Source organism: Nicotiana tomentosiformis, chromosome 8, assembly GCF_000390325.3.
Source record: "Nicotiana tomentosiformis chromosome 8, ASM39032v3, whole genome shotgun sequence".
Lineage (NCBI taxonomy): Eukaryota > Viridiplantae > Streptophyta > Magnoliopsida > Solanales > Solanaceae > Nicotiana > Nicotiana tomentosiformis.
The window spans coordinates 3,223,343-3,295,431 of record NC_090819.1 but is presented as its reverse complement, the minus strand read 5'-3'; the positions used below and the strand labels follow the sequence as shown (position 1 = coordinate 3,295,431).

The following is a 72,089-nucleotide window of genomic DNA, read 5'->3' as shown; positions in this document are numbered from 1 at the left end:
GACCCCGGAATGGAATTTTGATGATTCCAACATCTCTGTATGGTGATTTTGGACTTAGGAGCGTGTTCAGAATTTATTTGAAAGTCCGTAGTTAAATTAGGCTTAAAATGGCTAAGGTTGAATTGGGGTATGATTCGTGGTTTTAGCGTCGTTTTATGTTATTTGAGGTTTCAAATAAGTACGTATGATATTTTAGGACTTTTTGGTATATTTGGTTGAGGTACCGAGGGCCTCGGATGAGTTTCAGATGGTTAAAAGATCAAAAGTTGGACTTAAACAGTTGCTGCAATTTTTATTCTGCTGGAAATTCCGGGGCAAAAATCGAAGGCCAGGATCGAGGGCCATGATCGAGGCCATGATCGAGGGCTAGGATCGAGGCCGATGATTGAAGGCCCAGGATCGAGGCCGAGGATCGAGGTCGAGGATCGAGGTCGAGGAACGAGGGTCATGATCGAGGGCCGAGGATCGAGGGCTGAGGACTGAGGGGCAGCCTGGACAGAACTGTAAGTTATAAAGCACGGGACTTCGTCCCATTTTCTATTTTTGACAAATTGGAGCTTGAGGAGAGGCGATTTTTGGAAGATTTTCAGAGAAAACATCGGGGTGAGTGTTCTTAACTCAATTATGGTTAGATTACCTGAATCCATAATTTGTTTTCATCATTTAATTAGTGTTTTGAGATGGAAATTTGGGGAAAAATTTAGAAATCTCATAAAACGAATGTTTGAGATTTCGGTGTTGATTCGTAGTCGGATTTGAGTGAAACTAGTATGGTTGGACTCGTAATTGAATGGGTTGTCGGATTTTGTGAGTTTCATCGGATTTCGAGATATGGGCCCCACGGGCAATTTTTGAGTTAAATTTCAGATTTTTGTTGGAAACTTAGTATTTTCATATGGAATTAATTCCTATAATTAGTATTGATTGAATTGAATTAATTTGAATAGATTTGAGCTATCCAAAGGATTTATTCAAGCAAGACGGCTATTTTGGAATATCGGCCTAACTCCGTAAAGTTAAGTATCTTGCCTAACCTTGAGTGGGGGAATTACCCCTTAGGCATTGAGTCTTATGTGAAAATTGTGTAATTCAAACCATGTACGCGAGGTGACGAGTACGTACTTGGTTTATATGTGCATATTATACCGGTTGAAATTCGTAGACACTCTTAAGTATTAAATTGGAAAAATTATTGTAACTTATTAAATCCCTTATTTGTCATGCCTCATTCCTTATTTGTCGAGGTTGTTTTTAAATGATAATTTGGTGTGATTGCCACTTGAATTTTATGTGAACTCTGTGTTTGTTTAAGTTGCCATTTTTATGGAAAACACTTTCATTATTTTTTTTTTACTTACATATAATTTAAATGGAAAATTTAGTTAATAAGATGAATAAATCTATTTATTTCTTGAAGTTGTAATTTAAAAGAGGTGTTGTTCCTTGATGAATTACTTTTCAGTTCACGTTGTTGAAAATTTGGAATTGAATTATAAAGACTGTGAATCATATTGAGGCAAAGTGCCAAATTGTGAAATATTATTCGGTTGAGTTGTTCACTTCCGAATATTTTGTTAAGATATTGTACACATTATGATCGAGTCGTGGGTGTCACGACCCGAAATCCAAAAAGGCCGTGATGGCGCCGGACAGCACTGTCAGGCAAGCCAACCATAATCAATTAACTTAATTACCTATTTTAGTATTTTTGAAATAAAAAATTTCTTTAATAAAACCGTAGAGATAAAACTCATAGAGTAAATGATAAATATTTTTGCAGCAAAATTTCTAAACAATTCACAACCATTTCGAAAACCCGGTATCACAAGTGCATGAGCATTTACTAGGGAATTAAAAATAAAATACAGCATCTGTCTAGAATACCAATTAGACAGGAAGAATATAATAACTCTGAAGGAGACTCTGTTAGTTGCGGATCGTAATATAGAATGCAGCTCACCTATGTCCCCACAATTATTAGCCACACCTCTGCGCCCACAAGGCTGCTATACATATATGTACCTGCACAATAAAATGTGTAGCAAGTGCAGTATGAGTACGAAAACAACGTGTACCCAGTAAGTATCAAGCCTAATCTCAATGTGGTAGAGACGAGATAGCCGACTTTGACACTCACTATGGGTCAATAATAATAATTGAAATAAAACTAGAATATTTAAATCAGCATGATTCACAGAATATAACAATAATTTATTTAACTAGCAGAAATAATAAGAATCCTTCAAATGCAACAATTTTCTAATTTATTAATTAAATCATGCAATTTCAATAAAACTTCCAATTTATCAAATAACTTTACAAGCTGCAATTCAATTTAAATAAATTTTTTAATTTATCAATTCGTCTCATTTACATGAATAACAATAATTCATTAACAAGCAGGAATAATAATTCATTAAATTTCAAAGATTTCCAATTTATCAATTAGCTTCGCAAGCTGAAATAAACTATTAAGGTATTGTGTAATTATTATTATTAAGCACGATTTCTGCCGAGGACGTACGGCCCGATCCAGAGTGTCGTGTACACTGCCGAGGGACGTGCGGCGCGATCCATAGATGCATCTATCCTGCCGAGGCGTTCGGCCCGCTCCACAAGAAAGGAGGACATTTTCTTATGTACCTCCGGAAGGAGAGTATATTTATTATGAGATAAATTCGGGAGGAGAACAATTTCTTTTAACAATTAATTGATTTAAACAGAAAATCAAGCATATGAAATTTCCATCCTTTAATATCTTTATCTAAAAATTCACAATATATTCATATATATCAATTAATATTAATTAATCAAGGAATACAATTTACACAAGTAATTCTTGCTTTGAGTCCTAAACTACCCGGACTTTAGCATTTATAGTACCTACGCACGGACTCTCCTCACCTCGTGCGTACGTAGCCGCCGCAATTAGCAACAATTATTCAATTTAATCCCTATGGGGCAATTTCCCCCTCACAAGATTAGACAAGAAACTTACCTCGTCTCAAAGTCCACTTTTCAATTATCGCGTCACGTAAAATTTTCGATTCGATGCCGAAAAGTCCAAAACTATCCAAAAGTTATATAAAATAATTAATACACATTCAAAAATTTAAAATTTATCTATTAAATAAATTACCCTATCCAAAATGGTAAAATTCCTAAAATTCATCCCGAGCCCACGCACCCGGATTTCGGAAATTTTCTGAGGAAATCGTTACCCATAATCTCAAGAACTCAAATATAAAATTTTCATCCAATTCCATAACCATTTTCGTGGTGAAAAATCAAAAATACCAATTTTCTAGGTTTTCCTTCAAAACTCCAAATTTCTACAAATTTTCATGTCTAAATCCATATATAAACCATGTATTTAACTTGCAATAGGTGGGAATTAACATACCTCCAGGTGAATGCTCCTCTCAAGAAGCTCCCAAGATCGTCCACGAATGAAGAAATGAGCAAAAATGCTCAAATCCCCGCTTTAAACACTCACTGCCCAACGATCATCGCGCCCGCGGCAAAATTTTTCGCATCCGCGGCTTCGCACCCGCGATGAATTTTTCGCATCCGCGGCTTCGCACCCGCGATGGATTTTTCGCATCTGAGGCTTCGCACCCGCGGCTTTGCACCCGCGATGGATTTTTCGCACCCGTGATCACATCAGATATCAGCTGCCTCAACTCTTCTTCAAATTCCAAATTTGATCCGTTAACCACCCGGAATCTACCTGAGGCCCTCGGGACCTCAACCAAACATACCAACAAGTCCTACAACATCATACGAACTTATTTGAAACTTCAAATCACATAAAACAACGCTAAAACCACGAATTATGCTCCAATTCAAGCTTAATGAAACTTAAAATTTCCAACTTCTACATTCGATGTCGAAACCTATCAAATCAACTCCGATTGACCTCAAATTTTGCACACAAGTCATAAATGATATAACGGAGCTATGAAAATTTTTGGAACTGTATTCCGACTCCGGTATCAAAAGGTCAACTCCCCGGTCAAACTTTCAAACTTAAATTCTTTTTTTAGCCATTTCAAGCCCAATTTCACTACGGACTTCCAAATAAAATTCCGATCACGCTCCTAAGTCCAAAATCACCATACGGAGATATTGGAATCATGAAGATTCTATTTCGGGGTCGTTTGCACATAATTCGACATCCGGTCAGTATTTGAACTTAAATTCTTTTTAATTGTTTCATCAATATTCCATATCTCGGGCTAGGGACCTCGAAATTTGATTCCGGGCATACGCCCAAGTCCCAAATCACGATACGGACCTACCAAAATTGCTAAAATACTGATCCAAGTCCGTTTGCTCAAAAAGTTGACCAAAGTCAAACTTGGCCTTTTAAAGCCAACTTAAGGAACCAAGTGTTCCGATTTCAACCCAAACACTTTCAAATCTCAAACCAACCATCCCCACAAGTCATAAATCATTTAAAGCACATACGGGAAGTTTTATTTAGATGAACGGGGTTCTAAAAGTTAAAACGATCGGTTGGGTCGTTACATTCTCTCCCACTTAAATATACGTTCGTCCTCGAGCGTGCTAAGGACTGTTCCGGAGTTGTCCAAAATCACAGTTTAACACTTCGAGCACCTACCCGTGCTACCACACCTAATTGAGGACATTAGCTCGAGCCAATCTGAAGATTCTCCACTTTATTTAGGCAAATAAGCCTTAGAGCCCAATTCTAACATCCAGAATTCTTCACCATGCATGTTTCCAACCTATGAATGCCGTATCAATCACTACACGATGCACCAATATATGATTACATACCTTTGTTGAATTTAGACCATGCACTGCATCATTCGCATGACTATAATAACATCCTCCGATAACAATAGCCAAAATTCCACGAATCTGATGTTCACAACACACCTCATGATACCTATAATTCTTGTTCCAACTCTTGAACTGCTTCCACGATGGAAGAAATGTGTAGAAATTCATAACCAACTGCTGAATCAACAAATTATTGACTTTCTCATTCTGACAAGAACCATTGCCTCATTATGGACCAAATAATGGTATTTTCTCTTTATTATACTTCATATAATCCGATCATACTGATCCCGGATCCAATAACCTCGTCTCACTTAGTATAAGCTGCTCGGGCAATAAGTCACCTCAGACATGACCAAAAGTCTCATATGGTGCCACAATGAGCTAATAAGCTACGGACTCGATTGCGATACATAAGGAAAATAGACTATGAAAATGATTACTCAACCCACGTGACTAATTAAACAACTGAAAAAGTGTCATGAACCTTCCTCAGAAAATGGGACACAAAACACACAAAATAGAATATAGGGAACTGTACTCAACATCACACTGTTGCGGCATGCAACCCGATCCGCACAAAAAGAATCTATATAAAGAAAAAAAAATACTTACAGAGCTAGAATGCTCATTACTTACAAAATATCCGAACATCGGACAAGCACGCTAAGTGCATAATACCATCCTTGGAAGGATCGACAACGCCATAAGCTACAAAACTCAAGCATAACTAAGATGCGATATATGATCTGAATCTCGAGAGCCATCTTGCTCACATAACACCATCGCTACACGGAGCCTCAACACATAAGAATTTTATCAAGCCGTTTCATAACTCACACAACACATTATAGTATTACATGAAATAACCGACGACGAAACGACATCCAACATCCGAATACTCCTACATAGGGAGCTTTTGTACTGAAATAAACACATCCGGTCTGATATAGAGCCCATATTCATATTCAAATCCATCCACAGACCTCAAGCTGATTCTGATCGCACCGTACTAGGCTAATAATCTTTCAAGGATCCATAATACCCTTTTTCCCATAACACACAAGAATAGCCATCATAATCGGAACAAACTTCCACAGTCCACAACCAAATGAACCGAGCACCCTCCAGGCATAAATTCTCAAATCAGCGATATTACCACAATCTTCATACTTGGATTTCAATCTTCACTCAATCAAGTGACTACATGTCACTCTTACACAATCTTTCCGTGAGACACGCTCCCACGACCTTTCGCACCAGGTAACAATCTGCACATCCATGCTACCAGTTACACTAATGTTGTAAAGCATATCAAGAATCCACAAATCAATACACAAGGTCTCTTACACCTGACATCGACCTTAGATGATGCCAAAAACAATACCATCTTACTTTAAACATCTAAATCCCTTTCCTGCTCATCCGAGCTCATGACATCCTTGTCAACACCGAACCGAAATCTTAAATCCTCAACTTTCGAATCCCATGCTACTTAGTGCACTTAATCACGCCAATGCGCATGAGTACAAGAATTATATCATAACTCCCGAACCACTAATAGGGTAAGCACTTCAACATATAGAAACCTCCTTCTTAACTCATTTCAAGAGAACCATTGCAACACGTGACTGAATTCCCATATCCATAGAAAATACCAGCCTCAAGTAGTGGTCTAAACCACCATAACTCTTCTGGGATCCCTCTACACATAACACATCATAATACTTGAATTCCTCTAAATAAAATTAATTACGGCGGTCGTCAAGCCTCACACGTACCGCTACAAATCACACGCATAATTTAATGCGCTGAAGGAACTGATCATTGCCACCATCATGCCGATTCAACCATTGTTAGCCGACCCGTCTATTCTCAATTTATTTTTAACTTACCTTAGAAATAATAATACTCCATTCATTACATTATGAACTCAAATCTGTACTCATCCCAAGTGACCTTATTTCATGAGACCACGCTATTTCAAAACCCACTAATCATCTCATATCCCTCCTTGTGCGCACTTTCACATCTTCAATAGGTACACCCATTCTGATACTTCTTTTATAAATCCAAAGTTATTTCCTTCTGTTTCCCTAATTCTACACCACAACCTAAAGATAACGCAGAGTACTCCAAGCTCCGTTTCATAATCTGCTGCAAAAGCTCGATACTCAACCATACTATAGACTCGAGATCCTTAGATACCACACTTTAAATTGTTGAATCCACTAGGACCATTATTGAGAGTCAATTGCTCTGACTTGTTCCCAAACATGATCAATTCCAAGGCCCTGCTAGCACATGGACACTTTCTCAAGGAAACACCCGACTATCTCACTTTCCCTGTGCATTACATCTACACGAAGCATAAACTCTAAGTCTTCCCAAAGCCTGAACATGAATCGATAAGGCCAAATATGGCACACTTTCCTCAAATCCTTTGCTCAAATTACCACCGATGTTTTCTTTTCTTAGTCGTGATGACCCACCAATATACCGATAACCATAAACCGCACAAGTTGACACTACGCAATCCAGTCATAGACGGTGGGGCTCTCCCACTTAGCTTGAAGCTACAATTACGAAATTCTGGAATCCACCGAGATTCTTTCTTCATCGTTGACATGATCCTGCACATGCAACTCACCAAATTTCTCGAAATCCTTCTATTAACCTTTAATTAACACTCCGAACCACTATCCACATTTACATATTAAATCTTTTACCGGGTAGCCAGTAAAATTCTTTGCAGAAGCTTTGTCAACACCACGGGACCGCTAACCTGCTCATAGGAGATAACCCACCTGTGGAAATTACATGCCGGCATATTCCAACGCCGCTGCACTAGGTGCAAATACTACGAAATCAGTAGATCATCCTGAGTCCGAGCTCATTCACCAGTTGCACCAGTCCGTTCACTCCTCATGGACGTCAACTAGAGGTGCGACAATACCTTCCGATCCAAAGTCATGTTGTATCCTTCTTCATATCAAGCAACTCCCTCCTGTTGTATCCAATCTTCCTCAATATAGCAACTAATATTACAACTTAAGTCTGTAGACTTAGTCATTGTCCATTCTACATCCCAAATCACTCCAAACGTTCCTCAAGACGTGTAATCATCCTACCACGTAACCCATATGCTACGTTGCTACTCTCCCACTTTGGTCAACCATCTCCTTTAAGCAACTACTCTGCTTCTGTTTTCTTACACTTGGCCTTTTCGGAACCTAACCACCGCAAGGCACCTTCCACATATCCTTCCTCATCCTTCGCTGCCCAGTTGTTGCCTTAACTCAAAATCTGTCTCTGTAGCACTTGAACCAATAGCTCGTTACCAGCTTTAAAACTTTCTGACGATCATCCTTCTCGAGACATCAATACTAGAAACGCTGCTTCAATCCTGAATTACTGCATACCACGATCTATAACGACTACTTCCCCTATACCAATTCCTAACACCCCGTCGTGAAGGCGAGTTGAAGAATACCATAACACCGGCGAACCTTAACGCATTTTACAAGGCGATGACACTACATCAAAATTGAGAACTCTACCACACTCGAAAATATCAAACTTTGTTACTCCATCAACTCCAAACCTGAACATTCATAGTCCAATTGCCTTTTCTTCGTTGGAATTAAAACATGGAACCTCTGAATCATGTACTGAGAAAACCTTCTTTCAAGTCGTTTACTGCCCTGACACATAAACGGGCATTTTTTTTTCCATTTCATAAACACTGTGCGATAACAACGCACGAATCGTCATAATAATCAATGCCAAATCTCAAAACCTTATGTAGTACTGATACTAAATTTGAAATGACTCGTGAGACCTACGTGAAGCTAGTGCTCTGATACCATGTTGTCACGACCCAAAATCCAAAAAGGCTGTGATGGCGCCGGACAACACTGTCAGGCAAGCCAACCATAATCAATTAACTTAATTACCCATTTTAGTATTTTTGAAAGAAAAATTTTCTTAAATAAAACTGTAGAGATAAAACTCATAGAGTAAATGATAAATATATTTGCAACTAAATTTCTAAACAATTCACAACCATTCTCAAAACCCGGTGTCACAAGTGCATGAGCATTTACTAGGGAATTAAAAATAAAATACAGCATCTGTCTAGAATACCAATTAGACAGAAAGAATATAATAACTCTGAAGAAGACTCTATTAGCTGCGGATCGTAATATAGAATGCAGCTCACCTATGTCCCCACAATTATTAACCACACCTCTGCGCCCACAAGGCTACTATACATATATATACCTGCACAATAAAATGTGCAGCAAGTGCAGTATGAGTACGAAAACAACATGTACCCAGTAAGTATCAAGCCTAATCTCAAAGTGGTAGAGACGAGATAACCGACTTTGACACTCACTATGGGTCAATAATAATAATTGAAATAAAACTAGAATATTTAAATCAGCATGATTCACAGAATATAACAATAATTTATTTAACCAGCAGAAATAATAAGAATCCTTCAAATGCAATAATTTTCCAATTTATTAATTAAATCATGCAATTTCAACAAAACTTCCAATTTATCAAATAACTTTACAAGCTGCAATTCAATTTAAATAAATTTTTCAATTTATAAATTCGTCTCATTTACATGAATAACAATAATTTCTTAACAAGCAGGAATAATAATTCATTAAATTTCAAAGATTTTCAATTTATCAATTAGCTTCGCAAGCTGAAATAAACTATTAAGGTATTGTGTAATTATTATTATTAAGCACGATTTCTGCCGAGGACGTACGGCCCGATCCAGAGTGTCGTGTACACTGCCGAGGGACGTGCGGCGCGATCCATAGATGCATCTATCTTGCCGAGGCGGTCGGCCCGCTCCACAAGAAAGGAGGACATTTTCTTATATACCTCCGGAAGGAGAGTATATTTATTATGAGATAAATTCAGGAGGAGAACAATTTCTTTTAACAATTAATTGATTTAAACAGAAAATCAAGCATATGAAATTTCCATCCTTTGATATCTTTATCTAACAATTCACAATATATTCATATATATCAATTAATATTAATTAATCAAGGAATACAATTTACACAAGTAATTCTTGCTTTGAGTCCTAAACTACCCAGACTTTAGCATTTATAGTAGCTACGCACGGACTCTCGTCACCTCGTGCGTACGTAGCCCCCGCAATTAGGAACAATTATTCAATTTAATCCCTATGGGGTAATTTTTCCCTCACAAGATTAGACAAGAGACTTACCTCGTCTCAAAGTCCACTTTCCAATTATCGCGTCGCGTAAAATTTTCGATTCGATGCCGAAAAATCCAAAACTATCCAAAAGTTATATAAAATAATTAATACACGTTCAAAAATTTGAAATTTATCTATTAAATAAATTACCCTATCCAAAATGGTAAAATTCCTAAAATTCATCCCGGGCCCACGCGCCCGAATTTCGGAAATTTTCGGAGGAAATCGTTGCCCATAATCTCAAGAACTCAAATATGAAATTTTCATCCAATTCCATAACCATTTTCTTGGTGAAAAATCAAAAATACCAATTTTCTAGGTTTTCCTTCAAAACTCCAAATTTCTACAAATTTTCATGTCTAAATCCATATATAAACTATGTATTTAACTTACAATAGGTGGGAATTAACTTACTTCCAAGTTGCTAGGTGAATGCTCCTCTCAAGAAGCTCCCAAGATCGTCCAAGAATGAAGAAATGAGCAAAAATGCTCAAATCCCCGCTTTAAACACTCACTGCCCAGCGATCATCGCGCCCGCGGCAAAATTTTTTGCATCCGCGGCTTCGCACCCGCGATGGATTATTCGCACCTGCGGCTTCGCACCCCCGATAAATTTTTCGCATCCGCGGCTTCGCACCCGCGATGGATTTTTTGCATCCGCGGCTTCGCACCAGTGATAGATTTTTTGCACCCGCGGCTTCGCACCGACGATGGATTTTTCGCACCCGCGATCACATCAGATATCAGGTGCCTCAACTCTTCTTCAAATTCCAAATTAGATCTGTTAACCACCCGGAATCCACCCGAGGCCCTCGGGACCTCAACCAAATATACCAACAAGTCCTACAACATCATACGAACTTATTTGAAACTTTAAATAACATAAAACGATGCCAAAACCACGAATTATGCTCCAATTCAAGCTTAATGAAACTTAAAATTTCTAACTTCTACATTCGATGTCGAAACCTATCAAATCAACTCTGATTGACCTCAAATTTTGCACACAAGTCATAAATGACATAACGGAGCTATAAAAATTTTTGGAACTGTATTTCGACTCCGGTATCAAAAAGTCAACTCCCCGGTCAAATTTCAAACTTAAATTCTTGTTTTAGCCATTTAAGGCCCAATTTCACTACGGACTTCCAAATAAAAATCTGATCACGCTCCTAAGTCCAAAATCACCATACGGAGCTGTTGGAATCATCAAAATTCTATTCCAGGGTCGTTTGCACATAATTCAACATCCGGTCACTATTTGAACTTAAATTCTTTTTAATTATTTCATCAAAATTCCATATCTCGGGCTAGGGACCTCGGAATTTGATTCCGGGCATACGCCCAAGTCCCAAAGCACGATACGGACCTACCGAAACTGTTAAAATATTGATCCGAGTCCGTTTGCTAAAAAATTTGACCAAAGTCAAACTTGACCTTTTAAAGCTTACTTAAGGAACCAAGTGTTCCGATTTCAACCCAAACACTTCCAAATCCCGAATCAACCATCCCCACAAGTCATAAATTATTTAAAGCACATACAGAAAGTTTTATTTAGGGGAACGAGATTCTAAAAGTCAAAAAGACCGGTTGGGTCGTTACAGTGGGCTCCTTATTGTGGAAAAATAATGTATTGTTGATTTCTGTGGAAAGTTGTAATATTTGAGCCCTTGATGTGCAATTTGTGATATGTTGTAATATTTGAGTACTTTAAGTGCAATTTGTGTTATGTTGTAATATTTGAGTATTTGATGTACAATTTGTGATATGTTGTAATATTTGAGTACTTGATGTGAAATTTGTGATATGTTGTAATATTTGAGCACTTGGTGTGCAATTTGTGATATGTTGTAATATTTGAGCACTTGATGTGCAATTTATGATATGTTGTAATATTTGAGCATTTGATGTGCAATTTGTGATATGTTGTGATATGTGAGCATTTGAGGTGCAAGTTGTATTATGTTGTGATATTTCGGCACTTGAGGTGCGATTTGTGAAATATTGTGATATTGATACGCATGCGTTGATATAAGGTCAGGGTGTTGAAATGCATGCGGTGAGATAAGGGTGGCTTGAAACGTGTGGCTAGTAGGGGAACTACTAGAAGTCATGCGGTGTGATAAGGGTGGCTAAAATGCGGGATGCTATTTCGGGAAAAATGATTTCTTTAAAAAAATGAAATGTGAAGGCTCCCGCAGTGATATAAGAAAATGAGATATTGTGAATTTATTTATGATTTGGGACTACGGGGCGGTACCTCGGAGTGCCCTATTGATATTTTTTTTATTTATGTTCTTGTCTTGGGTGATTTTGTTTCATTTAGTATGTAAATTCTTGTCTTCTTCCGTGATGTACTAGTTGACTTTATTATTATGTGTTTTGTGCTCCTAGTTATATTGTGTTGGCTTTGGACTTTTAGCACGAGACTCTAAAAAACTATATTTCTGGTTTTTTTTACTGATTTTCGATGATTGAGTTGATTTAAATTAAAGAAATTATTATTATATTTTAAATTAAATAGTTTTACATCCAACTCAGTAGTTTATCTGATGCTTTAATTTATGTGCAATGTTATTTTCTTCACCAAAACGATTTCTAAAATAAATTCATTTCTTTTTTGATTTCTTACTTGATTTAAAAATTATAAGCTTACTTTAGTGGAAGTTATCATGTGGATCTTATATACATTGATATTATTGGCACGTGAGTTGTCCGTGCAGTTGTGATAGAAATATGGGCACGAGGTGTCGTGGAAATATGGAAGTGGGGTGAGACCCGTATGTTTATGATTTTGAAATGAGGTGTCACAAGGTGACTTTTATTTGAAAGGATTATATTCAAAATATTATTTCAAAGAATTATATTCTGAAGGTATTTATTCGAAAGAATTATATGTGAAAGATTTATATTTGAAGGACATGTTTAATTGGTTTTACTTGTGTTCCTTATTCGTCTGAGCAATAATTATGATGTTCTTGTTGCTTTGCTGTTATATCACTGGTTGATTTTGTTGTTATCATTGCTAGTTATTTTTCAGTACTATTGTATACTGCTATATTGCACATGTTATTTGACTAGTGAGTGTCTTGACTGTACCTCGTCACTATTCCACTGAGGTTAGTCTTAATACTTAATGGGTACCGACTGTGGTGTACTCATACTATACTTTTGCACATTTTTGTGCAGAGCCAGGTATTGAAGATATCAAACTCGGGCAGAGTTAGTGTGTTGATCGCAAGGATTCAAGGTAGAGCTACTTGGTCGTCGCAGTCCCTTGGAGTCTTTCCATTTTATTGTACTGTCAACTCTTATTCGAACAATATTGTATATTCAATCTTTGAGATTCATTGCGTGTATTCAGTTAGAGTTCGTGACTCAGTATTACCAGTCTTGGGAAGGTGTTATAATTATTTCCAATGTTGGTTTCGATTATTAAAAAAATGGCTTGAATTGTAATTATAATCGGCTTACCTAGTCTTAGAAACTAGGTGCCATCATGACGCTTGTGGTGGGATTTTGGGTCGTGAAAAGTTGGTATCAGAGCTTTAGGTTCATAGATTCTACGAGTCACGAACGAGTTTAGTAGAGTCTTGCGGATCGGTACGGAGACATCTGTACTTATCTTCGAGAGACTACAGAGCTAGTAGGAAAAATTTCCACTTCTTTCATTCCTTATCGTGCAACATTTATTGAGCTTGAAGCATATATCTTATGTTCTTTTGCATCCACTCGTGTATGAAATTGTGCACTCGGCATCAACTATGCGCCAATGGTTCCTGATACTACAGAGGGGTTATAAGGGAGCTAGGGTTGCTTAACCATTATTACCACGTGTCGTCTAGATCGAGGATGCAGAAGTATTAAGAGATCATTCAATTATGCACATGGGGTGCATCAGGTTTTGATATCTGGTTGATAAGTACGATCTTAAGAAGGTTTAATTAATTGCCTAATCATCACAATCGTGGTGGGTTTACGAGGTGGATGTAGATATGAAGATAGTTGGTGGTATTAGAGACTATGTAGTTCGTATGGGATTTCTATTTAGCGAAGGGTACATACTAGCAGCCAAGGCACTGGATAAAGCGAGTTTAACTGTCACGAGGATGGCATGCGCTAAATAAATGGCTTGAGGTGTTTTATGACCGGTGTCCTACTAGTGATGAAGGTTAGTATTGTGGATCATCGGAATGTGTCATATGGATTCGCGCCAAGTGAGGGGAGTCCACTATCAACGATCAGATTGCGGGGTCATGTGTTATATCAGTTTTGGCCTGAGATATATTTATGTGGTATTGAAAGGTTCTCCGAAACTTGTATATGATTAAGAGGTGAGATTTGTATGGGATGGTGCTGGGGCTTGCGGTATTCCCACATCCTTAATAATTCTATATTTCAGTACCAGCTGGGTCACAGAAATAATTTAAGTATATTCGGGGTGCTACAGTAAGTTCTTTTAATGCACTACCGGTTCGGGGTTCTTACAGTGATTATTCCAGTTATCCGGCAGAGATTCAGTATGAGCAGCCACACCTGCAGAGGGGTTCTTATGAGAGTGGTGATACTAGACACATCAAGAGGAATTGTCCCAGACTTGGGAGGGGTGGATTTCATCAGAATACTCAGGCTACAAGCTTTATTCCAGTTAATACTCCACGTGCAAAGCCAGTTAGAGGTAGAGGCCCGACCCGTTGATATAATTGCTATGAATTGGCTGAGGCCGATACACCAGATGGTGTAGTTACAGGTATGTTTTAATTTATAATAAAAGGAGCACCATCCTTATTTTGATTCGATTCGGATTATCGAGGTGAGAACTCCTTTCATGCTCCTTATATATGGTGGATTAGTGAATTTGTACTCCACTCCCGTGTTTATCCATGTTGAGAGATTTTATGGTGTTAGCCCGTGTGTATCATTTCTGTTTTGTACATTATTGTGGGCTATGAGTCCAAAGGTGACTTTCTATTATTCTCTACAGTGGGTTTTGATGTGATTTCGGAATAATTGATTTCAATTTTATGAATTATATGCCTTATCGGTATGAGGGTTCATTATGTGTTGAAAAACAAAATTGTTTACGAAATTTATTGAAAGGAAGAAAGAAAGGAAATTAAAAATTTCAGTTGGCACAATATGCAAAATACTTGTGATTCGGAGTTGAGGACGAGATCCTCGTATTTTTATATGATGTGATATGTTTAAACCGGGCTACAAACCGCGATGAAAGTTATATAAGGACGAGGTCCTTGTGGTGAAATATTTATGAGTTTAAATTCTCCCTTTGTGAAGTTTAATTTATACTATAGTACTAATAGAAAGTTATGTCTGATAGGCTTATGTGGTAATTTTTTATGTGTTTCTGAGCATAATTGTGCTGTAATTATTGAGTTTTAGTCTACGAGGTGAGTGCCCAGGTAGCATTAAATATGACTCGTTAACCCGGGTAAATAATTATGAGGTTTTCATGCCTCGCGTGTTGCCGTCAGTGTTGTGAAAAAAAAATTAGATATGAGATTTTGGTTAAGATGAGATTAATTGAGAATGCTGAAGTTAATTATAAACAGTTATTATGACTAGAGATGTGGTTATGGACATACATATGATGTGTTTTATGTCCAGATATCATTATGATAATGCATTACTTGTAATGCTGAGATTAGTGTTATTGATATATACATTGTGGTGCTTTGTTGGGTTGTGGATGTGTTGTTAGGAGTTATTTTGGTGTTACTCTGACAGGTGGATAAACCCAATTACAGGAAAGACTCTGCCGAAATCTCTGAAAAATTTGGGAGTTAGTAAAATTTGGGGGATTGGGACGTGCGAAAAAAGAGATAAGTTATGTTATGTGTTTGAGGGCGGACTCTACTTCTCATTCAAGGGCGAATGATCCTAAGTGGGGGAGAATGTAACACCCCGAAATACTTCAACACTATCAAGAAAGTTGATGTGTGCGTAGGCACGAGTTGCAATAGCCAGTTGAGACTAATACCGTTCGTTGATGTGAAAATCATGCCTTTTGAAAATGTTTGGAGTGTAAAAAATTGGTTTTAAGTTTATAAGTATGGATAATAGAAATAATCTCAACTGAGATGGTGTTGTCGGACCCATGTTAAATTGTGGAACATAGAATCACCCGCGGGGTATGTGTGTAATAATATACTCGGTAATTTAATGTCCTCAGAATAATTATTGGCACGTTCGAGGATGAACGTATGTTTTATGAGAGGGAGAATGTAACGACCCGACTTGTCGTTTTAAGAATCTATGTGACGTTCAATCACTTAAGGTCCCTAGCAACTTCGTAATATGTATTATGACTTGCGTGTACGGTCGAGTTTGGTTTTTGGAAGATTCAAAATTTAATTTAAAGAACAATTGTCATTTTTGAAGCTTAAATGAAAAGAGTTGACTAGAGAGTTGACTTTTGAGCAAACGACCCCGGAATAGAATTTTAATAATTCCAACAGCTCCGTATGGTAATTTTGGACTTAGGAGCATGTTCCGAATTTATTTGGAAGTCCGTAGTTAAATAAGGCTTAAAATGGCTAAAATAGGAATTTAAGTTTGGAAGTTTGACCGGGGAGTTGACTTTTTGATATCGGGGTCAGAATCCAGTTCTGAAAATTTTTATAGGTCTGTTATGTCATTTATGACTTGTGTGCAAAATTTGAGGTCAATCGAACTTGATTTGATAGGTTTCGGCGTCGAATGTAGAAAGTGAAATTTCTTAGTTTCATTAAGGTTAAATTGGGGTATGATTCGTGGTTTTAGCGTCGTTTTATGTGATTTGAGGTTTCAAATAAGTTCATATGATATTTTAGGACTTTTTGGTGTATTTAGTTCAGGTCCCGAGGGCCTCAGGTGAGTTTCGGATGGTTAACGGATCAAAAGTTGGACTTAAACATCTCCTGCGAGTTTTATTGTGCTGGAAATTCGGGGGCAGAAATCGAAGGCCGAGGATCGAGGGCCATGATCGAGGCCCAGGATCAAAGGCCCAGGATCGAGGCCGATCATCGAAGGCCCAGGATCGAGGCTGAGGATCGAGGGCCGAGGATCGAAGGCCATGATCGAGGGCCGAGGGCAGCCTGGACAGAACTGTAAGTTATAAAGCAGGGGCTCCATCCCATTTTCTTTTTTTAACAAATTGGAGCTTGAGAAGAGGCGATTTTTGGGAGATTTTCAGAGAAAACATCAGGGTAAGTATTCTTAACTCAATTATGGTTAGATTACCCGAATCCTTCATTTGTTTTCATCATTTAATTAGTGTTTTGAGATGGAAATTTGGAGAAAATTTTAGAAATCTCATAAAATGAATTTTTGAGATTTCGGTGTTGATTCAGAGTTTGATTTAAGTGAAACTAGTATGGTTGGATTCGTAATTGAATGGGTTGTCGGATTTTGTGAGTTTCGTCGGATTTTGAGACGTGGGCCCCACAGGCGATTTTTTAGTTAAATTTTAGATTTTTGTTGGAAAATTAGTATTTTCATATGGAATTAATTCCTATAATTAGTATTGACTGAATTGAATTAATTTGAATAGATTTGAGCTGTCCGGAGGATTTATTCAAGCAAGACGACTATTTTGGAATATCGGCCTAAATCCGTAAAGGTAAATATCTTGCCTAACCTTGAGTGGGGGAATTAGCCCTTAGGCATTGAGTCTTATGTGAAAATTGTGTAATTGAAACCATGTATGCGAGGTGAAGAGTACGTACTTGGTTTATATGTGCATATTATAACAGTTGAAATTCGTAGACGCCCTTAAGTATTAAATTGGAAAAAATGTTGTAACTTATTAAATCCCTTATTTGTCATGCCTCATTCCTTGTTTGCCGAGGTTATTTTTACATGATACTTAGGTGTGATTGCCACTTGACTTTTATGTGAACTCTGTGTTTGTTTGAGTTGCCATTTTTATGGAAAACACTTTCATTATTAATTTTACCTATATATAATTTAAATGCAAAATTTAGTTAATAAGATGAATAAATCTATTTATTTCTTGAAGTTGTGATTTAAAAGAGGTGTTGTTCCTTGATAAATTACTTTTCAGTTCACGTTGTTGAAAATTTGGAATTGAATTATAAAGGCCGTGAATCATATTGAGACAAAGTGCCAAATTGTGAAATATTATTCGGTTGAGTTGTTCACTCCCGAACATTTTGTTAAGATGTTGTACACATTATGATCGAGTCAGGGGCTCCTTATTGTGGAAAAATAATGTATTGTTGATTTCTGTGGAAAGTTGTAATATTTGAGCACTTGATGTGCAATTCGTGATATGTTATAATATTTTAGCACTTGATGTGCAATTTGTGATATGTTGTAATATTTGAGCACTTGATGTACAATTTCTGATATGTTGTAATATTTGAGCTCTTGATGTGAAATTTGTGATATGTTGTAATATTTGAGCACTTTATGTGCAATTTGTGATATGTTGTAATATTTGAGCACTTGATGTGAAATTTGTGATATGTTGTAATATTTGAGCACTTTATGTGCAATTTGTGATATGTTGTAATATTTGAGCACTTGATGTGCAATTTATGATATGTTGTGATATGTGAGCACTTGAGGTGCAAGTTGTATTATGTTGTGATATTTGGGAACTTGAGGTGCGATTTGTGAAATATTATGATATTGATACGCATGCGGTGATATAAGGTCAGGGTGTTGAAACGCATGCGATGAGATAAGGGTGGCTTGAAATGCGTGGCTAGTAGGAGAACTACTAGAAGTCATGCGGTGTGATAAGGGTAGCTAAAACGCGGGATGCTATTTCGGGAATGCCCTGTTGATATTTCTTTATTTATGTTCTTGTCTTGGGTAATTTTGTTTCATTTAATATGTAAATTCTTGTCTTCTTCCGTGGTGTACTAGTTGACTTTATTACTATGTGTTTTGTGCTCCTAGTTGTATTGTGTTGGCTTTGGCTTTTTAGCACGAGACTCTGAAAAAGTATATTTCTGTTTTTTCTTACTGATTTTCGATGATTGAGTTGATTTAAATAAAAGAAATTATTATTATGTTTTAAATTAAATAGATTTACAACCAACTCAGTAGTTTATCTGATGCTTTAATTTAAGTGCAATATTATTTTCTTCACCCAAATAATTTCTAAAATAATTTCATTTCTTTGTTGATTTCTTACTTGATTTAAAAATTATAAACTCAATTTAGTGGAAATAAATTGATCATGTGGATAGTATATACATTGATATTATTGGCACGTGAGTTGTCCGTACAGTTGTGATAGAAATATGGGCACGAGGTGCCGTGGAAATATGGAAGTGGGATGAGACCCGTATGTTTATGATTTTGAAATGAGGTGTCACAAGGTGACTTTTATTTGAAAGAATTATATTCAAAATATTATTTCAAAGAATTATATTCTGAAGGTATTTATTCGAAAGAATTATATGTGAAAGATTTATATTTGAAGGACATGTTTAATTAGTTGTACTTGTGTTCCTTATTCGTTTGAGCAATAATTATGATGTTCTTGTTGCCTTGCTGTTATATCACTGGTTGATTTTGTTGTTATCATTGCTAGTTATTTTTCAGTACTATTGTATACTGCTATATTGCACATGTTATTTGACTAGTGAGTGTTTTGACTGTACCTCGTCACTACTCCATTAAGGTTAGTCTTGATACTTAATGGGTACCGACTGTGGTGTACTCATACTACACTTTTGCACTTTTTTGTGCAGACTCAGGTATTGAAGATATCAGACTCGGGCAGAGTTAGTGTGTTAATCGCAAGGATTCAAGGTAGAGATGCTTGGTCGTCGCAGTCCCTTGGAGCCTTTCCATTTTATTGTACTGTCAACTCTTATTCGAATAGTATTGTATATTCGATCTTTGAGATTCATTGCATGTATACAGTTAGAGTTTGTAACGACCCGATCGGTCGTTTTGAGCATTTACGCTACTTTCAACTATTTGAGGTTTTGCATAACTTCCTACGAGTTATTATGACTTGTGTGTATTGTCGGTTTTGGTTTAAGGTATTTCAGAGTTAGCTTGGAAGAATGAATTTCATGTTGGAAGCTTAAGTTGAAATAGTTGACCGGATGTTGACTTATTTGTAAACGACCCCAGAATAGAGTTATGATAATTCCAATAGCTCCGTATGATGATTATGGACTTAGGAGCGCGTCCAGAAAATTATTTGGAGGTCCGTAGTAGAATTAGGCTTGAAATGGCGAAAGTTGAATTTTTGAAAAGTTTGACCGGGGGATTGACTTTTGATATCGGGGTCAGAATCCGATTCTGGAAATTGGAATAGGTTCGTTATGTCATTTATGACTTGTGTGCAAAATTTGAGGTCAATCGGACTTGATTCGATAGGTTTCGGTATCGAATATAGAAGTTGGAAATTTTATAATAGACTAAAGTTCAAGTGAGTTCGCACAAGAACCGAATTCAAATGAGCATAAATCTCATGATGCGAAGTATTATATGGTGTATTACCTATCAAGTGAAAGTTCTTTAAGTCTAGTTTCTAACATTTCAAACTGTTCATCATTTGGAAATTCCTACAAGAAGTTATGACCAAATTACCAAAGGCTGGAAAAATACAATTCTGCGACCAATTATGCGATCGCAAAATAGTTATGCGATTGCAAAACTGCTTCTGCGACCGTAAACTGATCGCAGAATGGACCGGAAGAGCCCAGTTCTGGGCACCAATTTTGGGATCAACTTTGCGGCCCGCATACCCATTTTGCGGTCCATTATGCAATCGCAGACCTGCTTTCGGAGGGTTAAATTTTCTATTTTCATAACCCGATCCCATTTTGATAAATAGGCTTTGGGGCTCATTTTGGAGCAAAAATATGACATTTTTAGAGAGAAAGGAGAGTGTTCTAGAGAGTGTAATAAGCTCAAGTGCTTTGTTCATCAAGATCTTGTTCAAACTTTGAAATCCAACAAGGAAATATCACAAGATCTTCACCCAAGAGGTAAGGTTCTAACCCCTAGTCTTCAATTTTGAGTTTGGATAAAGATGGGTGATTAAGAGTATGATTCTTGGGTGTAATAGTATTATTTATACATATCAATAAGGTTTATGTAAAGATTGTTGAGTTCAAATGGGTAAAGATTGGGTTGAAAATGATAGAAATCTTCAAAGATTTTAATTGAAGATTTAAGGGTCGAGTTGATGTCGGAATTTGGTGAAATTTATATGATTGGACTCGTGGTTGGATGGGCGTTCATATTTTGTAACTTTTGTAGAGTTACAATACGTGGGCCCCACGGACAATGTTTGAGTTAATTTCGGATTTTATTGGAAAATTTAGTGTTTCCTTATGGAATTAATTACCATAATTGGTATTGACTAAATCGAATTAACTGTGGCTAGATACGAGGCTTTCGGAGACCAATTCTCGTGGCAAGGGCATAGCGGAATAAAGAATTACACGGGTTGAGGTAAGTAACACTTCTAAACATGGTTCTGAGGGTATGAATCCCCGAATTTGGTATGATATAAATTGTTTGGAGGTAACACACATGATAGGTGACGAGCATGTGACGTGCACCATATAAATGGTGTCTTAAATAAATCCTGTGCGGTTGTAAGATTAAATAATTATGATATTATCTCAACATTTTTCACGTGTTAGAGAAATTGAGCTGAGGCTCCTATTAAAGTTCATGTTTAGGCTACGTGCCAACATTTTGGGACCCATGGGGTCGTGTTGCTGTTGAATTAATTGTTCAAAAATATACATTTCGCACTCAGTAATATTTGTCAAATGTGAGTGTATTTATGGGATTGAACTGCGCGACGCAGCAGGCCATAATGGCTTTATACATTATTATTGTTCTGGATCGGGGCTGCCCGCCTGCAACATGCCTTATTGGCTTTACTATTTTATGGATCAGGGCTGCCCGCCTGCAACAGGCCTTATTGGCTTTACTATTTTATGGATCGGGGCTACCCGCCTGCAGCAGGCCTTATTGGCTTTACTATTTTATGGATCGGGGCTGCCCGCCTGCAGCAGGCCTTATAGGCTTTGTTATTATACGGATTGGGACTGCCCGCCTGCAGCAGGCCTTATAGGATTTGTTATTATACGGATCGGGACTGCCCGCCTGCAGCAGGCCTTATAGGCTTTGTTATTATACGGATCAGGACTGCCCGCCTGCAGCAGGCCTTATAGGATTTGTTATTATACGGATCGGGACTGCCCGCCTGGAGTAGGCCATATTGGCTTTGTATGCTTGGGCTGAAGGAGCCCCTTTCGGAGTCTCTACACACCCAGTGAGCGTAGATGATCATCGATATCCGGAATGGACTTCCCAAGGCATGGACTTGCCTTACTTACTGCTTATATATATATATATTTGGGATGGATTTTCCTAGGGCATGAACTTGCCTTACTTATTTGTATTATAATGAGTTATCTAGACATAGATATTGTCAGTATCATTTATATTTAGGGATAAATTATCCCAGGGCTGGATTGGCCTTATACGGTACTGGGTGGCTGACTGTCAGTCGATGTGCATATTTATACGGGTTGGAACACCCCTGGGCTGGATTGGCCGTAAATAGTACCAAGTGACCGGATAATTTATGACCAGTATTTACATGAGGTCTTTCTATTGAGATGTCATATGCCTCATCTCATGCAATATTGATCTATTTCACTTATATTGAGTTTAATTGTTGAACTTAAAAGCATGCTTACATTTCGGTACCATTATTTTTACTTGACTGTACCTGCGAAGCTCTTCATTTCTTTCAGCCCAGAGGTTAGTCTTGTTACTTATTGAGTTAGTTGTACTCATACTACACTCTGCACCTCGTGTGCAGATCCAGGTGCTTTCGGACACGGAGATTGTTAGATTTCAGAGTACTATCAGTTGGATACTATCAAGGTAGCTGCTTGGCGTCTGCTGACCTTGTCTCTCTTTCCTTCAGTTATTGTACTGTTCTGTACTTTCAGGCAGTGGTTTTTATCAGTCAAACATTGTATTCACATTAAATGCTTATGTACTCTGTGACACCGAGTTGTGGGAGTGTTATATTTTAAATTGTGAGATTTCTTCCGCTGAATTTAATTATTTTATTTCCAAATTTAAAAGATATGGTATTTTATTAAGATTTTCGGTTTGCCTAGTATTGATATAGGCGCCATCACGACGGGTGAGATTTCGGGTCTTGACAGAGTTCGTGACTCAGTATTACCAGTCTTGGGAAGGTGTTATAATTATTTTCGTTGTTGGTTTCTATTATTAAAAAATGGCTTGAATTATAATTATGATCGGCTTACCTAGTCTTAGAGACTAAGTGCCATCACGACGGCTGTGGTGGGATTTTGGGTCGTGATAAGTTGGTATCAGAGCTTTAGGTTCATAGGTTCTACAAGTCACGAACGAGTTTAGTAGAGTCTTGCGGATCGGTACGGAGACGTCTGTACTTATCTTCGAGAGACTACACAGCTAGTAGGAAAAATTTCCAGTCTTGGGAAGGTGTTATAATTATTTCTGCTGTTGGTTTCGATTATAAAAAAGAATGGCTTGAATTGTAATTGTAATCAGCTTACCTAGTCTTAGAGACTAAGTGCCATCACGACGCCTGTGGTAGGATTTTGGGTCGTGACATTGAGTATATTTTATACATTATGATTGTTCTGGATCGGGGCTCCCTGCCTGCAGCATGCCTTATTGGCTTTACTATTTTATAGATCGGGGTTGCCCGCCTATAGCAGGACTTATAGGCTTTGTTATTATACGGATCAGGACTGCCCGCCTACAGCAGGCCTTATAGGTTTTATTATTATACGGATCGGGACTGCTCTCCTGGAGTAGGCCATATTGGCTTTGTATGCTTGGGTTGAAGGAGCCCCTCTGGAGTCTGTACACACCCCTAGTGAGCGTAGATGATCATCGATATCCGGGATGGACTTCCCAGGGCATGGACTTGCCTTACTTACTACTTATATATATATATATATATATATATATATATATATATATATATATATATATATATATATATATATATATTTGGGATGGATTTTCCCAGGGCATGGACTTGCCTTACTTATTTGTATTGTAATGAGTTATCTGGACATGGATATTGTTAGTATCATTTATATTTAGGGATAAATTATTCCAGGGCTGGATTGGCCTTATATGGTACCGGGTGACTGACTGTCAGTCGATGTGCATATATATACGGGTTGGAACACCTGTGGGCTTGATTGGCCATAAACAGTACCAAGTGACCGGATAATTTGTGACCAGTATTTACATGAGGTCTTTCTACTAAGATGGCATATGCCTCATATCATGCAGTATTGATCTATTTCACTTATATTGAGTTTAACTGTTGAACTTGAAAGCATACCTACATTTCTGTACCATTATTTTTACTTGACTGTAGCTGCGGAGCTCATCATTTCTTTTAGCCCAGAGGTTAGTCTTGTTACTTGTTGAGCTAGTTGTACTCATACTACACTCTACACCTCATGTGCAGATCCATGTGCTTTCAGACACGGAGATTGTTAGATTTCAGAGTACAATCAGTTGGAGACTATCAAGGTAGCTGCTTGGCGTCCGCTGACCTTGTCTCTCTTTCCTTCAGTTATTGTACTGTTCTGTACTTTCAGGCAGTGGTTTTTATCAGTCAAACATTGTATTCACATTAGATGCTTATGTACTCAATGACACCGGGTTTTGGGAGTGTTATATTTGAAATTGTGAGATTTCTTCCGCTGAATTTAATTATTTTTGTTTCCAAATTTAAAAGATATTGTGTTTTATTGAGATTTTCGGCTTGCCTAGTATTGATATAGGCGCCATCACGACAGGTGAGATTTCGGGTCGTGACAAGTTGGTATCAGAGCTTTAGGTTACATAGGTCTCACGAGTCATGGGCAGGTTTAGTAGAGTCTTGCGGATCGGTATGGAGACGTCTTTACTTATCTTTGAGAGACTGCCGAACCCTTAGGAAAATTTCACTTTCTTGTATTCTATCGTGCGGAACTGATTCAGCTTGAAATAAAACTCTTTGAATTCCTTCCACGCCTTCGTATGCGCACATGAGCGCTCGGTATCAGTTGTGCATCGTCGGCTTGTGATTCTATGAATGAGGTTCAAGATGTGTGTTCTGTGTTTTGGTGATGGGCCAGTCTGGAGGACTTAAGGCTAGGTTTAGACCGCAACTTAGGCTTGGTAGCTTCAGTTTTAACTTGTACATTTGGACTCATATGTCCGGTAATGTCCCTACGAGTAGAATTTGTGGCTCGATGAGCGGTGGAATGGCTTTATGATGAGTATGATGTAACTGCGGGATGTGTTAAGATGATTTGAATGTGATGAGAAGTGTTTACTTGAAATGTAAAGGAAGGCCATTGGGTGCTTTATTTTTGGTTTGATATTACGTACAATCTCGAGTGTGAATGTTTTGAGAGATCTTTCACGTTGTTAAATTTTGGGGCAAATTAAATTCTCGTGTCTGGTTAATGAGTTTGGACTTAGAAAGATTAAGTGATTTCATAGTAATTGTGGCTGCGAAAGGGTATAACAAGATGTCAATTTGAGACTAAGCAGGTGGGTTATCTCCTGCGCAGTAATCTATGTAGGTGTGTTCCTTATGTTATGAATAGAGATTTTCTTTTCTGCCAGCGGGCCGTATGTGTTGAGACTTGAATTTGAACCTGGTTGAGAAAGTTGACTTGAGTGCTAAGAGAATGAATGCGAGATTAGCGGATGATTGGGGTATTTTATGGTTGGTATGTCTAGAGCTTGAGAAGAATTTTTGTTGAACTGACTGCGGTATTAAGGCAGTAATAAAATATGGGTATTGTGAGTTATCAAGTATTTTAATCTATGGCTTTGAGCCAAGTGGGGGAGCCTACTATTGACAATTCAATTCATGGTTATGTATCAATTTTTTTGTTTTGGTCTGAAGTATACTTGGGAATCAGTGATGACTTGCAGAGGTGGAGTTCAAGAATGACTCGAGTAAGGAGATTTCTGGATACGGGTTATATTGCGCTTTATGAGTATATGAACATTGTGGAATGAGTGAATTGTTATTTGTGGATGATGTAGTGTTCTGACAAGGAGAAATGACAACTTGAGGATAATCCAGAAGAAACTCGGAGAAAATAGGACAAATAGGTAACATGCTGGATCAGTATGGTAATGGTATGCTCGGCTCTTTTGGTTCTTAAGATGAGGTGGGGCTTTACAAGTGTTTTGTGGCAATACTCTCGGATTTGGCAACCTGTGTGGCTTGGTGGAGTTAGAAGAATTCGGTTCTAATAGCTTGGTTGTGTGCAAATAGGTTTCGAAGAGTTCTCAATGATTTTTACCACGGTTCGAGAAGTATACTTCCTGTCGGTGTGAGGAATATATGGCGTATTAGGATTTTCTCTGGGAGGAGATTAAGTGGAAGGTTTCTGATTGACCGGGTATGTATTCTGCTTGTGACTCAAAGTGATTATGAGGTTCTTGTACTCTTCACAGGATGGCATGGTAGACGCAGTGTATTGTGTGGGATTGAGATTTACTTGTACAAGGTGGCAGTTCATTCTTGAAAAGAAGATCACGAATTTTGGACAGAATGGTCAATTTTAGATAATTAGATGAATGTTATAACTGCTTAGTAATTCTTGAGAAAGGTGCGCATTTCAAAAGGCGCATTGTGTTTTGACTTACGGATGTTCATTGGTATTGCCGTACTCACCTGGTTGATAGACTGATGATATTCAAATTATTGCTATGTGGCATGGAGGAATTATGAAAGTATTCCTTATGGGAAGATCGTGACAAGTATGTGTTAGTTATTCTAGTGCTGGAGTTGGGTTCAGTTATGGTGATTCATGTGTTTGATAAATTTGGAAACTAGGAGTTCTCAGAAGTATATTGTTTCGGGTTGCGGCCTGTTTGAGGCGAGTATTTTATTTTAACTCAGTGGAGGCACTAGTTGTGTTAATTATATGTGATAGCTACGCGCTATAAGTGTGCATATGCGAGAGGTTTGAGCCAATGTGCGGGCATCAGGGCAAGTATTTATACTCGAAAGAATGCTTAGGCTATGATATTCCTAGAGTTGACTGTTAAAGTTATAACGTTTCTCGTTCTTGTACCTTTGTTGAGAACTATCTGGGCTACAATTGAGGTTACCAAGAGGCTAATTTCCCTGAATAAATGGGGTAGTTATTATTTTCGCATTAACTTGTCGATTTGGAGTTTGATAGTAGACTTTGCACATTCTTACACTATGACGTGCTATTTATTCCAGTCCAGGAGCATGAGAATCTTATTTTATTATCATATACAAGTGTACTTGTTTAATTGCTCCTGTATGATATGCTGGGACTGGAGGCATGTGACCATGCCAGGCGATTCATATTATTGGCACGTGAGTTGTCCATGCCATGTGTGGGAATTTTATTTCTATGATAATTTACCTGATTCATTAATTTCGTTCCTCTACAATTGTGCACATGCACCTACAAATATCCTTTTTACCAAATTTGAGAAGTTGGTTGTAACATTGCGGTTGTGGTGGTTCTTGTGGAACTTGCAATACAGTTCTCTTCCTTAAGACATCTCTCATATTTGGGTACACGGAGTGCGCAGTGGTGGCTTAAGTTATATTGATGTGGCGTGTTTGTGGGATAGTTGCGTTTAATAAAATAAAGTCGTTGGACCTAGAATGGGTACTATCAGGCTTGATTATGGTATATTCGGGAGCATAATATTGAAAGTCGGCTTATGAGAGGATTGTGGTTCTAGTTGGGGCAAGAGAGCTCCATGACTAGTTGATCTGATGATTGATTATGAGTTTTTGATTGTTTCTTTTCATCTTTGGCAGTTTACGAAGGTTTTGGAATGAGGTTCTGTTGAATGTGGGGTTTTATACTAGTACTTGGTTGGTTTGAAGTAGTTATTGTGATCAGGAATGGTGCTACGAGCGGGAGAGTTGTGTAATATGCTGGGTGATTATATCCGTAATTATAGTTATAGCTCGATGTAGCTTGTTCAGACTCATACAGTGTGTAAATGTAAAATTCGTGTCTTGAAAAGAAATTCTGAAGGTTGGGAATTAAATTTCATGGTTTTTGGGCTAAGGTTAAATTAAGGATTTTCAGTTGTATTGTGTTGTCAAAAATATGTGGAATAGGGTGACGTGGGATCACCCCCTGGTACATGCGTGGTAAGATGAAATAGTGATTTACAGGCTTAGGAACAACTCTTGGCATGTTCGAGGACGAACAGATGTTTAAGTGGGGGAGATTGTAACGACCTGACCGGTCGTTTTGAGGATTTACGCTCCTTTAAACTATTTGAGGTCTTGCATAACTTCCTACGAGGTATTATGACTTGTGTGAATTGTCGGTTTTGGTTTAAGGTATTTCGGAGTTAGCTTGGAAGAATAAATTTCATGTTGGAAGCTTAAGTTGAAATAGTTGACAGGATGTTGACTTATGTGTAAATGACCCCAGAATAGAGTTTTGATGATTCCAATAGCTCTGTATGGTGATTATGGACTTAGGAGCGTGTCCGAAAATTTATTTGGAGGTACGTAGTAGAATTAGGCTTGAAATGGCGAAAGTTGAATTTTTGAAAAGTTTGACCGGGGGATTGACTTTTGATATCGGGGTCAAAATCCAATTCTGGAAATTGGAATAGGTTCGTTATATCATTTATGACTTGTGTGCAAAATTTGAGGTTAATCGGACATGATTTAATAGGTTTCGTCATCGAATGTAGAAGTTGAAAATTTCATAATAGACTAAAGTTCAAGTGAGTTCGCACAAGATCCAACTTCAAATGAGCATAAATCTCATGATGTGAAGTGTTATATGGTGTATTACCTATCAAGTGAAAGTTCTTTAAGTCTAGTTTCTAACACTTCAAACCGTTCATCATTTGAAAATTCCTACAAGAAGTTATGACTAAATTACCAAAGGCTAGAAAAATGCAATTATGCGATCGCAAAATAGTTATGCGATCGCAAAACTGCTTCTGCGACCGCAAACTGATCGCAGAATGGACCAGAAGAGCCCAGTTCTGGGCACCAATTTTGCAATCAACTTTGCGGCCCGCATACCCATTTTGCAGTCCATTATGCGACCGCAGACCTGCTTTCGAAGGGTTAATTTTTCTATTTTCATAACCCGATCCCATTTTGATAAATAGGCTTTGGGGCTCATTTTGGAGCAAAAATATGATATTTTTAGAGAGAAAGGAGAGTATTCTAGAGAGTGTAAGAAGCTCAAGTACTTTGTTCATCAAGATCTTGTTCAAGCTTTGAAATCCAACAAGGAAATATCACAAGATCTTCACCCAAGAGGTAAGGTTCTAACCCCTAGTCTTCAATTTCGAGTTTGGATAAAGATGGGTGATTAAGAGTATGATTCTTGGGTGTAATAGTATTATTTATACATATCAATAAGGTTTATGAAAAGATTGTTGAGTTCAAATGGGTAAAGATTGAATTGAAAATGGTAGAAATCTTCAAAGATTTTTATTGAAGATTTGAGGGTCGAGTTGATGTCGGAATTTGGTAAAATTTGTATGGTTGGACTCGTGGTTGGATGGGCGTTCATATTTTGTAACTTTTTTCGGGTTCCGATACGTGAGCCCCACGGGCGATATTTGAGTTAATTTCGGATTTTATTGGAAAATTTAGTATTTCCTTATGGAATTAATTATAATAATTGATATTGACTAAATCGAATTAATTGTGGCTAGATACGAGGCTTTTGGAGACCAATTCTCGTGGCAAGGGCATAGCGGAATAAAGAATTACACCGATTGAGGTAAGTAACACTTCTAAACATGGTTCTGAGGGTATGAATCCCCGAATTTGGTATGATATAAATTGTTTGGAGGTGACACACATGATAGGTGACGAGCATGTGACGTGCACCATATAAATGGTGTCTTGAATAAATTCTGTGCGGTTGTAAGATTAATGAGTTATGATATTATCTGAACATTTTCCACGTGTTAGAGAAATTGAGCTGAGGCTCCTATTAAAGTTCATGTTTAGGCTACGTGCCAACATTTTGGGACCCATGGGATCGTGTTGCTATTGAATTAATTGTTCAAAAATATATATTTCGCACTCAGTAATATTTGTCCATTGTTAGGATATTTATGGGATTGATCTGCGTGACGCAGCAGGCCATAATGGCTTTATACATTATTATTGTTCTGGATCGGGGCTGCCCGCCTGCAACAAGCCTTATTGGCTTTACTATTTTATGGATCGGGGTTGCCCGCCTGCAGCAGGCCTTATTGGCTTTACTATTTTATGGATCGGGGCTTCCCGCCTGCAGCAGGCCTTATAGGGTTTGTTATTATACGGATCAGGGCTGCCCGCCTGCAGCAGGCCTTATAGGATTTGTTATTATACGGATCGGGACTGCCCGCCTAGAGTAGGCCATATTGGCTTTGTATGCTTGGGCTGAAGGAGCCCCTCCGGAGTCTGTACATACCCCAGTGAGCGTAGATGATCATCGATATCCGGGATGGACTTCCCAGGGCATGGACTTGCCTTACTTACTGCTTATATATATATATATATATATATATTTGGGATGGATTTTCCTAGGGCATGAACTTGCCTTACTTATTTGTATTGTAATGAGTTATCTGGACATAGATATTGTCAGTATCAGTTATATTTAGGGATAAATTATCCCAGGGCTGGATTGGCCTTATACGGTACTGGGTGACTGACTATCAGTCGATGTGCATATATATACGGGTTGGAACACCCCTGGGCTGGATTGGTCATAAACAGTACCAAGTGACCGGATAATTTGTGACTAGTATTTACATAAGATCTTTCTATTGAGATGTCATATGCCTCATATCATGCAATATTGATCTATTTCACTTATATTGAGTTTAATTGTTGAACTTGAAAGTATGCTTACATTTCTGTATCATTATTTTTACTTGACTGTACCTGCGAAGCTCATCATTTCTTTCATCCTAGAGGTTAGTCTTGTTTCTTATTGAGTTAGTTGTACTCATACTACACTCTGCACCTCGTATGCAGATCCAGGTACTTTCGGACACGGAGATTGTTAGATTTCAGAGTACTATCAGTTGGAGACTATCAAGGTAGCTGCTTGGCGTCCGCTGACCTTGTCTCTCTTTTCTTCAGTTATTGTATTGTTCTGTACTTTCAGGCAGTGGTTTTTATCAGTCAAATATTGTATTCACATTAGATGCTTATGTACTCAGTGACACGGGATTTTGGGAGTGTTATATTTTAAATTGTGAGATTTCTTCTGCTAAATTAAATTATTTTGTTTCCAAATTTAAAAGATATGGTATTTTATTATGATTTTCAGTTTGCCTAGTATTGATATAGACGCCATCACGACAGGTGAGATTTCGGGTCTTGACAGAGTTCGTGACTCAGTATTACCAGTTTTGGAAAGGTGTTATAATTATTTTCGCTGTTGGTTTCGATTATAAAAAAAAGGCTTGAATTGTAATTGTAATCGGCTTACCTAATCTTAGAGACTAAGTGCCATCACGATGCCTGTGGTGGGATTTTGGGTCGTGATAAGTTGGTATCAGAGCTTTAGGTTCATAGGTTCTACAAGTCATGAACGAGTTTAGTAGAGTCTTGCGGATCGGTACGGAGACGTCTGTACTTATCTTCGAGAGGCTACAGAGCTAGTAGGAAAAATTTCCAGTCTTGGGAAGGTGTTTTAATTATTTTTGCTGTTGGTTTCGATTATAAAAAAGAATGGCTTGAATTGTAATTGTAATCGACTTACCTAGTCTTAGAGACTAAGTGCCATCACGACGCCTGTGGTGGGATTTTGGGTCGTGACATTGAGTACATTTTAATATTGAACAAAACATTCATTAAATAAAATACTATTTGAGTAGGAAAATAGTTCACATATAATATACAACAATAATAACAACCCAGTATAATCTCACTAGTGGTGTCACGACCCAAAATCCAAAAAGGCCGTGATGGCGCCGGACACCACTGTCAGGCAAGCCAACCATAATCAATTAACTTAATTACCCATTTTAGTATTTTTGAAATAAATATTTCTTCAATGAAATTGTAAAGATAAAACTCATAGAGTAAATGATAAATATTTTTAGCAACTACGAAATCAGTAGATCATCTTGAGTCCGAGCTCATTCACCAGCTGCACCAGTCCGTTCACTCCTTATGGACGTCAACTAGAGGTGCGGCAATACATTCCAATCCAATGTCATGTTGTATCCTTCTTCATATCAAACAACTCCCTCCTGTTGTATCCAATCCTCCTCAATATAGCAGCTAATATTACAACTTAAGTCCGTAGACCTAGTCACTGTCCATTTTACATCCCAAATCACTCCAAACGTTCCTCAAGACGTGTAATCATCCTACCACGTAACCCATGTGCTACCTTGCCACTCTCCCACTTTTGTCAACCATCTCCTTTAAGTAACTACTCTGCTTCTGTTTTCTTACACTTGGCCTTTTCGGAACCTAACCACCGCAAGGCACCTTCCACATGTCCTTCCTCATCCTTCGCTGCCCAGTTGTTGCCTTAACTCAAAATCCGTCTCAGTAGCACTTGAACCAATAGCTCGTTACCAGCTTTAAACCTTTCTGACGATCATCCTTCTCGAGACATCAATACTAGAAACGCTTCTTCGATCCTGAATCACTGCACACCGCGATCTGTAACGACTGCTTCCCCTATACCAATTCCTAACACCACGTCGCGAAGGCGAGTTGAAGAAAACCATAACACCGACGAACCTTAACGTATTTTACAAGGCGATGACACCACATCAAAATTGAGAACTCTACCACACTCGAAAATATCAAGCTTCATTACTCCATCAACCCAAAACCTGAACATTCATAGTCCGATTTCCTTTTCTCCGCTGGAATTAAAATATGGAACCTCTGAATCATGTACGGAGAAAACCTTCTTTCAAGTCGTTTACTGCCCTGACATATAGACGGGCATTTTACCATTTCATAAACACTGTGCGATAACAACGCACGAATCGTCATAACAATCAATGCCAAGTCTCAAAACCTTAGGTAGTACTGATACTTAATTTGAAATGACAAAGCGGCCTTTCGCAAGGCGACGACAATAGCCCAATTAATTACACAGGGAGAAGTATCCTGTACTACATCTGTAGTACCATTAACAATTTCCTCGATCCCCAATTTATAACAAGCGCTTCACATCGCATAAGATTGAATAGGAAGGAAATGTAGGCATAAGCCTCAAAGGAATCAAATCGCACGATGAGGAATCAAAAAGGGAAGTATTCCTAACAGCCCTGTAGCCTCTCGAAGATAAGCACAGACATCTCCGTACTGATCCGCAAGACTCTACTAGACTTGCGCATGACTCGTGAGACCTAAGTTAACCTAGTGCTTTGATACCATGTTGTCACGACCCAAAATCCAAAAAAGGCCGTGATGGCGCCGGACACCACTGTCAGGCAAGCCAACCATAATCAATTAACTTAATTACCTATTTTAGCATTTTTGAAATAAAAATTTCTTCAATGAAATTGTAAAGATAAAACTCATAGTGTAAATGATAAATATTTTTAGCAACTAAATTTCTAAACAATTCACAACCATTCCCAAAATCCGGTGTCACAAGTGCATGAGCATTTACTAGGGAATTAAAATAAAATACAGCATCTGTTCAGAATACAAATTAGACAGAAAAATATAATAACTCCGAAGGAGACTCTGTTAGCTGTGGATCGTAATATAGAATGCAGCTCACCTATGTCCCCACAATTATTAACCACACATTTGCGCCCACAAGGCTGCTATACATATATGTACCTGCACAATAAAATGTGCAGCAAGTGCAGTATGAGTACGAAAATAACGTGTGCCCAGTAAGTATCAAGCCTAATCTCGAAGTGGTAGAGACGAGATAGCCGATTTTGACACTCACTATGGGTCAATAATAATAATTGAAATAAAACTAGAATATCTAAATCAACATGATTCACAGAATTTACAATAATTTATTTAACCAGCAGAAATAATCAAATTCCTTCAAATGCAACAATTCTCAATATGTTAATTAAATTCCTTCAATTCAAATAATTTCCAATTTATCAAATAATCTCATTTACAGGAATACCAATTAATTCCTTAACAAGCAGGAATAATAATTCATTAAATTCCAAGGATTCTCCAATTTATCAATTAACTTCGCAAGCTAAAATAAACTATTAAGGTATCGTGTAATTATTATTATTAAGCACGATTTCTGCCGAGGTCGTTCGGCCCAATCCAGAGTGTCGTGTACACTGCCGAGGGACGTGCGACATGATCCATAGATGCATCTATCCTGCCGAGGCGTTCGGCCCGCTCCACAAGAAAGGAGGACATTTTTCTTATGTACCTCCGGGAATGAGAGTATGTTTATTATAAGATAAATTCGAGAGGATGAACAATTTTTTTTAACAATTTATTTAATCTAATCAAAAATTAAGCATATGAAAATTTCATCGTTCACTACCTTTCATAACAATTCACAATATACACATCAAATAATTTAATTAATAAAGAATACAATTTACACAAGTAATTCATGATTTGAGTCCTAAACTATCCGGACTTTAGCATTAATAGTAGCTACGCACAGACTCTCGTCACCTCGTGCGTACGTAGCCCCCGCAATTAGCAATAATTATTTAATTTAATCCTTATGGGGTAATTTTTCCCTCACAAGATTAGACAAGAGACTTACCTCGTCTCAAAGTCCACTTTCCGATTACCACGTCGCGTTGAATTCTCGATTCGACGCCGAAAAATCCGAAACTATCCAAATATTATACAAAATAATTAATATATGCTAAATGATTCAAAATTTATCTATTAAATAAATTACCTTATCCAAAATGGTAAAATTTCTAAAATTCACCCCGGGCCGACGTGCTCGAATTTCGGAAATTTCCGGAGGGAATCGTTACCCATAATCTCAAGAACTCAAATATATAATTTCCATCCAATTCCATAACCATTTATGTGGTGAAAAATCAAAAATACCAATTTCTAGGTTTTTCTTCAAAACTCCAAATTTCTACAAATTTTCATGTCTAAATCCATATATAAACCATGTATTTAACTTGCAATAGGTGTGAATTAACTTACCTCCAAGTTGCTAGGTGAATGCTCCTCTCAAAAAGCTCCCAAGATCGTCCAAGAATGAAGAAATGAGCAAAATGCTCAAATCCCCGCATTAAACACTCATTGCCCAGCGATCATCGCGCCCGCGACAAAAGTTTTCGCACCTGCGGCTTCGCACCCGCGATGGATTTTTCGCACCTGCGGCTTCGCACCCGCGATGGAGTTTTCGCACCCGCAGCTTCACACTCGCGATGGATTTTTCGCACCCGCGATGGATTTGTCGCACCCGCGGCTTCGCACCCGCGATGGATTTTTCGCACCGCGATCACACCAGATATCAGCTGTCTCAACTCTTCTTCAAATTCCAAATTCGATCCGTTAACCATCCGAAATCCACCCGAGGCCCTCGGGACCTCAACCAAATATACCAAAAAGTCCTACAATATTATACGAACTTATTTGAAGCCTCAAATCATATAAAACGACGCTAAAACCACGAATTATGCTCCAATTCAAGCTTAATGAAACTTAAAATTTCCAACTTCTACATTTGATGTCGAAACCTATCAAATCAACTCCGATTGACCTCAAATTTTGCACACAAGTCATAAATGACATAACGGAGCTATGAAAATTTTTGAAACTATATTCCGATTCCGGTATCAAAAAGTCAACTCCCCGGTCAAACTTCCAAACTTAAATTCTTGTTTTAGCCATTTCAAGCCTAATTTCACTACGGACTTCCAAATAAAATTTCGATCACGCTCCTAAGTCCAAAATCACCATACAGAGCTGTTGGAATCATCAAAATTCTATTCCGGGGTCGTTTGCACATAATTCGACATCCGGTCACTATTTGAACTTAAATTGTTTTAGTTATTTCATCAAAATTCCATATCTCGGGTTAGGAAACTCGAAATTTTATTTCGGGCATACGCCCAAGTCCCAAATCACGATACGGACCTACCGAAACTGTCAAAACACTGATCTGAGTCCGTTTGCTCAAAATGTTGACCAAAGTCAAACTTAGTCTTTTAAAGCCAACTTAAGGAACCAAGTGTTCCGATTTCAACCCAAGCTCTTTCAAATCCCGAACCAACCATTCTCACAAGTCATAAATCATTAAAGCACATACGAGAAGTTTTATTTATGGGAACGAGGTTCTAAAAGTCAAAACGACCGGTTGGGTCGTTACAAGTGGGGTCTGGGGAGGGTAGTGTGTACGCAGACCTTACCCATACCCTGGGGTAGAGAGGCTGTTTCCAATAGACCCTCGACATCCTTCCCTCCAAGAACTCCCCACTTTGCTCTTGGGGGTATTTTTTTCTCTCAATTTGAACTCTTTATGCATTCTATTTAATATTACTTTTATTTTTTCTTCGTATTGGACATTATGTAGTGGTAATGTATTGTCAATACGGAGGATTCGTATGAAATTGATTTTATTAAACCTTCCTACATATTTTTAATAAAAATTTAATAGATAAAATTTTATTAATTTTAAAATTTTAAATATTAAAAATTAGCATAGGATATATTGTAGTCCAAAAAATAGGTTATTGCAGTTATGTCCTTTCCCTATGAGTTCTTTCGTTTAATATTTTAGGGCAATTTTGATATATTAATATTATATTTATACTTTTATAATAATATAGGCTCTTATTTTTCTAAATGAATTTGGACAATATAATACATTCTCAAATTAAATTAGTAATAGGACATTTTAATACATTTTCAAATCAAATTGGCAATATGAATTTTTAAGATGTATATCCTAAAAGTAATATGATTACATGACTAAATATATTTACTTGTTCAATTTTATATGGATTAGACAACCCGAAAATAATTATACTAATATGATTCCTAAAGATAATCATGTAGGATTTCTAACGTGTTGTATTATGTCCTAAAACTAATTGGATTATAAGGCTGATATCTAGAATTTCGGTTATGTCCTTTTATTATGAGTTATTAAACTTAAAAGTATAAATTTTTTTTTATAAACCGACATAGTATTCATACTTTTATAATAATAATATAGAATATATATATAGATCGATCCTTAGACCAAGTGGATCTCAGATTCGCAAACTCGTGATTATCACAAATTAATTAGGATATTCTTTTTATTATACTTAATTAATATTAATATATGCAACAATGGAGGGCAATAGGAAACTGGGAAAACAAGCAACGGATCCAGCTAAAGTCAAGGCGAGCTAAAGTTTCCATCACTATACACATAAGTTAGTATCAAAATATATAAAAATAAATATATCATTAAATGAATAACAAAATGTATTTTTCCGTGAAGGGTATCATCGGCCAATGATACACACCCTTCAATTCAAGCACCCAACACTCTACCAAAATATCTTCCTATTCGTCTGTTTCCCTTAGTTCTCATTTTCTCTTTGTCATTTTATCAAACAGTTGAAATACACTATAGTCCTACTACAGCCACAGCCATTGTACGTGTTGACTAAATTATGGCGGATCAGCGGAGAAAATTGATGAGCGAAGGTGTAGTAACTTATGCATACATACTTCTCTATATTGCCCTCTCTAGTGGTCAGATCTTCTTTAACAAGGTACATTCAAGATGTCTTTTTTTGCAATTACTGGATGTACCCATTTCTTTTAATTCCCACTTATTATGGCAGATGTAGTGCTTTAGTTACGATTCATTCTAACCCAATAACTTTTGCTCTGATTCTGTATATGTGTTAAAACATTCACTAAATAAGTACTAATAATAAATTTTGAACTCAGTAAATCAAATAGATTGTGGTAGAATTCCAAATTCGAACTCATATTCAGCTGTGATTATAATCTCCTTGTTTGGCTAAGCTCGGGTAAAGGAGGAGCAAGGAGGGTCGCAGCACGTTGACTGCCTGCACAAAAATAATCAAACTAAGATAAATGTTCTAATATTGAATGGTAAGAGGATTCATATAGCTGGCCCGAATTTGTTTGAAATTGAAGTGTAGCTGACCGATTCACGGAATTGTTTTTTTTTTTATTGCTTTAACATGTATAAATGCTTTTTGGGTTTGATTTCCATGAGAGTGAGAAATGGTTGTAGCTAGACATTACATGTACTTAACTGAGAAGTTTGATATTGTTTCCGAGTAACGTTAAACCTCTAGGGCGGTGTTTAGTAGCAGAGCCAAGATTTTATATAAGGGTATTCGAGATTATCATACATGGGAGTTGAACCTGTGACCTACAGCAATTTTTGAATCCTCTTTGACACTTTGCTAGATTTTTCCCTTCATGTTAAGGGAACTCTATGATGTATATATAATGGACAAACTAGTTTTTATCCTTTGTACACAATATAATTTTTCAGCGTAGGGGATTCAATTTTCAACCTTCTTCCTCCTAGCTAGCTCCTCCACTACCGATGTCTACATTAGGCAATCTAGCTGGTCTATAAATATAAGTATATACATTTCTCCATTTCCTTGTTATGGAGGAATTTAGTAAATAAAGTCATTCTATGAAACACAAAGTTATCCTTTTAATTATATTTTTAACAGAGTGGTGTCCGAGCTAGCTTGTGCGCATCTTGACTGTTCCACAGGTACTTGCATCCTTCCATCAGTACATTTACCGGGTTACTCTGCTCATCCACGGCTTAGGGTCTTACACCGATGGGAATGAATCACCTATATTTTCTTGTCATTGTTGAGATTCAAAGCCTATTATCTTCATGTCAAGTTCATTGACCACTAAACCATATTGATGCGATATGAAGCGCAAAGTTAGACTTTAACGGTCAAGTTATTCTCTATAGACGTAGTGCGAGTGCAACAATTTAGAATCTCACCTTTCTTTCCTTTCTCTTCTTGTTATAGCTTTGGGCTCATGTTACTCACTGGAGATTATGGAAGTACAGTACTATCCTATTGTTTTGTGATTTGTTTGGTTTAGGGCACTTAATTTGAAATGGTTGGAGTGATTTATTAGAAGGATTTTCAAAATGCGCAAAGATAAGATATTCTTGCATTGAATGATGGTCAGCTTTTCATAGAAGGCTCTCGAGGTGCACCAGTGCGTACAGATAGGTTTTTACTCATAGGAATATATTTTCGAAATAATCATATAAGGAACCGTTAGCTGGTTTAACATGTACTTTATTGTTTCTTCTCTCATATCTAAGACCCAAATGCATGTTCATGCATATTTAAAGTCTTATATGGTCTGTTTAAATGGAGGCATCTGGATTTAAAGGGGACTTCAAAGACATGTTCTCAAGTTTCTTTTGAAGTACGTCTATAGAAGAGCTCATATCATTTGCAGTTTGAGCTTTTGCTCAGTTCATCTCTAGTTTGAGTTTGTGGGTTCAAACCCAAGTTTTCTTTAATAAAACCAATCGTGTGCAAACGGTTTTGGGCCTGATACCTTGATATTTTGCTTCCCCCCCCCCCAAATGAGAATGAGAATGAGATGAAGATGCATCAATGTTGGTGTTTATCTAGCTTTGATTTCTTTTGAGTACAGTTATCAGTTGTTGCCTTTAAGAGTTGTTCACATGTCTGACGTTTCTCGGCTCATTTGTTTTGTAATAATTTGTTCATCGCAGTGGGTTTTGTCATCAAAAGAAATAAACTTCCCGTATCCTCTTGCACTGACGCTACTTCACATGGTCTTCTCCTCAGTACTATGTTTTGTGCTTACCAAAGTTCTCAAGGTAAGAAGTGTTCTCCTTTTTACTGATTTGTTGGGCAACTAGTAGTGCTAATTTAGGCATTTCTATGCAGATAATGAAGGTTGAGGAAGGAATGACTCTAGACATGTGAGTGCTCTTGTGAAGAAATATCATGTTTAATGTTTTGGATAGAGAGTTGTATATCCAAGGACCTTATTATCTTTTATGACTTTTCTTCACGAAAGAAAGCTTGTTTAGTTAGATTTTGTCCTATCAAATTCTATGTAAATCTCTGCCTTCTGTTGTCTCCTTCTCTTTTCCTTTTTCTGGCTGCTTTTAGTGCAATCCATATCTCTTCCGTTGCTTTGGCTCGCCTGCCTTAGTAGCTGGGTAAGCCACGGGAGCATTTAGCTGGTCATTTAATTGCGAACTGTTTAGAGATGTTCACTTTTTTGAAGAATTATGCCATGTATTACACAAGTTGCAGATATACTTCTCCGTAAAACTATATTTTTATTGTCATTCCTAAAATGATGAAAGGAATTTGTCGCCATCAGCATTTTCCTCCATTATGTGACAGAACACCACATTATTTTTATTGTCATCTTTATAATTATGCTAAATCAGATATCTATTTTAGAATAAGATGGATTAGTTCGGATAACTTACTTAAATAGGTTGCACTGCATTGTTATCAATAACGAAGTGTTTATGAACAAGATTAAGAAAAAAATTACAATAACCTTTCTTCCTTACCTATTAGTATAAAGTAGAAAATATCTCAATTTTAGCATATCTTTCGCATTCGTACTCAAAATCCATACAATATTAGTAGACAATAGTTTGTTACGGTACTTTTTTTTTTTTCCTTCTCAGCTTTTGTCCATTAGACTTTTTTGAAGACTATCATTCTATGCACCTAATTAGGATTTCAATATGCAGATACATTAGCTCAGTCATCCCAATTGGTGCTATGTTTGCTATGACACTTTGGCTTGGGAACACTGCTTACCTTTATATTTCTGTTTCATTTGCTCAGATGTTGAAAGCAATCAGTAAGTATTTGTATTATCCAGCTGTCTTATGTTCTGTAGTTCTTGAATGTTAAGAGGTATTTAAAGCTTCACTATAGACATATGCTAAATGAAATGTCTGAGGATGTTTCATGCCAGCTGTTTAGACTTTAGACGCTGGGCTGGTGGACGGCCTGCTCAAGTACTCTATAATCTTTGTTTATTTGTGTCAGAATATGATTTCACGTTTTTGAGTCTCATCTGCAGTGCCAGTAGCTGTCTTCATCCTTGGAGTTGCAGCTGGACTCGAAGTGATGAGCTGCAGGATGCTTCTCATAATGTCTGTAATCAGCTTTGGTGTACTAGTAGCTTCTTATGGAGAAATAAACATTAACTGGGTTGGTGTCATCTACCAAATGGGAGGTGTTGTTGGAGAAGCTTTGAGACTTATATTTATGGAGATTCTGGTAAAACGGAAGGGCCTCAAGCTAAATCCCATATCTGTCATGTACTATGTTAGCCCATGCAGGCAAGTACCTTTATCGTCTGAAAGCTGGAATAATATTATGTTTTGTTTTAACGTTATAGAAAGACAATGTGAACGAAACTGTCTTGTTACACATGCAGTGCTCTTTGCCTTTTAGTTCCATGGATCTTCTTGGAGAAACCAAAGATGGATGAACAACTGACATGGAGCTTTCATCCTCTTGTTCTAACTCTAAATTGCATATGTACCTTTGCGCTGAATCTCTCTGTTTTCCTGGTGATCTCACATACAAGTGCCCTGACCATCCGTGTCGCTGGAGTTGTCAAAGATTGGGTGGTTGTACTGCTATCTGCACTACTTTTTGTTGATACGAAGCTGACACTTATTAATCTTTGTGGTTATGCTATTGGTAATTTTCTTACAATCTTATCTGATCCGAGAAACATTGTGCCTTAACTATTCAAATTGTTTCCGGACACTTTCCTTACATTCATTCTACATTATCGAGACATGCTGTTATGCAGAATATTCATCATCTTCTTCTTGCTTTAGCTCATTTTCAGTGCCTGCGTAGCTGGTTAATCCGTTTGCTTTATCTCTAAGGATTTGTGTAACTATTTTCAATGGACTATCCTTTTGCTGTATTGAACCTGCTGCTAGTCCTGGAGAAATATCTTTCTGTATTCTATTTGACCTTGAGCAACTGCTTTTATTTTTCCAATGTTGGCGGTGATATAATTGTAACCTCTATGTTAGAGCCAGCCTGTAGACTGATAGAAAGTGATGGTTATGGACCTTGGTAATGGCCTTATTTTTCTTGATGATTACATTGAAGGGAAGCTAGTACTGATAAATACTGCCAGCAGCTTTATGTTGATTGAGAATTTATTTTGTGTTTTTTTCTCAAAAACGATTGTTAGACTTGGAGTAATCCGAATCTTGTTCGTTCTGTGTCTATGATGAAAAATATAAACATCGATGGTACTATTTCTTGAGCACATTACATAGTAAAGTTGATTTCTGTGCAGCTATTGCAGGTGTAGCTGCATATAACAGTCACAAGTTAAAAAAGGAAGCTTCCCGAGTAATCTCAGATGAGTCTCGAGATGCTCTACCTTTAATTTCATCTTCAACGTCCAATGAGTAGATCTATGTGAAGAGCTACTTGCAGTCTATTCTGAGGTCTTGAATGTAAAGGAGCAGAGAAGTATGCAAATTCCACTATGTTTTCTTTCTTTTTTTGGGAGGAGGGGTTTGTTCATTCTTAAATGATGCATTATTTGAGTACTGCTTCAGTATTGTTTGTTTTAGAAGAAGCTACAGTCAAACATGGTGATGTTCAAGTCAGGAACTCGTCTACGGGTGCAACGTTCTCTACTGCTTCTGAGTTCGAGACATCAGGGCACAAAAAGAGAAACAGTTACAGTGACGTATAAGGTAGAGGATCCAACCTTTTCTTTTAAATGCAAAAAGGTTGGACAAACACCTCTCTTTGATAAAGAGGTTGGACACAGATATTCTTTCGGTTGGACATGGACATCCATAAGTGCTGCAGTTGATATGCTAAAACAGATTCCAGATGATTTATTGCAGCAGTACATTGTATATTTTGTATTAAATTACTTTCAAATGTAAATCTGTTGGGAGGAATTGAGTTCTTAAGACAATCTTCTTTGTAAGGCTAATTGTTTTTGCTTGACATCAGAGTTGTGACAATATTAATGCTTGCTGTTTCCTCAAGTTGTTTTTAATCTTTTATCGTTCTTGTTACAAAGGAGTGAAAGGGTCAGTTTCAAAATCTGATGTTCTTGACAAGTTTCTTCCTTCGTAATCTGATGTTCTTCGCCAATTTCTTTTTCATCTTCTGCTCAAGCTTCATCTGAAGCTTAGACTCCAATGGCAGGTTATCAACAGGCACACTTTCTTCATCACTCTCCTTATTATCAGAACCTGTGCTATCAATATCAGTAGCTGCTTTAAAACGAAAATTCTCACCTACTGACCTAAAATCCAAACTGACAATAAAATGTTGGGGGGGGGGGGGGGGGGAGGGAGGTGATAAAAGCCTAGCGCTTTCAGGTAAAGACCTGATGTACAGTAAATAATAAGTACAGTATGTAAATTGTAATAGGAATGGATGTTGAATTTCATGGAAGATTCTGGAATAAAATTTGTTAAATTGTATTTCTCAACTGCTTTGTACAATGTACAATGTGTAATATATATACATGTATTCTCTCTAATCGACTAGTCTAACTAACAATATTATAATTAACTAATTAACAATAGATACAACTGTCATGGATGGCTGGAATTAGCTGGCCAAACTCAGATGAGCGACACGTGGCAGCCCAAATGAGCGGATGTTAAACCGACCCGGAAACTTAAAGCTGTATACGAGACCCTGTCTCTTTACTCATTTAAATCGATTCCACCAAGAAATAGATACCCTAGCCGTCACCCATGATCCTCATCGGCCATCGAAGCTTCTCCGGCGACATCCTCCCCCTCAAGGTGGAGGATGCCTGAAGAATCCCCAACTTGCCTAAACAGTCCCGATGAGAAGGCCCAAAAAGTGGTTTAGTAAAAATATCAGCGAGCTGCGAAGACGAAGGGATGAAGGACAAAGAAATCAGACCGGCCTGGTGCTGTTGACGGACAAAATGACAGTTTAGTTCAACGTGCTTAGTACGCTCGTGAAAGACCAGGTGTTTTGGCAATATGGATCGCCGCCTAGCTGTCAGAATGTAGAGGACTAGGCAAAACCGGCGGAATCGAGAGGTCATCGAGGAGACGGACCAACCAGGTGAGCTCAGCAACAACACAATGCATGGAGCGGTACTCAGCTTTAGCGGATGATAACGAGACAGACTGTTGTTTCTTGGATTTCCAAGAAATAGGACAACCACCAAGGCTAACAAAGAAACCACTAACATATCGGCGCGAATCAGGGCAAGAACCCCACTCGGAATCACAGAAGGCAAGCAGATCCAAAGAAGGGGAAGCAGGCATGAACAGACCAAGACCAGGCTTTATAAGCAAATAGCATAGACAGTGATGAGCAGCTTGGAGATGAAGATCACGATGAACCTGCATAAATTGGCTTAAGTGCTGAACGACAAAGGAAAGATCAGGACACATATGCGTCAAAAAATTGAGTTTTCCCAGAAGACGATGGTATAAAGTAGGATCAGAGAGGGGAACCCCATGGTCAACATGCAACTTGATAGAAGGATCCAACGGGCAACGGGGTACTGGCTGGCGACAAATCAAGGCAATCAAACTCCTCCAAAAGCTCAAGAGTAAATTTTCGTTGACTGAGAATGATGCCAGAATCCTCACGAAGGACTTCCATGCCCAGAAAATAAGCTAAGTGAAAGTTCAGAGCTGTAGTTAAACGAGCATACCACTGGCGAAAAGCCTGACGTAGACCATATAGAGACTTTTTAAGTCGGCAAACAAGATTAGGAGCAGCAGGCGTAAGGCCTGCTGGAAATTTCATATAGACCTCCTCATGGAGGTCATCATGAAGAAACACATTGCTCACATCTAACTGAAAAAGTCCCCAATTCCTTTTGACTGCCAAAGCTAGGATGCAACGTATGGTGGTCATTTTGACCACCAGAGAGAAGGTTTCTGTAAAATCAACTCATTCTCTCCGTATATCACCACGAATCACCAAACGAGCCTTCAATCTCTCCACACTCTCATCAGATTTCAATTTATTCTTATAGACCCACTTAGATGGTAAAGTCTTTCTACCAGGGGGAAAGAGGCCACTTCCCAACTCTCATTGAGCAACAAAGCATCAAGTTCTTTGGCCATAGCTTCTTGCCAACCGGGGGTGCATAGCTGCCTGGGAATAGCTAGAAGGTTCTTGGATATGGGGAAGAGAATTAAGCTACTTCTCATTAAAGGAAGATAAAGCATTGAAAGAAAATTGCAAAGGGGAAACAAGGAAAAGAAAACAAAAGGTAGAAACATCAGCTAAATGCACAACATTACATACATAATTAGCTAAGTAGGAGGGAGTTTTGTGATCCCTAAAAGACCTGCGCAAGGAAGTGTGTAAAGGGTCAGGAGAGGAAGAAGAAGCATCAGATAAAGGAGAGAGGGACTAGGTACATGGGAGGAAGAAGAGCTAGAGGAAGAGAAGAGAGAAAGGGAAATATGTGAAGTAGAGGAAGAAGGAATAGAAGAGGACGGAAAATGAGAGCTAGGAATAGTAGTAGGAGACTGAGAAGCAGAAGGGACAAAAGTAGAGGGAACATGTATAGGAAAAGAAGGATAGCTAGGGGAGGAGACTAAGATCTGAGGTGTAGTACTAGGAAACAAAGGTGAAGACTCAGTGTTTAAGATAAAGAATGGAAACATTGTCTCGTGAAAAACTGCCATAAATGGGAATAGGTCCATACGATCGAATAAAGTCTCAACATTTCTGGAGACAAAAATGTGTTTGGTAAGTAGGTTTAAGAGTTTGTAGCCCTTCTTACCAAAAGGGTAACCAAGAAAAATACAAGCATCAACTCGAGGATCAAGTTTCCTTCTATGTTGAGATAAAGTAGAAGCAAAGCATAGGCAGCCATAACATTTTAGAAAAGTGTAATAAGGAGACTTGTGAAATAAAATTTCATAAGGTGTTTTATAGTGAAGAAGATTGGTAGGAAATCTGTTGATGAGAAAAGTAGCAGTAAGTAGACATTCTCCCGAGTAACAGATAGGCATTTTAGAATGAAACAGGAGAGTTCTACAAGTTTCTAGCAAATGTTTGTGCTTTCGTTCAACAATACCATTTTGTTAAGGGGTTCCTACACAAGAGGTTTGGTATATAATTCCTTTAGAAAGAAAATAAGCTATGGAAGCAATGTTGCTGCCTAGTTCAAGGGCATTATCAGATCTGATTTTTTTGACTTTGGTGTCAAATTGTCTCTCTACCATTGAAATAAAGGATTGCAACACCGTAAATGTATTATTTTTAGTGCCTAGGAGAAAAGTCCATGTGCCCCTACTATAGTCATCCACTATAGTAAGAAAACATCTGAAACCATCATGAGTAGGGACTTTATATGGTCCCTAAGTATCTATGTGGATTAGCTCAAACACATGAGAGGTACAACTAGTGCTATTGGGAAAAGATAACTTGTGTTGCCTAGCCATAGGGCAAATAGAACAAGGGGAAACATTTGCACTAGAACATTGCTGTTTATAAATGGGAATATATCTCATGGTAGATATAGGTAAATGACCCATCCTTACATGCCAAAGACTATCACATGAAGCAGTAGAACTAGACATAGAGGAATGTAAAACATTGACAACATTAGACAAAGTTTTAGAACTATGCTTAATAGCTGAAGTTTTATTATCTATGTGTAGGGAATCAACAGGAAGATGAACATAATGCAAAGGGTAGAGCCCAGCCTTGATTTCACCAAGAACTAGAGACTTCCTCAAGGAAAGGCTCTGCAAGAAACAGGCAAAATCACTAAAGGTAAGAATAGCATGAAACTGCTCACATAATCGATGAACATAAATCAACTTAAATTTGAAAGTTGGGACATAAAGTACTATTTGTAGAGTTAATAAAGGGTGAATTGTCACTTGTCCTGCATGAGTGATTCTAACTCTATGAGAATTAGGTAGAGTAATATTGACAGGTCTAGACAAAGTAACGACATTAGACATAATGGTAAAATCAAAGGTCATGTGCTCGGAAGCACCTGAGTCAATGATCCAAAAATAGTTCTTAGAAGATGTAGAATAATGAGTAGGAATAAGTAGGGATGTACCAGCACAATTAGCAACAACACTGGCCTCAGAAGTAGTACCTTGTTGGCCAATTTTAACTTGTTTAAGTAATTCTATCAGTTGAGTAAGTTGTCCCTAATTTATACCAATAGCAGCTTCAGTCTCAGAGATGTTGGTTTGAAATTGCCTAGGTCATTCATCTGAAAATACTGCATTCCCTTGAATTGAATGTTGGAACTTGTTCTGTTGGTTAGAGTTTTTGAATTGCTGTGGATAACCATGCAACTTGAAACACTTATCAATGGTATGTCCTACCTTCTTGCAATAGTTACAAAATAGAGTCTTCCTATATTCCTGATTGTTCCTGATAGGCTGTGTTCCTGCCATATTACCTCCATAAGTATTTGGATTTCCATATATCTGTTTGTTCTGATTAAAATTCTGCCCAGGTACAAAAAAAGAATTGGATTCAGTGAGATATTGAGCCATATTTTGGATGCTCCTCTGCCTTTCCTCCTGAAGAAGAAGGTAATATGCTCTATCAATTATTGGAGAAGGTTGCATCATCATGATATTTCCTCTCACTCCAGTATATGTTTCATTTAACCCCATCAAAAATTGCACCAACTTCTGTCTTTCCTCAAGTGCAGAGTTCTTCTCAATTGCTCCACATTTACAATCAATACACATACACACTGTCCTAGCATCAATTAATTCTATTTCATCCCATATAGCTTTTATTTTGTTAAAATAGGATGCAATATTACTTGATCCTTGTACAATTTCTAAAAGTTATTTTTGCAACTCAAATGACTGTGCTAGATTGGATTGTCCATACCTATCTTCGAGTTGTTTCCACAGGATCCTTGTGGACTTGGAATAAATCACACTTGACCTAATTTTCGGTGTTAAGGAGTTCAACAACCAAGCAAAAACCATGTAATTACACCTCACCCAAGATCTGAGGTCTACAGCTCCATCCTTTGGGCGAGGCAAGCTTCCATCAATAAAACCAAGCTTATTCTTAGCTAACAAAGCAATCAATATAGATTTTCTACAGCCGCCATAACCAGATCCATCAAAAGGAGGTTTACCTAAAGCAACCCCAGGGAGTCAGATGCAAAGAGATAATAATGAAGTTCATAGTCAATCTTCTCCATTTCAGTCAATGCTTCACAATCAGAAGTCGAATCAAGAGTTTGCGATTCAAAATTTAGAGAATCTGACATAGAATTAAAATTTAGGTATCAACAAAAAGAACTTCGAAGAAAATACTGAAAGAATTTCAGAGAATTTTGTGAGTTGAGATTGAGATTGAGATCATGTAACACAAATATGCGATCAATTTGGTGCTGGATCGAGAGGCCAGAGCTCTGATACCATGTTGAATTTCATGGAAGATTCTGGAATAAAATTTGTTGAATTGTATTTCTCAACTGCTTTGTGCAATGTACAATGGGTAATATATATACATGTATTCTCTCTAATCGACTAGCCTAACTAACAGTATTATAATTAACTAATTAACAATAGATACAACTATCATGGATGGTGTCACGACCCAAAATCATTAAAGGCCGTGATGGCGCCGGACACCGCTGTCAGGCAAGCCAACAATAAATACTCAATTTGGTTCTCATTTTTAATATTTTGAAATCATATTTTTCCTTCAATGAAATAGTAAAAGATGGAATTTACAAGATAAATAATAATATTTTCAACAATTTTAATATGGGACAACCTATAATCACCCTAAAACCCGGTGTCACGAGTGCATGAGCATCAACTAGGAAGTAAAATAACATACAACAGCTGTCCGGAGTATAAATTTGGACAGGAGAAATATAAATACTTTGAAGGAGACTTTACTGACTGCGGATCGTAGTATAGAGTGCAGCTCACCTAAGTCCCCACAATAACCGCACCTCTGCGCCCACAAGACCACTAGATATATATGTACCTGCACAACAATGTGCAGTAAGTGTAGTATGAGTACGTAAATCAACGCGTACCCAATAAGTATCCCGCCTAACCCCGAAGAAGTAGTGACGAGGGGTCGACTCGGATACTTACTATAGGCTATAAACAAAATACCAATGATATAATTATTCATGGATCATGTAGAACGACTGTAAGCCCAATATCATGAAATAAGTAAACAATTCTTTTGTTAATAAGAAGTTTTTCCCAAATTTATTTTCATCATTTAACAATTTATATCTCAGGCCAGTGAAGCAGTATCGATTATTATAATTTCCAAAGCAATTAATACAATCATGTGCAAGTCATGCCAAGGTCATACGACCCGATCCAACATATAAATGTAAACTTGTAACGACCTGGCCAGTCGTTTTGAATATTATAACCCCGTTTCCCCATTTACTGCTCAATTTATGTCTTGCAATTGATTTATGACTTATCGGGTTAGTTCGTTCGGGCCCGGAAGAAACTCTGAGTGAAATGAGATACTTAGTCTCATAATTGAAAATTTTAAGTTAGAAAAGTGGACTGGATATGGATCTATGTGTAAACGACCTCAGATTTGAATTTTGATGATTTCAATAGCTCTGTATGGTGATTTTGGGCTTAGGAGCAAGTCCGGAATATTATTTGGAAGTTCGTAGACGAATTAGGCTTGAAATGACGAAAGTGTAATTTTTGAGAAGTTTGACCGGGGGTTGACTTTTTGATATCGGGGTCAGAATCCGATTCTAAAAATTAGAATACCTCTGTTATGTCATTTATGACTTGTGTGCCAATTTTGAGGTCAATCGGACGTGATTTGATAGGTTCCGGAGTCGTTTGTAGAAATTAGAAATTTCAAAGTTCATTAGGCTTGAATTGAGGTGTAATTCATGATTTTAGCGTTGTTTGAGGTGATTTGAGGATTCGACTAAGTTCGTATGATATTTTAGGGCTTGTTGGTATATTTGGTCGAGGTCCCGAGGGGTTCGGGTGAGTTTTGGATGGTTAATAGGTTGGATTTTGGATTTGGAACTCTGCTGGAATTTGTTTGATGTACCATTTAGTTTCCTTCATCGCGTTCGCGAGTGGAGCCTCACGTTCGCGAAGAGGAACTGAGAGGCTGGCAATATTTGTTCTTCGCATTCGCGAAGGGTAGACTGGGTGTGCATCGCGAACGCGAGAGGTGTTATGCATTCGCGAAGAAGAGAGGAAGCAGCTGAGGACCCCAAGCAATTGGTCTATGCGTTCACGTAGGGGTGTCGCGTTTGCGTAGTGAGGGGGAATGAAGCATCGCGTTCGCGATGGGTTGAACGCGTTCGCGTAGAAGGCATTGAGGCTGAGGCATTTTGTACTTCGCGAACGCGAGGGTGATGTCGCATTCGCGAATGAGGAATTTGGACGGGAGCTATTTTGTTCTTCGCGAATGCGAGGCACTGACCGTGTTCGCGAAGAAGATAAACCTGGGCAGTGAGTTTAAGTTCTGAAAATGGGACTTCGTCCCATTTTTAATATTTGACAATATGGAGCTCGGATTTGAGATGATTTTGGGTGAGTTTCATAGCAAACAACGGGATAAGTGTTCTTAACTCAATATTGGTTAAATTACCCGAATCCATGGTTATTTTAATCATTTAATTGGTGAATTGAGTTGGAAATATTTGAAAACCCTCTTGGTTTAAATTGAAGATTTGAGGGACCAAACGATGTCGAATTTTGATAAATTTGGTATGGTTAGACTCGTGAGTAAATGAACTTTCTAATTTTGTAAATTTTACCGAATTTCGAGATGTGGGCCCGAGGGCCGGGTTTGAGCCAACTTTGGGTTTTGGTCTAATTTGATAGTTTTTCTTGTGGAATTCATTCCATTAGCGTATATTGATGGTATTGTACTGGTTGTGAATAGATTCGGAGAATTTGGAGACCGAGTCCAGAGATGAGGGCATCCCGGAGTAGGATTTTTACGCTGTTAAGTTAAGTAACAGTTTTAACTCTGGCTTTGAGGGTATAAACCCGGAGATTTGACATCACGTGATTGTTTGGAAATGATACCCACGCTAGGTGACGAGTGTGTAGGTGTGCACCACGAGGGATTAAAACTTGGCCCGTCCCGCGAGGCTCTGAAGCCTAATGGCTATTATCTGTGTTTATGTGTTTATTTGTTGTTGAACTTATTTTCCTTCATGTTAGAGATCATGCTTAGGCTTTATTCATGCTCACATTACTTGTATTCAGTCATAGAAAGTATTGTACATGTTTACCTCGGTCTCTATTATTTGCTAATATGCGGTGATACTTGATGTGGGATGTGTTCCCTTATTTGTTGGTGATGATGAGGCTAGTGAGGTACATGATTGAGTGAGGCCGAGGTCCTGGTTGTGAGGATATTAATACCATAGCGCTTAAGTTGTCCGCGTAGCACGTGAGTTGACCGTGCGGGTCTAGGTATTGATACAATAGCGCGTGAGTTGTCCGCGTAGCATGTGAGTTGACCGTGCAGATCCAGGTATTGATATGATGGCACGTGAGTTGTCCGTGATTAGCGCTTGGGCTTTGGCAGCCCCTCCGGAGTCTGTACACACCTCCACTGAGCGCAGAGTGTTGAGTGTTTTGAGTATTGAGTGCCGAGTGATGAGTGATGGAGTGACACTGCTGTGAGGTTGTATTTATTTGTGTTGTTGCTGCATTTATATGTTAAACTTCTTTGTGACATTTACTGAGTTATGGAATTTACCTATTTATTTCTGTTTATTTTTAAATTATGGAAATAAATAATTAGACTGTTTTACTTAGCTCGTCACTATTGCTCAGTTCCTTAGTTATTTCTGTTACTTACTTGAGGTGGTTGTACTCATACTACACCCTGCACTTTATGTGCAGATTCAGGTGAGTTAGAGCGCGGCGATCGTTGAGTTCAGGTGGGCTATCTGTGGAGATTGCAAGGTAGCTGCTAGCGTCCGCAGGACCTTGTTACTCCTTTTATCATTTCTTCTTTTGGATTGTATTGACAGTTAGACAGTTTTATTTCTTAGTTCATAGATTTAGATGCTTATAACTTAGTGACACCCCGATGTTTGGGGCTCGTTTCCGTATTTTTTATATTATATTTAGAGTTGATTTAGTTTATGAAAAATTTAAATGTTGAAATATTTTATTAAATTCTTATAATCGGTTTAGTAGTAATATTTTGGGAAGTAGGTTTGCCTTGTAACACGATAGGTGCCATCACGATCATGGTTAGATTTTGGGTCGTGACAAGTTAGTATCAGAGCCTAAGTTACATAGGTCTCACGAGTCATGAGCAGGTTTAGTAGAGTCTAGCAGATCGGTATGGAGACGTCTGTACTTATCATCGAGAGGCTATAGAACCTTTAGGAAAATTTCACATTCTTGGATTCTTATTATGTGTTCTGTGTATTCTAGTAACTAAACATCTGTATTTCATTCTCTCACAGATGGTGAGGACTCGTGCTACCGGTCAAGAGGGTCAACCACCAGTTCGGGCCGCGAGAGGCCGAGGCCGTGGTAGAGGCCGCGGTAGGGGCAGAGGTGCAGCACGTACAACAGTTGGGGCAGTACCTGCAGATCTACCGGTTGTCCCAGATTAGGACCAGGTTCCAGTTGTTGATGCGTCAGCTCAGGCACCACATGTGCCTATTATGATTCCTGGCCTTCAGGAGGCCCTAGCTCAGATTCTGACAGCGTGTACCGGCCTTGCTCAGGCGGTCTCTATTTCGACGGTAGCAGCCACTTCTCAGGCTGGGAGACGCACTCAGACTCCCGTCGCTCGCACACCCAAGCAGGTTATTCAGGGACTTCAGATACCGGAGACACCACCAGCTCAGCCGGTTGTAGCTGCACAGGATTATGTGGTTCCTGCTATAACTGAGGATGATCAGCGTAGGTTTGAGAGGTTTGGGAGACTCCAGCCACCACCTTTCAGTGGCACAGAGAGAGAGGACGCTCAGGACTTCTTGGACAGTTGTCAGAGGATACTCCATACTGCTGGTATTTTGGAGACTTGTGGGGTCTCATTCACTACCTTTTAGTTTCCTGGGGCTGCACTCAGATGGTGGGAGACTTACGAGAGGCGTAGGCCTATTGGCGCAGCACCCCTTACTTGGCAGCAGTTGTCCATTCTTTTTTTGGAGAAGTTTGTACTTGAGTCCCGCAGAGAGGAGCTACGCAGGCAGTTTGAGCAGCTTCACCAAGGTGATATATCTGTTACACAGTATGAGATGCAGTTCTCCGAGTTAGCTTGTCATGTGGTTTGGTTGGTTCCCACAGACCGAGAGAGGATCATTAGGTTTATATATGGCCTCGGTTTTCAGCTTCGATTGCTTATGACCAGGGAGAGAGTATCTGGGGTTACCTTTGATGAGGTTGTCGACATTGCTCGACAGATTGAGATGGTTCGAGGTCAGGAGAGGACTGAGAGGGAGGCTAAGAGGCCTCATGGTCAGGGTGGTTTCAGTGGTGCTCCTCAGGGAGGTCAGTTTCAGCAGGACCAGTTTTAGCAGAGTCAGACATCATTCAGTACATTACCAGCACAGGGTTCTCATTATGCCCCGCCCGCTCAGGTATCGTCGGGTAATTTGTTTGGGCATCAGGAGCAACAGTTTCATCAGAGGAGGGGTTGTTTTCGAGTGCGGGGATTTTGGTCACATTGCAAGATATTGACCTAGGCTATTGGGTGGGACTCCGCAGCGGAGTACTCGGCCAACGACACCAACACCAGTTCCTCCACTACCCACCCAGCCAGCTAGGGGTGGAATTCAGCCAGCTACGAGCGGAGCCCAGTCAGCTATGAGTCACCCGAGATGGGGAGAAAGATCAGGGGGTGGTCAGGCCCATTTATATACCCTCCCCTCCATGCCAGACGCTATTGCTTCAGATGCTGTGATTACAGGTATGTTCTTCTGTTAGACTCGTTCGAGGACGAACGTTTGTTTAAGAGGGGGAGAATGTAACGACCCGGCCAGTCGTTTTGAATATTATAACTCCGTTCCCCCATTTACTGCTCAATTTATGTCTTGTAATTGATTTATGACTTATCTGGTTAGTTGGTTCGGGTCCGGAAGGAACTCGGAGTGAAATAAGACACTTAGTCTCATAATTAAAAATTTTAAGTTAGAAAAGTGGACCAGATATGGATCTATGTGTAAACGACCTCAGATTTGAATTTTGATGATTCCAATAGCTCCGTATGGTGATTTTGGGCTTAGAAGCGTGTCCGAAATATTATTTGGAAGTCCTTAGAGGAATTAGGCTTGAAATGCCGAAAGTTTAATTTTTGAGAAGTTTGACCGGGGGGTTGACTTTTTAATATCGGAGTTGGAATCCGATTCTGAAAATTGGAATACCCATATTATGTCATTTATGACTTGTATGCAAAATTTGAGGTCAATCGGACGTGATTTGATAGGTTCCGGAGTCGTTTGTAGAAATTAAAAATTTTAAAGTTCATTAGGCTTGAATTGGGGTGTAATTCATGGTTTTAGCATTGTTTGAGGTGATTTAAGGATTCGCCTAAGTCCGTATGATGTTTTAGGACTTGTCGGTATATTTGGTCGAGGTCCCGAGGGGCTCGGGTGAGTTTTGGATGGTTAATAGGTTGGATTTTGGATTTGGAACTCTGCTGGAATTTGTTTGATGTACCATTTAGTTTCCTTCATCGCGTTCGCGAGTGGAGCCTCACGTTCGCGAAGAGGAACTGAGAGGCTGGCAATATTTGTTCTTCGCATTCGCGAAGGGTAGACTGGGTGTGCATCGCGAACGCGAGAGGTGTTATGCGTTCGCGAAGAAGAGAGGAAGCAGCTGAGGACCCCAAGCAATTGGTCTACGCGTTTACGTAGGGGGTGTCGCGTTCGCGTAGTGAGGGGGAACGTAGCATCGCGTTCACGATGGGTTGAACGTGTTCGCGTAGAAGGCATTGAGGCAGAGGCATTTTGTGCTTCGCAAATGTGAGGGTGATGTCATGTTCGTGAAGGAGGAATTTGGACGGGAGCTATTTTGTGCTTCGCGAATGCGAGGCACTGACCGCGTTCGCGAAGAAGAAAAACCTGGGCACTGAGTTTAAGTTCTGAAAATGGGACTTCATCCCATTTTCAGTTTTTGACGATTTGGAGCTCGGATTTGAGGCAATTTTGGGTAATTGTCAGAGAAAATAACGGGGTAAGTGTTCTTAACTCAATATTGGTTAAATTATCCGAATCCATAGTTGTTTTTATCATTTAATTGGTGAATTGAGTTGGGAAAATTTGAAAATCCTCTTGGTTTAAATTGAAGATTTGAGGGACCAAACGATGTCGGATTTTGATGAATTTGGTATGGTTAGACTCGTAAGTGAATGAGCTTTCTAGTTTTGTAAATTTTGCCAGATTTCAAGACGTGGGCTCGGGGGCTAGGTTTGAGCCAATTTCAGATTTTGGTCTAATTTGATAGTTTTTCTTCTGGAATTCATTCCATTAGCGTATATTAATGGTATTGTACTGATTGTGAATAGATTCGGAGCATTTGGAGACCGAGTCCAGAGACGAGGGCATCCCAGAGTAGGGTTTTTACGTTGTTAAGGTAAGTAACAGTTTTAACTCTGGCTTTGAGGGTATAAACCTGGAGATTTGACATCACGTGATTGTTTGGAAATGATACCCACGCTAGGTGATGAGCGTGTAGGTGTGCACCGCGAGGGATTAAGACTTGGCCCATCCCGTGAGGCTGTGAGGCCTAATGGTTATTATCTGTGGTTATGTGTTTAATTGTTGTTGAACTTGTTTGCCTTCATGTTAGAGATCATGCTTAGGCTTTATTCATGCTCACATTATTTGTACTTAGTCATAGAAATTATTGTACATGTTTACCTCAGTCTTTATTATTTTCTAATATGCGATGATACTTAATGTGGGATGTGTTCCCTTATTTGTTGGTGATGATGAGGCTAGTGAGGTACACGATTGAGTGAGGCCGAGGGCCTGGTTGTGAGGATATTAATACCATAGCACGTGAGTTGTCCGCGTAGCATGTGATTTGACAGTGCGGGTCCAGGTATTGATACCATAGCGCGTGCGTTGTCCGCGTAGCACGTGAGTTGACCGTGCGGATCCAGGTATTGATATGATGTCACATGAGTTGTCCGTGCTTACCGCTTGGGCTTTGGGAGCTCCTCCGGAGTCTGTACACACCCCCAGTGAGCGCAGAGTGTTGAGTGTTTTGAGTATTGAGTACCGAGTGCCGAGTGTTGAGTGATGGAGTGACACTGCTGTGAGGTTGTATTTATTTGTGTTGTTGCTGCATTTATCTGTTAAACTTCTTTGTGACATTTACTGAGTTATGGAATTTACCTGTTTATTTCTGTTTATTTTTAAATTGTGGAAATAAATAATTGGACTTTTTTACTTAGCTCGTCACTATTGCTCAGTTCCTTAGTTATTTCTGTTACTTGCTGAGGTAGTTGTACTCATGCTACACCCTGCACTTTATGTGCAGATTCAGGTGAGTTAGAGCGCGGCGATCGTTGAGTTCAGGAGAGCTATCTGTGGAGATTGCAAGGTAGCTGCTAGCATCCGCAGGACCTTGTTACTCCTTTTATCATTTCTTATTTTGGATTGTATTGACAGTTAAACAGTTTCATTTCTTTGTTCATAGATTTAGACGCTCATGACTTAGTGACACCCCAATGTTTGGGGCTCGTTTTCATATTTTTCTATATTATATTTAGAGTTGATTTAGTTTATAAAAAAATTAAATGTTAAAATATTTTATTAAATTCTTATAATCGATTTAGTAGTAATATTTTGGGAATTAGGCTTGCCTTGTAACACGATAGACGCCATCACGACCATGGTTAGATTTTGAGTCGTGACAAGTTAGTATAAGAGCCTAGGTTACATAGGTCTCACAAGTCATGAGTGGGTTTAGTTAGTCTAGCGGATCGGTACGGAGATGTCTATACTTATCTTCGAGAGGCTGCAGAACCTTTAGGAAAATTTCACATTCTTGGATTCTTATCATGCGTTCTATGTATTCTAGTAACTAAACATCTGTATTTCATTCTCTCGCAGATGATGAGGACTCGTGCTACCAGTCAAGAGGGTCATCCACCAGTTCGGGCCGCGAGAGGCCGAGGCCGTGGTAGAGGCCGTGGTAGGGGAAAAGGTGCAGCCCGCACAACAGTTGGGAAAGTACCTGCAGATCCACCGGTTGTCCCAGATCAGGACCAGGTTCCAGTTGTTGATGTGCCAGCTCAGGCACAACCTATGCCTATTGTGATTCCTGTCCTTCAGGAGGCCCTAGCTCAGATTCTGACAACGTGTACCGGCCTTGCTCAGGCGGTCTCTATTTTGAGGGCCGTAGCCACTTCTCAGGCTGGGGGACGCACTCAGACTCCCGTCGCTCGCACACCCGAGCAGGTTATTCAGGGACTTTAGACACAGGAGACACCACCAGCCCAGCTGGTTGTAGCTGCACAGGATTATCTGGTTCCTGCTATGCCTGAGGATGATTAACATAGGTTGGAGAGGTTTGGGAGACTCCAGCCGCCACCTTTTAGTGGCACAGAGAGAGAGGATGCTCAGGACTTCTTGGACAGGTGTCAGAGGATACTCCGTACTGCTAATATTTTGGAGACTTGTGGGATCTCATTCACTACCTTTCAATTTTCTGGGGCTGCACTCAGATGATGGGAGACTTACGAGAGGCGTAGGCCTGTTGGCGCAGCACCCCTTACTTGGCAGCAGTTCTCCGTTCTTTTCTGGAGAAGTTTGTACCTGAGTCCCGCAGAGAGGAGTTGCGCAAGCAGTTTGAGAAGCTTTGCTAGGGTGAGATATTTGTTACATAGTATGAGATGCTCGTCATGTGGTCTGGTTGGTTCCCACAGACCGAGAGAGGATAAAGAGGTTTATAGATGACCTCGGTTTTCAGCTTCGATTGCTTATGACCAGGGAGAGAGTATGTGGGGTTACCTTTGATGAGGTTGTCGACATTGCTCGATAGATTGAGATGGTTCGAGGTCAGGAGAGGACTGAGAGGGAGGCTAAGAGGCCTCGTGGTCAGGGTGGTTTCAGTGGTGCTCCTCAGGGAGGTCAGTTTCAACAGGACTAGTTTCAGCAGAGTCAGTCATCATTCAGTGCATTGCCAGCACAGGGTTCTCATTATGCCCCGCCCGCTTAGGTATCATCGGGTAATTATTTTGGGCATCAAGAGCAACCATTTCGTCAGATGAGGGGTTGTTTCGAGTGCGGGGATTTTGGTCACATTGCGTGATATTGCCTTAGGCTGTTGGGTGGGACTCCGCAGCGGAGTACTCGGCCAACGGCACCAGCACCAATTGCTACACCACCCGCCCAGCCAGCTAGGGGTGGAGTTCAGCCAGCTAGGGGCGGAGCCCAGTCAGCTATGAGTCGCCCGAGAGGTGTAGGAAGATCAGGGGGTGGTCAGGCCCGTTTCTATGCCCTCCCAGCCAGGCCAGAAGCTATTGCTTTAGATGCTGTGATTACAGGTATGTTCTTCTGTTAGACTCATTCGAGGATGAACGATTATTTAAGAGGGAGAGAATGTAACGACCCAGCCAGTCGTTTTGAATATTATAACCCCGTTCCCCCATTTACTGCTCAATTTATGTCTTGTAATTGATTTATGACTTATCAGGTTAGTTGGTTCGAGTCCGAAAGGTAGCTGTGGAGATTGCAAGGTAGCTGCTAGCGTCCGCAGGACCTTGTTACTCCTTTTATCATTTCTTCTTTTGGATTGTATTGACAGTTAGATAGTTTCATTTCTTAGTTCATAGATTTAAACGCTCATGACTTAGTGACACCCCGATGTTTGGAGCTCATTTCCGTATTTTTCTATATTATATTTAGAGTTGATTTAGTTTATGAAAAATTTAAATGTTGAAATATTTTATTAAATTCTTATAATCGGTTTAGTAGTAATATTTTGGGAAGTAGGCTTGCCTTGTAACACGATAGGCTCCATCACGACCATGGTTAGATTTTGGGTCGTGACAAAACTGTGCACTGCCGAGGGTAGAATGACATAAACCATAGATGCATCTATTACCCCGCTTGTGAATCATACATGCGACACAGTCAAATATAATTTTATCAATAAAATATAACCCTTTGTGGATTCTTTTCAAAATAAGGACAATTCGACTTGAAGCTTTTACCTCGCTCGCGGATCATACATGCGACGCGGTCAAATATAAATTTCTTAAGTTATTATAATATTCCTCGATTTCTTTTCGTAAATACAAAGTTCAAATGAAAACTTTTTAAAAACTTAATTTCCTCAATTTCAATTCTTCTCAAGACAATTAATACACAAACCTCAATCTTGCTTCTTCTCAAGGCAAACAATAACCACAAACCAAATAACAATATCAGCAAAGCATGGTGTGAACCTGAAATTACTCGAACATAGGCATAGCTAGTAGCTATGTACGGACTCTCGTCACCTCGTGCCTACGTAGCCCCCTGCAAGTAGAAACACATATTTAATCAATTCACCTATGGGGTTAATTCCCTCTTACAAGGTTAGAAAGGAGACTTACCTCGCTCTGAAATTTCATAACCGGCTCCAAAGCCTTTCCAACAACTCAAACCGATGCCCAACGCTTTAAAACTAGTCAAATAAGATGCAACCCAATCAAAATATGCTCTAATACTCATAATTAATCAATTTACAATAATTTCCAACTCCGCTCGAAAAGTCGATAAAAATCACCCTCGGGTCCACGTGCCCAGATTCCAAAATTCTTCGAAGATAACTATTATCCATGACCTCACAAACTCAAATATATAATTTATTTCCAATTCCATGTCCAAATTCGTGGTCAAAATCCAAAAATACCCATTTCTAGGTTTTTCTTCAAAATTCTAAATTTCTACCAAATTTCCATGCTTGAATCCACATAAAAACCATGTATTTGACTCAAAATAGGTGGGAGTTACTTACCTCATAATAGATGATGAAATCCCCTCTTCAAAAAGATCCAAATATCGCCCAACCAAAATGAAAAATGTTTGAAATGAATCCAAACCTCGCTTAAAAGCATTCTGCCCAGCCCGACTTTCACACCTGCGGCCTCTTCGTCGCATCTGCGGTCTCGCAAGTGCGGCCAAAACCTCGCACCTACGCATTCCCTCTGCCTAGCACGACTCCGCACCTGCGCCTTTCCTTTTGCATCTGCGCCTTCGCAGGTGCGGACATACCCTCGCACCTGCGCTCCTAGATTCTTCTCTCAATATCGTACCTACGACGCACCTCCGTATCTGCAACCTCGCAGGTGCAGACAACCCTTCGCACCTGCGGTCACTGCCCAGCTTCGCCCAAACAGCACTTGAGACCATTGGCTTGTACCTGCGACCTCACACCTGCGGCCCTTTTTGCGCAGGTGCGATCACACCAGATATCAACTGCCTACGCTTTTCTTCCAAGTCCAAACTCGATCCGTTAACCACCCGGAATCCACCCGAGGCCCTCGGGACCTCAACCAATAATAACAACACGTCCCAAAACATATTACAAACGTAATCGAGCCTTTAAATCACATCCAACAACATCGAAACTACAAATCACCCTCCAATTCAAACTCAATGAACTTTAGAACTTCAAACTCCTACAATTGATGTCGAAACCTACCAAATTACGTCCGATTGACCTTAAATTTTGCACACAAGTCATAATTGGCATTATAGACTTATTCCAACTTCCGAAATCAGAATTGAACCTCGATATCAAAAAGTCCACTCCCGGTCAAACTCTCCAAAAACCTTCAAATTTCTAACTTTCACCAAATGACCTCGAAATAACCTACGGACCTCCAAATCCACTTACGGACGTGCTCCCAATATTGGAATTACCATACGGAGCTATTCCTAGACTCGGAATCCCAAACAGACATTGATAACATTGAAATGCACTTCAACTCAAATTAATGAAATTCTTCCAAAATGCCAACTTTCATAATAGGCGCCGAAACGCTCCCTAGTCATCCAAAATCCGATCCGAACATACGCCCAAGTCTAAAATTATCATACGATCCAGTTGGAATCTTCAAATCCCGATTTCGAGGTCATTTACTCAAAAATCACACCTTAGTCAATCTTTCCAACTTAAAGCTTCCTAAATGAGAATTTTCTTTCCAAATCAACTCCGAACTTCCTGAAATTAAATTTCGACCATGCGTACAAGTCGTAATACCTAAAGTGAAGCTGCTCAGGGCCTCAAACTGCCGAACGACGCGCTAGAGCTCAAAACGACCGGTCGGGTCGTTACATTCTCTCTCACTTAAACATACGTTCATCTTCGAACGTGCTAAGAACTGCTCTGGAGTTGTCTGAAATCATTGTTTAACACCTCGTACTCCTACCCGTTCTACCACAACCCATCTGGGCACATTAGCTCGAGCAAATCTGAAGATTCTCCCTTTTATTTGATCAAATAAGCCTTAGAGCCAAATTCCAACATCCAGAACTCTCCACCGGGCCTGCTTTCAACATATGAACACCGTTTCAATCACCACACGATGTACCAATACATGATGGTACACTCTCAGTGAATTCTTACCATGTACCACGTAACTCATTTGCCTAGGGCAGTCTTTCCAAAGCACATCAGTTAAAATTTCCACTGACCGAAGCCCGTAGTGTACCTCATGACCAATTAAGCCTTACTTAAACTCTCGCAATACTGCCACGACAAAGAAGATGTGTAGAACTCATAACCACCTGCCGAATTACAGTTTATGGAGTCTCTCCTCCCGACAAGAACCATTACCTCATTCTGGGCTGAATAACAATATTTACTCTTTAATATTCTTTATATAACAAATCCGATCACACTGATTCCAGGTCCAATAATCTAGTCTCACCCAGTACAAGATGCTCAGGCAATAAGCCACCTCAGACACTGCCAAAAGTCTCATATGATGCCATAATGTGCTAACAAGCTACAAGCTCGAATGCAATACATAAGGAAAATGAACTCTAGAAAGAACTACTCAACCCACGTAGCTAATTAGACGACCGAAAGTGTGTTATGAACCTTCCCCAGAGAATGAGAAACAAAACACATACAGATAGATACGGGGAACTGTACTCAACATCACACTGTTGCGGCGTACAACCCGATCCACACATGATACCATTGTGGCATATAACCCGATCTAACCATGATACCCGTGGTGTCGTGCTACCCGATCCACACAACATACCCATGGCGGCGGGTTACCCGATCCACACACAATAGTCTAAGAAAACACACATCAAGACGTAACGCTTATACTCACGAAATGCCCGAATATCAACCATAATCATGCCAAGTGCATAATACAAATCCTGGGGAGACGGGTAGCGTCATACGCTATAAAACTCAAGCACAACTAAGGTGCGATATATGATCTGCAACTTGAGAGCCATCATGCTCGTATAATACCACAAACTATACGAGATCTCAATGCGAGTGCGAATAATCAAACCGTCTCACAATCCACATGGCACAATAGAGTATTACATGAAATTGCTGACGACAGAAATAACATCCAAGGCCCGAAGACCCCTCCGAAAATGCCGCTATGCTGAAATGAACACATCCGGCCTGATATAGAGCCCACATTCACACTTAGATCCATCCACGGACCTCAAGCCGATTCAGATCGTACCACACTGGGCTAATAACCTTTCAAGGATCCACAACAACCTTGTTTCCCATGACTCACAAGAACAACTGTCAATCCAGAACAAACTTCCATAGTCCACAATCAAATAAACCGAGCGCCCTTCAGGCATAAGTTCTCACATTAGCGATAGTACCACAATCTTCATACTTTGTTTTAAATCTTTAATCAATTAGGTGACTACATGTCACATCTATACAATCTTCCCGTGGGACGCACTCCCATGACTTTACGCACCAGGTAACAAATCTGCACCTCCATACTGCCGGCCACTTTAATGCTGTAAAGAAAATCAAGAATCCGCAACTCAGTACACTGAGCCTTTTACACAGGACACCGATCTTAGGTGGCGCTAAAAACAATACCATCTTATTCTAAACATATGAATTCTTCCCTGCTCATCCGAGCCCTTGATATTCTTGCCGACCTCAACTGCAACCTTGATCCTCAACCTCCAATTCCCATGCCGCTCACTGCACCTAACATACCAATACACAAGAGTACAAGAATTTCATCATAACTACCGAACCACCAATAGGGTACACATTTCATCATATAGAAACCTTTCATTTAACTCATTTCAGGAGAACCATTGCCACACGTGACTGAATTCCCAAAGCCGCAGAAAATACAACTCCACGCAGTGGTCTAAACTACCATGTCCCTTCCGGGATCCATATAAACATAACATGCCATAATAACTGAATACCTCCGAATAAATCAAATTACAGCGGTCGTCAAGCCTCGCACGTACCGCCACAACCACCTGTAAAACTTCACGCTAAAGAAACTAATCACTGCCACAATCATGCTGATTCAACCATTACTAACCGACCCCGTTTCTTCCAATTTATTCTCCACTTGTCTTAGAAATAATAATAATAATAATAATAATAATAGCTCTATTCAAACGTAACGAACTAAATCCGCACTCGTCCTGAGTGACCCTATTTCACCAGACCACATTGTCTCAATACCCATGAACCGTTTCATGTTCTTCTTAAGCGCACAATAGCATTGCCAACTGGTACACCCGTTCTGCAAGGACCTTTCGCGAATCCGAAGTTACTTCTTCCCTTCTTCCAATACTTCACCGCATACCCAATGATAACATAGAACATTCCAAGTCTCTTTCATACTCCACTACAACAGCTCGATATTTAATCATACTACGGACTCGAATTCCTTAGACACCGTTCTTTAACCTTGAATCCCTGAGACCGTTATTAGGAGCCACCCACTCTGACTTGGTCCCGAATATAATCAAACTTCAAGGCCCTTTTAGCACATAAAAACCCTCTTGAAGAAGCAACCGATTGAATTTCTTTTCTTATACATCACATCCACACGAAGCATAGACTTTGAGTCTTCCCAGAACCTGAACACGAATCGATAAGGCCAAATATAACACACATTCCTCAAATCCTTTGCTCGAACTACCACTGATGCTTTCTTTCCTTAGTCATGACAACCCGCCAATACATCGATAACCGGAAACCGCACTAGTTGACAACTACACAATCCAATCATAGATGGTGGGGCTCTCCTACTTAGCCTGAAGCTACTATTGCATAGCCCTAGAACCCACCAAGATTCCTTATCTCCTATTGACATGATCTTGCACAATCAACCCGCCAAATTTCCTCAAAATACTTATGTTAAGCATTTCATGAACATTCTGAATCATTAGCCACATTCATATATTCGACATCTTACTGGATAACCAGTAAAATTCTTCGTAGAAGCTTCATCAACACCACTCAACCGCTAACCTGCTCACAGGAGATATCTCACCTGTGTAAATTCCATGACGACATCCTCCAACAACGCTGCACCAAGTATAATTACCACGAAGCCAATAAACCATCCTGAGCCCATGATCATTCACCAACTGTACAAGTCCATTCACTCCTCATGAACATCCACTAAAGGTGCAACAATACATTCCAATCCAAGGTCATGTTGTGTCCTGCTTCATATTAAGCAACTCCCTCCCGTCACACCCAATCTTCCACAATATAGCAGCCAATATTCCAAATTAAGCTCGTAGACCTAGTCACTGTCCTCCATAAATCCCAAATCACTCTATCTTCCCCCAAGGCATGTGGCTCTCCTACCACAGAACCCGTATGATACTCTGCCACTCTCCCACTTTGGTCAAACCATCTCTTTTAAGCAACTACTCGACTTCTGCTTCCTTACACTTGGCCTCCTAGAAGTTTAACCACCGCAAGACACCTCCCACATGTCCTTCCTCATCCTTCACTGCCCAGTTGTTGCCTTAACTCAAAATTCATCTCTGTAGCACCCGAACCACCAGATTGCCGCCAACTCTAAACCTCCCCGAAGATCATCTTCCTTGAGCCATCAACATTAGGATTACCGATTCGATTCTGAACCACAACACACTGTGACATCTGACAGCCGCTTCCCCGATACCATACACAATACTCTCCCCTAAAGGCAATTTGAAGAGGGACATAACACCGGCAAAGTTAACACATTCAATCAAGGAAGACGACACGACACCATATTTCGGATGAAGATTCCACCACACTTGAAAATACCAAGTCTCGTTACTCCATCAATCCAACCCGAACATTCTTAATCCGATTGCCTTTCCCTCCACTGGAAATAAAATGCGGAACCTCTGAATCACGCATTGAGAAAACCTCATTTCAATTCATTCACTGCCCCTACACGTAAACAAGTATCTTACCATTACTTTAATACTGTGCGATAACAACTCATGAACATTATAGCAATTGATGCATAGCCCCAAAACCATCAGAAATACAGCTACTAAGCTGAGATGACAGAACATCCTTCCACAAGGCGACAACATATCCCAATCAAATACGCAGGTAGAAACATCCCGCACCACATCCGCAATACCATTAAAATTCCTCGATTTTCAAATTTATAACAAGCGCTTCACGTTGCACAAGATTGAATAGAAAGGAAATGAAGGCATAAGCCTCAAAGGAATCAAATCGCATGATGGGGAATCAAGACAGGAAGTGCTCCTATCAGCCCGGTAGCCTCTCGAAGATACGTACAGACGTTTCCGTATCGATCTACAAGACTCTACTAGACACGCTCGACCCAAAATCCATTAAAGATCGTGATGGTACCGGGCACCACTATCAGGCAAGCCAACAATAAATACTCAATTTGGTTCTCGTTTTTAATATTTTGAAGTCATATTTTCCTTCAATTAAATAGTAAAAGATGGAATTTACAAGATAAATACTAATGTTTTCAACAATTTCAATATGGGACAACCCATAATCACCCCAAAACTCGGTGTCACGAGAGCATGAACATCAACTAGGAAGTAAAATAAGATACAACATCTGTAAATTTGGACAGGAGAAATATGAATACTCTGAAGGAGACTCTGCTGGCTGCGGATCGTAGTATAGAGTGCAGCTCACCTAATTCCCCGCAATAACCGCGCCTCTGCGCCCACAAGGCCACTAGACATATATATACCTGTACAACAATGTGCAGCAAGTGTAGTATGAGTACGTAAATCAACGCATACCCAGTAAGTATCCCGCCTAACACCAAAGAAGTAGTGACGAGGGGTCGACTCGGACACTTACTATGGGCTATAAACAAAATACCAATGATATAATTATGCATGGATTACATAGAACTACTGTAAGTCCAATATCATGAAATAAGTAAACAATTCTTTTGTTAATAAGAAGTTTTCCCTAAATTCATTTTCATCATTTAACAATTTATATCTCAGGCCAATGAAGCGGTATCAATTATTATAATTTCCAAATCAATTAATACAATCATGCGCAAGTCATGTCGAGGTCGTACAGCCCGATACAATATATAAATATACATTGTGCACTACCGAGGGATTAACGACACGAACCATAGATGCATCTATTACCCCGCTCGCGGCTCATACATGCGACGCGGTCAAATATAAATTTATTAATAAATCATAACCCTTTCTGGATTCTTTTCAAAATAAATACAATTTGAATTGAAGCTTTTACCCCGCTCGCGGATCATACATGCGACGCGGTCAAATATACATTTCTTAAGTTATTATAATATTCCTCGATTTCTTTTTGAAAATACGAAGTCCAAATGAAAACTTTTTAAAAACTTAATTTCCTCAATTTCAATTCTTCTCAAGACAATTAATACGCAAACCTCAATCTTGCTTCTTCTCAAGGCAAACAATAACAATAAACCAAATAACAATATCAACAAGGCATGGTGTAAACCTAAAATTACCCGGACATAGGCATAGCTAGTAGCTATGTACGTACTCTTGTCACCTCGTGCGTACGTAGCCCCCCGCAAGTAGAAACACATATTTAATAAATTCACCTATGGGGTTAATTCCCTCTTACAAGGTTAGAAAGGAGACTTACCTCGCTCTAAAATTTCATAACCATCTCCAAAGCCTTTCCAACAACTCAAACCGATGCCCAACGCTTCAAAACTAGTCAAATAAGATGCAACCCAATCAAAATATGCTCTAATACTCATAATTAATCAATTTACAATAATTTACAACTCTGCTCGAAAAGTCGATAAAAATCACCCTCGGGCCCACGTGCCCAGATTCCAAAATTCTTCGAAGATAACTATTACCCATGACCTCACGAACTCAAATATATAATTTATTTCTAATTTTATGTCCAAATTCGTAGTCAAAATTAAAAAATACCCATTTCTAGGTTTTTCTTCAAAATTCCAAATTTCTACCAAATTTCCATGCTTGAATCCACATAAAAACTATGTATTTGACTCAAAATAGATGGGAGTTACTTACCTCATAATAGATGATGAAATCCCCTCTTCAAAAGCTCCAAATATCGCCCAACCAAAATGAAAAATGTTTGAAATGAACCCAAACCCCGCTTAAAAGCATTCTGCCCAGCCCGACTTTCGCACCTGCGGCCTCTTCGTCGCATCTGCGGTCTCGCAAGTGCGGCCAAAACCTCGCACCTACGCATTCCCTCTGCCTAGCATGACTCCGCACCTGTGCCTTTCCTTTTGCATCTGCGCCTTCGCAGGTGCGGTCATACCCTCGCACCTGCGCTCCTAGACTCTTCTCTCACTATCGCACCTGCGATGCACCTCCGCATCTGCGACCTCGCAGGTGCGGACAACCCTTCGCACCTGCGGTCACTGCCCAGCTTCGCCCAAACTACACTTGCGACCATTGGCTCGTACCTGTGACCTCGCACCTGCGGCCCTTTTTGCGCAGGTGTGATCACACCAGATATCAACTGCCTCATCTTTTCTTCCAAGTCCAAACTCGATCCGTTAACCATCCGGAATCCACCCGAGGCCCTCGAGACCTCAACCAATAATACCAACACGTCCCAAAACATATTACGAACTTAGTCGAGCCTTTAAATCACATCCAACAACATCGAAACTACAAATAACCCTCCAATTCAAACTCAATGAACTTTAGAACTTCAAACTCCTACAATTGATGTCGAAACCTACCAAATCACGTCCGATTGACCTCAAATTTTGCACACAAGTCATAATTGGCATTATAGACTTATTCCAACTTCCGGAATCGGAATCCAACCTCGATATCAAAAAGTCCACTCCCGGTCAAACTCTCCAAAAACCTTCAAATTTCTAACTTTCACCAAATGACCTCGAAATAACCTACGGACCTCCAAATCCACTTACGGATGCACTCCCAATACTGTAATTACCATACGGAGCTATTCCAGACTTGAAATCCCAAACAGACATTGATAACATTGAAATGCACTTTAACTCAAATTAATGAAATTCTTCCAAAATGCCAACTTCCATAATAGGCGCCGAAACGCTCCCTAGTCATCCAAAATCTGATCCGAACATACGCCCAAGTCTAAAATTATCATACGATCCAGTTGGAACCTTCAAATCCTGATTTCGAGGTCATTTACTCGAAAATCACACCTTAGTCAATCTTTCCAACTTAAAGCTTTCTAAATGAGAATTTTCTTTCCAAATCAACTCTGAACTTCCCGAAATTAAATTTCGACCACGCGTACAAGTCGTAATACCTGAAGAGAAGCTGCTCAGGGCCTAAAACTGCCGAACGATGCGCTAGAGCTCAAAACGACTGGTCGGGTCATTACAGATGACTGGAATTAGCTAGCTAAACTCATATGAGCGACACGTGGCATCCCAAATGAGTGTGGATGTCAAAACGACCCGAAAACTTAAGTTGTATACGAGACCCTGTCTCTTTACTCATTTCAATTGATACCACCTAGAAATAGAGACCCTAGCCGTCACCCATTATCCTCATCGGCCATCGAAGCTTCTCCGGCGACATGCGACTTATAAATCGCATTCGCCAAATGCGACTTGACTTATAAATCGTATAGTCAATTGAGACTTATAGATCGTATTGTTCAACATTGACTTATGAGTCACTTTCTTCAACAACGACTTATATAGGACTTATAAATCCCATTCGGCATCTGTGACTTATACATCGCATTGGTTAACTTGTGACTTATAAATCACATTCGGCAATTGCGACTTGTAAATCACATTTACTTGTAAATCATATTCGCCAATTGAGACTTATAAATTGTATTCTCCAATTGCGACTTATGAACTTGAAGTTCCTCAATTGTTGTCGGTGTTCTCTTTCTCAGAGGTGGATGTGCCTGCAACCATGGTAGAACATGCAAAGTTATATTGTATCCAATATTATTTTATATGATTTAGTTTAAATCTTTTAAGGAAGTTGTCTTGATTATTATTTGGTTTTATATTTAGTTGTTGGGTGCTACTATTGCTTCTCTTCTCTGTATTGTTGTAATTATGCTTTCTTTGAGGCGAGGGTCTATCAGAAACAGCCTCTTGATATCGGTCATCCCAATTGGTGCTATATTTGAAATGACACTTCGTCTTGGGAGCACCGCGATTTATGGATCACAATTGCATGAGACAGATTTATAAATCGCAATTAGCACATGCGACTTATACAATGAACAAATGCGACTTATAAAGTGCAATTAGCATGCACGCCTTATTATGCGAATTATAAATCTGAAGTTGCTACTGCCATTTAGTTATAATTGTTGTCACTGTTGTCTTTCTCAGAGGTGGATGTGCCTGAATGCATGGTAGATTCGCAAAGTTCTACTCCATCCATATTATTTAATATGATTTAGTTTAAATCTAATTTTACAGAAGTTGTCTTGATTATTATTTGGTTTAATATTTATGTTTAAATTGCGTAACATTATAATCTTCTAGGACAGAACTAGTGCTTGACTCGAGAGCTTTTTTAGACGATCAGACAATTGGTCTAGGATGAGGCTTTTCATCACGCACATCCTCTCATGTAAACATTTTGTATCTTGTTACTTGTTAGTATTGTTAGTAGTATGTATTCGAAAATATATTCAAAAATAGAAATAATGTAAAACCAGAAATGTAGAAGAACATAATTTAGATTATAACGGGAACCGCCAAATTCAAATTATAACGGAAAAATTATAATAGAGAAAAAATTAAATTACCGTTACAGAAACGGTCTAGTTTGGATTAAATAATATTGCGTTAATATTAACAAATAAATTTGGTCTAAAAAATTAATCAATCAATCAAATCATTTGACCAAATCCGAAGTTGAAGCCGAGCGTGCGATGACGACGACGGCGCGAGGCTTGCCTTCTTCTCAACTCTATAAGAGCTAGAAGAAGTGCAATTGTATATATACCCATTAAACTCTTTTTCTCCTCCAATATGGGACAATTGTCACAACCCGTATTTTGGGGGTTGTGATTTCGTTCCGAACCGATGAGAAAAGGTCCTTCTGATTCTCTGACGTAGACATGTCTACTCAGGAACCTTGGGCTTTTTAATTTTAAGCATATATAAGGAGGGTAGAGGTATTGAAGCTCAACATGCCTCCCTTGTGCGTGCTGCCACCAAGCTGTACAGAATGAGCGACCTTGAGGGGGAACCTCAAGGGCATGCCCGGATGACTCAAAGGAGTATCTTAGGTATCCATACGAGTTAGGGAACTCTATGGATGGCACGACGCCTTTGGGCTAGCGTTGGGCACCAAACGGGTGCTGGAGGCTCGATATGTGGAACGGGTAGGCCCTGAGGGCTACCGAAATGATGGATCGAGATCTCTATGCCGATTGGATACTTGAAGCACCTATCTTAGGGGCCTCATGTGTCGACTTGTGAGCTTAGCTTGGGTTCCACTATGCGAGCAAGAGTCCTTTGGCCTAGACATGCAGTTGTGGGGCGACGCTGCACTATTCGAGATGGAAGTATGCCGCGAGGGCTATGTATGGGCATGGAATGAAAGACGCACATGACGAAGGCCAAGGACGAAAGGTTTCCTTACTCAGGCGAGGCGCAAGCTAGGTGCGGATGCACGAGGCGAGTGTCAAGTTTGAGGATTGGACTGTACATGCGAGAGCGATGCACAGTTCTAGGCGAGGGACAAACATGTCCTAACCCAAGCCCAGGTGTGCACATGGATGAGATCCAGCAGATACGATGCGCCATAATTAGTCGAGGCCAAGAGCCTTCACATCATACGGGAGGCACAGTTAGAGCGAGCCTCATAGGCAAGCTCCACCACAGGCACAAGATCGTGCTAGAAAACATAGGAAAAGGAGAAATGCTGGCCTAAAGGAAGGGGTGATTGCAGGTGCCGCACGGGCTATTCGGTGCCGCTGACGTACGTGAGTAAGTCGGCCCATGACACATGGTATCAAAGCTGATTAAGGCCATACTATGCCATGACATGATGTCAAGGCAAGAGTTGAGATAGCAAGTGCATTTTAAATGTCTGTGCGGAGATCATATCGAAGCATAGATTGATGTTCATATGCCACCATAGATCGAGAACCCGATACTACTAGTCGAAAAGGCATTACCAAGGTGAGGAGACAGATTTAAAGGAAAAAGCGAAGCTTCAGAATTGAGCTGATTTCCAAGTTGGAAGGTGTCATTCTGTAAAGGGGTGTGCCGAATAGTCAGGGACCATTGAAATGGGTCCAAGTGTGTTGCACACCGAACCAGGAAGCCATGCTAGCAGAACCAAGAGAGTTCTTGTCTATAGGGCGAGTACATACGTACTACCAGGAATATTGGGTACTTGCTAAGGAAGTGACAATTGGAAAATAAAGAGATTTGTTCGTGAATGTGGCGATGCTACCACTTTGATAATGTAGTACTCACCAAGGGTACATCCAAGAGCTTGCTGAGTGCCAAAGGATACGAAGCAGTTGAGCTGCCGAAGGTTCCATGTTGCAGCATGAATTTCCTAAGGCCGGGCTAATATGCCAACTGGGACGAGTACGCT

At 39.3% G+C, this 72,089-nt stretch overlaps 2 protein-coding genes and 1 long non-coding RNA gene across 5 annotated transcripts; 1 reads left to right on the top strand and 2 right to left on the bottom strand.

Moving 5' to 3' along the window:
* The first annotated feature begins 37,521 nt into the window (after window positions 1–37,521).
* LOC104088610 (probable sugar phosphate/phosphate translocator At3g14410) lies at window positions 37,522–43,104 on the top strand. Of its 3 annotated transcripts, XM_070181959.1 has the most exons (8): window positions 37,525–37,801; window positions 38,753–38,796; window positions 39,799–39,906; window positions 39,977–40,011; window positions 40,807–40,919; window positions 41,145–41,406; window positions 41,505–41,773; window positions 42,393–43,104. In XM_070181959.1, the coding sequence occupies exons 3-8, from the start codon at window positions 39,859–39,861 to the stop codon at window positions 42,509–42,511; spliced, it is 846 nt and encodes a 281-aa protein (XP_070038060.1). In that variant the 5' UTR covers window positions 37,525–37,801; window positions 38,753–38,796; window positions 39,799–39,858; the 3' UTR covers window positions 42,512–43,104. The 3 variants fall into 3 exon arrangements, with proteins under 3 accessions (XP_009591613.1, XP_070038060.1, XP_009591612.1); XM_009593318.4 differs by lacking the exon at window positions 38,753–38,796 and having other exon boundaries at window positions 37,522–37,801; window positions 42,402–43,104; XM_009593317.3 differs by lacking the exon at window positions 38,753–38,796 and having other exon boundaries at window positions 37,526–37,801.
* A 52-nt stretch (window positions 43,105–43,156) lies between these two features.
* LOC138896820 (uncharacterized) lies at window positions 43,157–45,759 on the bottom strand. The gene is made up of 5 exons (XM_070182165.1): window positions 45,490–45,759; window positions 45,127–45,351; window positions 44,588–44,917; window positions 44,168–44,475; window positions 43,157–43,367 (listed from the first exon to the last, which is right to left on the bottom strand). The coding sequence occupies exons 1-5, from the start codon at window positions 45,757–45,759 to the stop codon at window positions 43,157–43,159; spliced, it is 1,344 nt and encodes a 447-aa protein (XP_070038266.1).
* Window positions 45,760–46,529: 770 nt separating this feature from the next.
* On the bottom strand, window positions 46,530–47,815 carry LOC138896755 (uncharacterized). Its single transcript, XR_011410165.1, has 2 exons — window positions 47,154–47,815; window positions 46,530–46,827 (listed from the first exon to the last, which is right to left on the bottom strand). It is a non-coding gene; the product is annotated as an uncharacterized lncRNA (long non-coding RNA).
* Window positions 47,816–72,089: the final 24,274 nt, after the last annotated feature.

Coding starts and splice junctions, on each gene's coding strand:
- LOC104088610 (XM_009593317.3), top strand. CDS start 37,700: ATGGCGGATCAGCGGAGAAAATTGATGAGCGAAGGTGTAGTAACTTAT. Junction 39,907..39,976: donor TGCTTACCAAAGTTCTCAAG/GTAAGAAGTGTT, acceptor ATTTCTATGCAG/ATAATGAAGGTTGAGGAAGG. Junction 40,012..40,806: donor GAAGGAATGACTCTAGACAT/GTGAGTGCTCTT, acceptor TTCAATATGCAG/ATACATTAGCTCAGTCATCC.
- LOC138896820 (XM_070182165.1), bottom strand. CDS start 45,759: ATGGCAGTTTTTCACGAGACAATGTTTCCATTCTTTATCTTAAACACT. Junction 44,476..44,587: donor CCGTTGGATCCTTCTATCAA/GTTGCATGTTGA, acceptor TTTGTCGTTCAG/CACTTAAGCCAATTTATGCA. Junction 43,368..44,167: donor GTTGTTGCTGAGCTCACCTG/GTTGGTCCGTCT, acceptor TTTGGATTTTAG/GTCAGTAGGTGAGAATTTTC.